This window comes from Balaenoptera borealis (assembly GCF_965194805.1).
Source record: "Balaenoptera borealis genome assembly, chromosome: 3".
NCBI classification, from domain to species: Eukaryota; Metazoa; Chordata; class Mammalia; order Artiodactyla; family Balaenopteridae; genus Balaenoptera; species Balaenoptera borealis.
Window position 1 is genome coordinate 98,420,338 of NC_138866.1, and position 72,089 is coordinate 98,492,426.

At 42.0% G+C, this 72,089-nt stretch overlaps 1 long non-coding RNA gene across 1 annotated transcript; it reads right to left on the reverse strand.

Annotated features, from left to right (window-relative positions):
- Positions 1 to 14,758: 14,758 nt before the first annotated feature.
- LOC309625161 lies at positions 14,759 to 47,697 on the reverse strand. Its single transcript, XR_014242365.1, has 2 exons — positions 46,597 to 47,697; positions 14,759 to 14,863 (listed from the first exon to the last, which is right to left on the reverse strand). It is a non-coding gene; the product is annotated as an uncharacterized lncRNA (long non-coding RNA).
- Positions 47,698 to 72,089: the final 24,392 nt, after the last annotated feature.

Below are 72,089 nucleotides of genomic sequence, written 5' to 3' on the forward strand. Positions count from 1 at the left end.
CACAGCTGGATTAGATATAAGGCTGGACACTCTTGGGGCTGAGAGGTTTAGTGAGGTTGGGTGAGCAAAGGCCTACCCTTTAAAATAATAGTGCGTGGTACCTATTCAATGGGTCCCAAATCTCCAGGTTCAAGGGAATCTTCTTACAGCGAAAAAATGCATGGGAAACCTAGTGGATGGTATACAGTGTGATCGAGAAAGGTTTCTGAAACGCACCTCATTTCTCATCTCCTTGTGCTCGAGTTCGCCATTTCAGCCGCTTTACTAACAATCTCCCCACTTGGAGAATCAGCACCTTTAACCTCCTGTTTCGTACAGGTTGCAGTTTGTCCTAAGGATGAATGGGATGAGGGGCAACCCATGAGAGGCTAGCTCTAGGTGTTCGGACAGGTATAGGTCACTCTAATTATCCATCACAAGAAGAATTAACAACAGGCTCAGCCTGCCCCACGGAACCAGAATAGGGCCTTAAGCAATCCTGCGGTTTTGCGGCCAGCTTCCAAAAAAGCGAGTTGAAAAATGGAGTTCAGGGGCACTGCAATTCACAATCCTTTAGAGTTATAAATGTTAACTCTCGTCCAAAAATATACTGAAGGAAGGCAACGAAGAGGATTTCAAAGCAAGGCTGAATTGCCGGAAATTTATATAGTTCATATGTTAAGTGTTTATATACATTTAACATACATTAGCCTATTTAGGTTAGCCCCATAATCCTAATTTTTCCATCCTTCCACCATTCATTTTCGTTAACCATTAGTTTGTTTTATACGTCTGGGAGTGTCTTTTTCTGTGGACGTATGTTCATTGGTAGCAATCTTAGGATAACTTGTATAAATGATATCATAGGATATTTGTCATTCCCTTTTCACTTACTTTACCTAATATGATTATTTCTAGGCTCATTTTTAATCCTGAAAACGGCACTCTTCGTTTTCTTCCCGAGGCTACTATTCCATTCTGTACATATACCACTTCTTCTTTGTCAATTCATCTGTTTATGGACCTTTTTTTTGCTTCCATGTCTTGGCTATTTCAATATTGCTGCAGTGCACATTTGCCTGCCTCTGTCTTTCCGATTCTGGTGGTCTTAGATTATAGGCCCAAAAGGTGCCCTGCCACATCATCTGGTAGCTCAATTTTTACCTTATAAAGCAGCTCCATTCAGTTTTTGTTAGTGCTGTTACCACTTTACATCCCACCAGCTGCTAGAAGGTACAGAGTTCTCTAAAACCCCTTCAGCATTTATAGTTTGTAGACGTTTTGCTGATGGTCATTTGACTGGTGTGAGCTGAAACCTTTTTGGAGGTTGGATTTGCATGTGGCTAATAATTCCTTATACTGAGCTTTAGGCATGTCCTTTTTTTCTTTTCCTCTTTTTTTTTTTTTTAGAGTGAGTACAACTTCTCTCTTCATATTGACTTCTTGAAAAATTGGTCATGTGTTGAATTTTCTTGCCTATTCCGTACCCCAGGGCATTTTTTGAGGGGAGGTGTCATTTACAGCCCTGCAGTCCTTGTGACTATTAGGCAACCATTAGCACTGGGTTTAAAGCTGCTGTTGTGAGAAACAGCCACAAGGCGGCAGCATTATTACGTTCTCAACCCTTGTTACTAGGGCAACAGAGTCTTCCTGGAGGTAGTGTTCCGAGGTTGTATATTAGAGAGGAATGTGCGGGAACAAGCCCCCAGATTTAAGGAGGTAGATACGAATCGCCTTTAGAGCACATGAAAGCGGCAAAACGTCGACAATGATGCACTTGGCCAAAAAGGGCGTATGCGTTTTTTCCTGAATATATTCAGGAAAAAAAACATACGCCCTTTTTGGCCAACCAAGCAATCCGGAAATGCAAATCAGCCCTACAAAGATGTCTCACTTGCCACGGGTCAAAGGGGCCAACCTAAAAAAGTGTAGAAACCAGAAATGCAGGACAGGCCAGGGAGAAAAGGGAGCCTTGTTACGCTGATGGGCGGGATGTAAATTGCTAACGGCTACTCTGGAGAAGTGTATGGTGTTTCCAAAATCATCTAAAAAACACAGCTAGAGAGCATAGGGCACTTCCACTCGTGGGCGTATAAAATGGGAAAACTAAAAATCGACAAGACACAGGCACCCCAAAACTTAGGGCTGCTCTGTCTACAAGAACCTCCACTTCAGTACAACTTAAATATGCCAGAAAAGAGAAAAATGGATAAAGAAGTTGTGGTACTTATGTACAACGGGATATCACTCAGCCATGAAATCAGTGACATAAGGCTAGTAGCTGCAGGATGAGTGGATTTAGGTACGATGATTCTAAGTGAAATAAGTCACACAGAAAAAGACACTTATCATAAGATATCACTTATAGAGGGAAAGTAAAAATCGCTACACATGACCTGATTTACAAAACAGAACAGAGTCACACATTTCGAAATCACACTATGGCTGCTGAACGGGAAAGATGAGGTGGGATGAGGCATAAAACAATGGTTTTCTATTAGCACAGACACCGTTCCATAAACCAAATATGTTGCAGACAAGACCTACTCCTTGCTCAGTGAACCTGGCACAACATCCCCTATTCACCGCACAAGAATATATCTGACTAGTAAGAATCTTAAAACCTATGTATTGATATCTGTCTGTAACTTAATCAAGTGGGTGTAAAGCAGCATAAACACAGCAGTGAAAATCAGCCAAACCCCATTATAAACATAAATTACAAAAAAAAAACCAACAAAGAGTGAAAGAGAGAGAAATTCGTACAAACTTCGTTCAGGGGCAGTGAAGAAACCTGGATTGACCATATCTAGACCCACAGCTGGATTAGACATAAGGCTGGACACTCTTGGGGCTGAGAGGATTGGTGAGGTTGGGTGAGCAAACGCAGACGCTTTAAAGTAATACTGCGTGATACCCATTCTATGGGTCCCAAATCTCCAGGTTCAAGGGAATCTTCCTACAGCGAAAAAATGCATGGGAAACCCAGTGGATGGTATACAGTGTGATCGGGACACGTTTCTGAAACGCAGGTCATTTCTCATCTCCTGGTGCTCGGGTTCGCCATTCCAGCCGCTTGACTAACAATCTCCCCGCTTGGAGAATCAGCACCTTTAACCTCCTGTTTTGTACAGGTTGCAATTTGTCCTGAGGATGAACGGGAAGAGGGGCAACCCATGAGAGGCTAGCTCTAGGTGTTGGGACAGGCACAGGTCACCGTAATTTCCCATCAGGAAGAAGAATTAACCACAGGCTCAGCCTGCCCCCCGGAACCAGAATAGGGCCTGAAGCAATCCTGCGGGTTTGCGGCCAGCTCCCAAAAAAGCGATTTGGAGAATGGAGCTCAGGAGCACGGCAATTCACAAATCTGCAGAGTTATAAATGATCACTCTCGTCCAAAAATGTATTGAGGTAAGGCAACGAAGAGGATTTCAAAGCAAGACAGAACTGCAGGAAACAGTTTTTCACAGGTAGATTGGACTCGCCTTTAAAGCACATGAAATTCCGCAGAACTTCGACAATGATGCTGTTGGCCAAAAAGGGCGTCTATGTTCTTTCCTGAATAAATTTTGGAAAAAACGCAGATGCTCTTTTTGGTCAACTAAACAAGCGGGCAATGCAAATCAGCATTACAAAAATGTCTCACTTCGCATTGGTCAAAAGGCCCATGCTGAAAAAGTGTAAAACCCAGAAATGCAGGACAGGCCATGGAGAAAAGGGAGCCATTGTTATGCTGATCGGCGGGATGTAAATTGCCACCGGCCACTCTTGAGAAGTGTATGCTGTATCTTAAAACTTCTAAAAAACAGAGCTACAGAGCATACAGCATTTCCCCTCATGGGCGTGTATCTTGGGAAAACCAAAAAATCGACAAGACACAGGCACCCCAAAGTTTAGGGCTGCTCTGTTTAGAAATGCCTCGATTTGGGTACAACTTACATGTCCTTGGAAGGAAAAAATGGATAAAGAAGATGTGGTACGTACGTACAATGGAATATTACTCAGCAATTAAATCAATGAAATAAGGCCAGTGGCAGCAACTCGTGGAGACTGAGGTACGATCATTCTAAGTGACATAAGTCCGACATAAAAAGAGACTTATCATAAGGTATCACTTATAGATAGTATCTAAAAATGCCTTCACATGAACGCCATTACAAAACAGAAACGGAGTCACACATTTAGAAAACACACTTATGGCTGCTAAAGGAGAAAGGTGGGGCGGGGTGATGCATAAACCAGGAGGTTGAAATTAGCACAGATACGGTTCCATAAACAAAATAGGTATTCGACAGGACCTACTCTATAGCTCAAAGAGCTGGACTCAGCACACTGTTGTCACCAGAAAAGGATATATAAGACTGGTCAGAATCTGTAAAAGAATTTATTGATGTCTCTCTTTAAGTGAATCAAGTGGATAGATGTAGAGCAGGAAGAAACACAGTATTGAAAATCAGCTATACCCCATTATAAAATTAAATAACAAGAACAAAATAAAGACAGTGAGAGAGAGAGAAATTCTTACAAAATTTGTTCAAGGGCTGTGATGCAACCTGGACGGACCATATCTAGACACAGAGCTGGATGGGACCTAAGGCTCTACACTCGTTGGTCTGAGAGGCTTCGTGAGGATGGGACAGCAAATGCAGCGCTTTTCCAGTAATACTGCTTGGCCCCCATTCCATGGGTCCCATACCTCCAGGTGCAGGGGACCCTTCCTACAGCTAAAACATGCATGGCACATCCAGAGGATGGTACACCGTCTGATCGGGAAGAGTTTGGAAAAGTCACCTCATCTCCACGTCTCCTGGTATTCGGGTTCCCCAGCTCCTTTCCTTAGAGTCTCCCCACTTTGGGAAGGCAGCACACTCAACAGCCGGTTTTGCACGGCTTGGAATTTTCCGGTGAAGAAGGGGAATGGCGGGATGGAATGAGACACAAGCCTTAGATGTTTGGACAGGCATATGCCACTCTAGTTTCCTACCTGGAAGAAGAAATTCCCTATCCTTCAGGTGCCCCAGTAACTGAAATGGGTCTGTAGAAATCCTGTCCCTTTGTGTCTGCTTCCCTAAACAAGTTGAAAACCGGTGCTCAGGGGCACTGCAATTCACAAACATGCAGGGTTGTTATTGACACCTCTAATGGAGTCATTTCTTGAGCCAAGTATTCGTAAAGGCCTTGTAAGCAAGGCAGAATTGCAGGAAAGGGATTTCAAGGGGTAGTTTGCACTCGTCATTAAAGCACATGCAAAGCTACTGAACATCGCCAATGATGCAGTTTGCCAAAAAGGCCGTATGCGTTATTCCTTAATCTATTCAGGAAAAACCCTTACTCCATTTTTGGCCAACAAAACAGGCGGGCAATGTAAATTAATACTACAAAGAGATATCACTTCGCACCAGTCAGAATGGCCAACCTCACAAACTGTAAAACCTGAAATGCAGGACAGGGCGTGGAGAAAAGGGAACCCTGACAAGCTGATGGTGGGAATGTAAATTGCTAACAGCCACTCTGGAGAAGTGGGTGGTGATTCCTTAAAAATCTAAAAACCAGAGCTTCAGAGCATATGGCGCTTCCACTCCTGGGCCTGTATCTTGGAAAAAAACGTAAATGGACAGGACCCAGGCACTCTAAAATTTATGCAGCCCTGTTTACAAGAGCCTCTACTCGGAAGCTACCTAAAAGTCCTTGGAAGGAAGAATGGATAAAGAAATTATGGTAGATATGTACAATGGAATATTACTCAGCCATGAAATGAATGAAATAAGGCCATCTAGGGCCACTCAGAAGGACCTACATACATTCATACTAAGTGTCATAAATCAGGCAATGAAAAATATCATATGATATTACTTATCGGTGGAATCTAAAAATTGATAGAAAGGTACTATCTTACAACACAGAAACACAGTCCCAGACTTAGAACACAAACTTATGGTTACCAAACTGGAAAGGTGTGTTGGAGGCATAAATCATGAGGTTGGAGTTAGTATATACATATTTACAGAGAGAAAACTTGTAATCAACATGGACCTGCTGTAGAGCACTTGGAACTCTTCTCAACACCCTTTAGTAACCTCAATAGGAAAATAATTCTAAAAAGAATATATAGTTATCTCTGTATAAATGAATCATGTTGGTGTATGTCAAAAATGAACACAACATGATAAATCAACTATATACTCCATTATAAATTTAAAATTAAATTAAATTAAAGAAAAATGATCACTAAATTTGTTTAGTCGCAGTGAACGTACTAGTGTCACATCCCTGGACACAGACACAATTTGGTCCCAAGGCTGGACTGTTGTGGGCCTGAGGACCTCGGGAGGATATGCCAGCTAATTCGCCCCCCTTGAACATGTAGTACCTGGTCCCCTCTGCATGGGATCACTATCTCCAGATCTAAGTGTGCCCTCATACTACTAAACCAACCCTCTGACACCCAAAGGATGGTGGACTCTCTGGGCTGGATGACATTTGGAAAATCACCTGCTCTCAACATATCCTGGTGTTTGGGTTCCGACCTCCCGACTCCTTCGTAAGGGTCATCCCACTCTACAAGACAGCACCCTCAACAGGTGATTTTGCAGGGGTTTATACTTGTTCGGGGGATGAAGGGTAAGGGGGAAGAAGGAATGGGACAGAAGCCCTTACATGTTTGGTCAGGCACATTCCACTCTAATTTAATACCCAAGAACAGGACTTGCCCTACATCTAAGGTTGTGTCAGTAACCAGAGAGGGACAGTAGAAATCCTGCCGCCTTCTGTTTCCCATAACAACAATTCTAAAACTGGACCTTATACGCACTTCATATTCACAATGCCTGGGGAGCTCTAAATGACAACAGCCCTCAAAAAATGTCTTGGGGTAGGTAATCGAAGTAGACTTCAAAACAAGGCAACCTTTCAATAACCCTTTTTCAAGGGATAAATCTTACTGACACTGTTCAAAAAAAAAAGCACATATGAAGATACTCACCATTGCTTTATGTTAGACAAATGCAAATCAGATGTACAAAGAAGTATCACCTGGAACCACTCAGAATAGCCATCATCACAATGTCTACAAACAAGAAGTGGTTCAGAGGGTGTGGAAAAAAGAGAAACCTACTACTTATTTTTTTTTTTTAATCTGCGTTGGGTCTTCGTTGCTGCGCGCGTCTTTTCTATAGTTGCAGCAAGCGGGGGCTACTCATCGTTGTGGTACGAAGCCTTCTCTTTGTGGTGGCTTCTCTTGTTGTGGAGCACAAGCTGTAGGCACACAGGCTTCAGTAGTTGTGGCTCGTGGGCTCTAGAGCGCAGACTGAGTAGTTGTGGTGCACGGGCTTACTTGTTCTGTGGCATGTGAGATCTTCCCGGGCCAGGGCTCGAACCTGTGTCCCCTGAACTGGCAGGCAGATTCTTAACCACTGCGCCACCAATTCTATGCTATCGGTGGCAATGCCAATTGGTAACAGCCACTAGGGAGCACAGAATGGAGGTTACCAGAGTAAGGGGAGGTGGGAGGGATAAACTGGAAATTGGGATTGACATATACTCACCACTATATATAAAAGAGATAACAAATAAGGGCTTACTGTATAGCACAGGGAACTCTACTCAATACTCTGTAATGACCTGTATGGGAAAGGAATCCAAAAAGGATTGGATATATGTATAACTGCTTCACTGTGCTGTGCAGCAGAAAGTAACACAACATTGTAAATCAACTCTATTCCCAAAAAATGGAAATTGAAATGAAATGAAGTAAAATAAAATAAAATAGAGATACCAGATGATCCAGCAAGTTCACTCCTGTGTGCATATCTGGAGGAAAGCATAAATCGAAAAGACACATCTTCCCCAATGTTCACTGCAACACTCTTTACAATAACGAAGACATGGAAGCAACCAAAACGTCCATCAACATATGAATATAGGTAAAGAATATGTGATACATATATATAATGGAATATGACTCAGCCATAAAATAGAAGAAAATAATGCCAGTTGCAGTAACATGGATGGACCTAGAGATGATTGTACTAAGTGAAGTAAGTCAGACAGAGTAAGACAAATATTGGATGATATCACTTCTAGGTGGAAGCTAAAAATTGATACAAATGAACTAACTTACAAAAGAGAGGCAGACTCACAGACTTGGAAAACAAACTTATGGTTACCAAAGGGGAGAGGTGGGGGGTAGGGATAAATCAGGAGCTTGGGGTAAACATACGAATACTACTATATATAACAGATAAGCAACAAGGACCTACTGTATAGCACAGGGAGCTCTACTCAGTATTCTGGGAATACCGTTATCAGAAAAGAATCTGAAAAAGAATGAATATATGCATATGTGTAACTGAATCACTTGCTGTGCAGCTGAAATGAACACAACATTGTAAATCAACTATACTCCAATAAAATTTACATTTCAAAATAAAGAAAATCACCTATATTTCAAAAGAAAAAAAAAAGAATTCCCATCTCTTTATATGGCTTGATAGCTTACTTTTTTAGTGCTCAATATTATCCCATTCCCAGAATATATTAATACTATATCATTTCATTCACCTATTGGAGGACACCTTAGTTTCATTCACATTTTGGCAATATTGAATTAGGTGCTATAAATATCCATATGCAGGTTTTCCTCTGGAAGTATGTTTTAAACTACTTTCAGTAAATATCCATGAGAACACTTGACGGATTGTACAGTAAGGGAATGCTCAATATTCTAGCAAGTGTCAATCAGACTACCAAAGTAGCTGTATTATTTTTCATTTCCACCAATGACAAATGTCTTTTCCTATTGTTCCACATCTCCTACAGAATTTGTTCTTGTCATTGTTCACATTTTAGCCATTCTAAGTGTTACATAGTGGTATGTAATTGTATTTTTAATTTGCTTTTTCATGGCAGCATGTAATCTGGATTATTCTTCTGTATACTTATATGCATAGTGTCTATTTTCTTTGGTGAGGTGTCCATAAAGTACATTGGTCCACATTTTATTTAGGTTGCTTTCATTTTTTTCTACCCAATCTGTATTTGTTTTATTTATTTTCGTGCCTTATTGCATTAGCAAGGACTGGGAGTAAAATATGGAAAAGGAGTCATGAAAGGGGACATCCTTGCTTTTACCTGAACTTAGTGGAAAGGCTTCATGGTTTTGACCATTAATCATGATGTAAGATAAAAGTTTCCTGTAAATCTTTGTTATCAACTTGAGAAAGCTCCAGTTTATTTCTTTAACTGAGAGTTTTTATGAAGAATGGGTGTTAGATTTTTTCAAAGGTCTTCTGAATCTATTGATATGCTAATGATTGTCTTTAAGGTGTTGATATGATGGATATAATTATTTGATTCTAGAATGTTGAACCAGCCTTTCATACTTGGGATTATTTCCTCTCATTCATGATATAAAATTCTCTCAAAATATTGTTGGATTCGATTTGGTAATATTTTGTTGAGGATTTTTGCATTGATGTTCCTGAGAGATATTGGTCAGTTTTCTTTACTATTCATATGTTCTTCTAAGTTTGGATGTTGTGGATTTAGTGTCAGACATTCATTTGGGGAGATTCTCAGTCATTTTTAAAAAAATATTTTCTGTTCTTTATTATCTTTATTCTCCTCCTGCTATACCCATTATGTATAGGTCACAGCATTTTTCATTGTTCCACAATTATTGATTACTCTGTTGTGTTGATTTCTTTCCTGCCCATTTTCTCTTTTCTTTTGAGATTTAAAGGTTTCTCCTGATATGTCTTCAAGCTCACAGATATTTCTCCTCAGCCAGCTCTTTGACTGCTAGAACAAAATACGAGAGACTTGGTATTTTATAAACAACAGAATATTTTTGTTTTCTCATAATTGCTGAGGCTGAAAAGTTCAAGAACAAGTAACCAGGGGCTTCCCTGGAGGTGCAGTGGTTAAGAATCTGCCTACCAATAAAGGAGACAAGGGTTCGAGCCCTGGTCCAGGAAGATCCCACATGCCATGGAACAACTAAGCCCGCGCACCACAAATACTGAGCCTGTGCTCTAGAGTCCACAGGCCACAACTACTGAGCCCGTGAGCCACAACTACTGAAACCCACACGCCTAGAGCCCGTGCTCCACAACAAGAGAAGCCACTCAACGAGAAGCCCGCGCACCGCACCAAAGACCCAACACAGCCAAAAATTAATTAATTAATTATCTAATTATTTTTTTTTTAAAAAGAAGAAGTTGCCAGCTGACTTAGTGTCTGGTGAGGGACCAATTTCTGGTTCATAATGTGGGTCTTCTCGCTCGGCAATGAAATCATGGAATGGGCATAAGATCTTCTGTGTGCTACATTTATTAGGTCACTAATCCCATGTTTGAGGTCTCTGGCCTCATAACCTAATCACCTCCCAAAAGCCCCACCTCCTAATACCATCAACATGGGAGCTGGGTTTCAAAATTTTAAAATTAGAGGTACAAAATATTTACACCATAACAGGGGCCACAGAGTTAACTGATTTTTCCTTTCATGTTAAAGGTTTGCACATTTATATTTATTATATAATCCCAAAACCCTTGTTTTTTTTTATAAGATTCTTTTTCTGTATATGCCAGTACAGACCACTGAGTAGAGTTCCCTGTGCTATAAAGCAGGTCTTTATCTATTTTATATATAGTAGTGTGTATAAGTCAGTCCCAATCTCCCAATGTATCCCTTCCCCACTTATCCCCTGGTAACCATAAGTTTGTTTTCTATATCCATGATTCTATTTCTGTTGTGTAAATAAGTTCATTTGTACCTTTTTTTTTTCTTTTTTAGATTCCTCATATAAGCAATATCATATGATATCTGTCTTTCTGTGCCTGACTTGCTTCACTCAGTATAGCAATCTCTAGGTCCATCCATGTTGCTACAAAACCCTTAATTGTTAAGGATAACTCTCAATTTTTCCCAGTATCATCAGCAATTCTTTCTGGCAGACACGTGATAACACTTTTTAAACAGGGATATTGAGACCAAGGCTCCTGACCTGCAAACAAACAAAACATCATTCATATAGTGAAAACTTTGCAAATCAAAGGATGAAAGCACTTGGTCTAAATCCCTTTGCACCCACTGCTGACAGAGAGCAGAGGAGTTTGACTCACTAATCTTCCTTATGTGCACTTCTTCCTAATGGGGTATTCCATCTAAAACTTATAAGAAGCGGGGATGTATCATGGAACACACCAATCGCTACTACAGATTCTGAAGCAGCAAAAAAAAAAAAAAAACAAAAAAAAAACATGATGAATCCATCCAAAGGGTTCTGTCCACATTGTTACAATAGTTTCCCTCACACTGTGAACCCTTTTCAAACTCTGTCACTTGAACCTATTTTTATTTTTTTCAACAAAAATACTGTTAATCTGCAGTCAGACACTCCAGTAATATTACACTATCCCTTGTGTAAATATGTAGGGATTTGAGGAGCTATGGGAGGTCACCATGAGAGGTTGCCTAGAGTAATTAGGACATTTCATTTAATGTTGGTTCTTCTCCCTAAGATGTCTGCTATCCTCTTCTTTTTGTAGCTACTAGCATTGAGAAAGTGACCAAGATAAGGCCCTTCTCTTTTACTGCCCATGAATGCAACTGTGATTAACCCCACAGAACTTGGTGCTTCCAGAATCCCCTGAACCTACTGACCCTCCATGCATGGCATGACATAGATAAGGATGGTGACGTGTATCCTTGTATAGAGCATGTTATAAAATCTTTGACTCTTCTCTTCCTCATAATTCCAAAGAATAGATTTCTTTGGATTTCTGCTTAATGCTGCTGGAGTTGGTACATAAGTTGAGGGAGGTATCAGGGCACACCAAAAGAGAGGGTAACTGCACAGAAAATACAAGCAGGTACATTTCTGTGTAGTTTCAAGCAGCTTATTTGCTATATCAACCATGGTGACATGTTGACCCTTCCTCTTTCTACTAGTAGTACAACAAACATAAAGGATATTTAGGCTGCTTGTTTTATCCCCACCTCTCACAATTGATCTGCATTAACATATAGGACAATGAAGGGCCCTTTCTACCATCTTAACCAATATTTGAGAACTAGAAAATGTCCAGATTTTGGGGGGTTTATTTTCATATTCCCCAATCAGGCCTATGAAGGAATCTTAACTATTGTGTTTACTGAAGTCATATCTCTGGCGGCATCCCATCATCAACAAAACTGGAAAGAAATTTGAAGGGTCTTCGATTTTACCACATTTGAAATAACAATATTTTAGCCTGACACGTTTTTGGATTTTAGAAAAAAATATTTTAAATGAGACAAAAAATCATTTTTATGACACAAAAAGACAGCAATAGTTTTATATTTTTATCTGTTCCACTTGCACACAAGTGTCTCATGGGGTTATGTAAAGCTCTCCTGTTGGGTGCTGTGCATGGTGCAAGTATGGATTAAAGCTTAGGAATCTTAACCTTCAGTCACCTGAAACATTTAAATTAGGATGCAAGCAATCCTGTCCAACATTTGAAAAGAGGAAGACACTCTCTTTATTTTATTTGTTAGGTAATTAATCTGTCTTTTCCCCAAGGAGAGAAACAAGGGGCATCTTCCATCAATGTGTTGCACAAATATCTTTGAACAGAGAGTGCAAGCAGAGGCTGATACAGGAAGTGAAAAAAAAAAAATGAGAGACCCTCTTGTGGCATTTTCTCCTAACTTATTGCAATCTCCCATTTAAAATGTGGGAATAATCAATCTTCCGAGGAAAAAGGCCCAAGGAAGGTTTTTGCTTCTGTGGAATAATGGGATTGCTAAAGATTTCAAGAGGCAAGACGAGTTAGTGAGAATGACCATGAGAAATCAGAGAAAAGTCAGATCCATGGATGAAGTGATGTTTACCACTGTGAATCAATGAGAAGTAGGAGCAAATGAAAAGAAAGCTGATACAACATTTTCTGAATAAATGTAACCTTTCAGCTGTCATAGAAAAATTAATACTCACTATGATACAACATATTTAGTTTAGAAAGTTAACTTAAATTTAAAGCTTAATAATTACATTTATTGAAGAAATGAAAACATATTTGTGGTTTAGAATAAATAATGTGTTCTGCTACAGGTAAGAAGACTACATAAATCAATAGAAATAAGACTAAATAAATAAAGAGGAAAATAACAAATTAGATGTTATTAACATTAAAAACTGGCACTCATCTAAAGAAAGAGAAGGAGAGACAGAAAGAGAGAAGAACTCATCTCAAGCATGTATTAAAAACTCCTAAATAAGAAGTCTTCAGATGTTAAAAAAAAAAAGGAAGTCTTCAATAAGAAGATAATGGAATAGCAAAATGGGGGAAATATACCTAAAGATATTTCAAAAAAGAGAGTACAGAATGTTAAGTAAACATATCAAAAGATGCTTGGCTTCTTAGTAGTCAATTAAATGCAAAAGCGTGATACCTGGAATTATCACTCACCAACCAGAAAGTTCAAATGAAAATGACAGGTATTATCAAGTTTGACAAGAATGTGTATAATCCTTGAATCTCATTCACTGCTGCTGAAGATGAAAAATCATACAAATGTTTTGAAAATATTTAGAAATATCGAAAAAGATAAACACAAGAAAGCTATGACTCGAACATTTTACTACTACGTGTATACTGAACAATAATTTATACACACATCACCAAAGCTCAAGTTCTAGAATTTATATACCAGTGCTGTTCTCAATAGACACAAACTGAAAATCACTCATATTGTAATACACATTGGAATAAATTAATTAATAGTTAAATATTTACATTATGGAATCCTATGCAACAGTGGCAATGCATGATCACAGCAACAGGCAACCATATAGGCATATTCACAAACAACATAAAATAAAAAAGCCCAATCCAAAAGTGATTTTACTGTGCCATAACATTTATATAAAATACAAAATACAGGTAAAGTTATCTTTTTGATAGATACCAGAACAATATTAAACCTTAAGGGGAGTCACTAGAATGGGACCAGGGGGCCTCTGAGTATCTGGCAATTTTCTGTGTCTTTATCTAGAAGCTATGTTTAGAGTGTATTCAGATGCTGAATTTTCTGAAATTTGTCATTTCCTTACAAACCATGCATGTTTTTCGTTGTTTTTTATACATAACAAAAACTAAAAAAGATAGACCAGGGAAGGTAATTGTATTAGCACTTTAATATCCATGCTTTTCAAGGTGGAAGTGAAAAGTATTAAATACTTGACATTGTGATTACTTCTTAAAAGTAAGGTGAAAATTTGAGGTTAATAAATAAGACATACTTCTTCATATATAATCCTCAAAGAGGAGGGGTAGAAAGGAGTATTATTTATTTTCTTTAATACAGAATCATTAAGATAGAAAATAATGAAAACAGACTAGGTTTAAAAAAGAGCACACTGGACTTCCCTGGTGGCACAGTGGGTAAGAATTTGCCTGCCAATGCAGGGAACAGGGGTTCCATCCCTGGTCTGGGAAGATCCCACATGCCACAGAGCAACTAAGCCCGTGTGCCACAAGTACTGAGCCTGTGCTCTAGAGCCTGCAAGCAACAACTATTGAGCCTGCATGACACAACTACTGAAGCCCATGCACCTAGAGCCCATACTCCACAACAAGAGAAACCACCGCAAGGAGAAGCCCGTGCACCACAACGATGAGTAACCCCTGCTTCTCTAGTAACAACTGGAGAAACCCTGTGCAGCAACGAAGACCCAACACAACCAAAAATTTAAAAAAATTAAATCTTTTGACTTCTGAGATGACTCACTCACGTGGCTGTAGGTAAGAGGCCTCAGTTCCTTGCCACATGGATCTCTCCTTAGGGCTGCTTGAGTGTCCTCATGACATGGCAGCTGGCTTACCCCAGGATGAGTGATCTAGCAGAAACCAAAGCAGAAGCTGCAATGTCTTTTATAACTTTGGAAGCTGCACTTTGTCATTTCTGCAATTTCTTATTAGTTAAACAGTCAACCCTTTTCAAGTGCGAGGAGCCACACTGGTACATGGAGACTGGGAGATAATTAGGGGATAATTAGGTCCATCTTGGAGGCTGGCTACCAAAGTGGCTGACTAGCCAAAGTCTGAATTTTGTTTTCTTCACTTCTGGAGAGAAAATGGTCAGTGAACCTCATTGGTGGTCTTTGAGATGTACCAAAGCTACCTCTTGCTCTCACCCCCAGCTGTGTGGCTGACAGGGTCTTGGTGCTCCAGCTGGGTGTCAAGCCTGTGCCTCTGAGGTGGGAGAGCCGAGTTCAGGACATTGGTCTACCAGAGACCTCTGGCACCTTGTAATATCAAATGGCGAAAGCTCTCCCAGAGATATCCGTCTCAACGCTAAGACCCAGCTCCACTCAGAGACCAGCAAGATCCACTGCTGGACATCCCATGCCAAACAACTAGCAAGACAGGAATGCAGGCCCACCCATTAGCAGAGAGGCTGCCGAAAATCACAATAAGGTCACAGACACCCCAAAACACACCACCAGATGTGGATCTGTCCACCAGAAAGACAAGATCCAGACACACCCACCAGAACACAGGCACCAGTCCCCTCCATCAGAAAGCCTACACAATCCACTGAACCAACCTTAGCCACTGGGGGCAGACACCAAATACAACGGGAACTACGAATCTGCAGCCTCTGAAAAGGAGACCCCAAACACAGTCCCCAAAGCCAAATGAGAAGACACAGAAACACACAGCAGATGAAGGAGCAAGGTAAAAACCCACCAGACCAAACAAATGTGGAGGAAATAGGCAGTCTACCTGAAAAAGCATTCAGAGTAATGATAGTAAAGATGATCCCAAATCTTGGAACTGGAATGGAGAATAGACAAGAAACATTTAACAAGGACCTAGAAGAACTAAAGAGCAAACAAACAATGATGAACAACACAATAAATGGAATTAAAAATTCTCTAGAAGGAAACAATAGCAGAATAACTGAGGCAGAAGAATGGATAAATGACCTGGAAGATAAAATAGTGGAAATAACTACTGCAAAGCAAAATAAAGAAAAAAGAATGAAAAGAATTGAGGACAATCTGAGACATCTCTGGGAAAACATTAAACGCACCAACATTCGAATATAGGGGTCCCAGAAGTAGAAGAGAAAAAGAAAGACACTGAGAAAATATTTAAAGAGATTATAGTTGAAAACTTCCCTAACATGGGAAAGGAAATCGTTAATCAAGTCCAGGAAGCGCAGGGAGTCCCATACAAGATAAACCCAAGGAGAAACATGCCAAAACATATATTAATCAAACTATCAAAAATTAAATACAAAGAAAAAATATTAAAAGCAGCAAGGGAAAAACAACAAATAACATACAAGGGAATCCCCATAAGGTTAACAGCTGAACTTTCAGCAGAAACTCTTCAAGCCAGAAGGGACTGGCAGGACATATTTAAAGTAATGAAAGGGGAAAAGCTACAACCAAGATTACTCGACCCACCAAGGATCTCGTTCAGATTCAACAGAGAAATTAAAACCTTTACAGACAAGCAAAAGCTAAGAGAATTCAGCACCACCAAACCCGCTTTACAACAAATGCTAAAGGAACTTCTCTAGGCAGGAAACACAAGAGAAGGAAAAGACCTACAATAAGAAACCCAAAACAATTAAGAAAATGATAATAAGAACATACATATCAATAATTACCTTAAATGTAAATGGATTAAATGCTCCCACCAAAAGACATAGACTGGCTGAATGGATCCGAAAACACGACCGGTATGTATGTGGTCTACAAGAGACCCACTTCAGACATAGGGACACATACAGATGGAAAGTGAGGGGATGGAATAAGATATTCCATGCAAATGGAAATCAAAAGAAAGCTAGAGTAGCAATTCTCATATCCGACAAAAAAGACTTTAAAATAAAGACTATTACAGGAGACAAAGAAGGACACTACATAATGATCAAGGGATCAATCCAAGAAGAAGATATAACAATTGCATATATTTAGGCACCCAACATAGGAGCACCTCAATGCATAAGGCAAATGCTAACAGCCATAAAAGGGGAAATCGACAGTAACACAATCATAGTAGGGGACTTTAGCACCCCTCTTTCACCAATGAACAGATCATCCACAATGAAAATAAATAAGGAAACACAAGCTTTAAATGATACATTAAACAAGATGGACTTAATTGATATTTATAGGACATTCCATCCAAAAACAACAGAATACACTTTTTCTCAAGTGCTCCTGGAACATTCTCCAGGATAGGTCATATCTTGGGTCACAAATCAAGCCTTGGTAAATATAAGAAAATTGAAATCGTATCAAGTATCTTTTCCGACCACAATGCTATCAGACTAGATATCAATTACAGGAAAAAAATCTGTAAAAAATAGAAACACATGGACGCTCAACAATACACTACTTAATAACCAAGACATCACTGAAGAAATCAAAGAGGAAATAAAAAAATACCTAGAAACAAATGACAATGAAAACATGAAGACCCAAAACCTATGGGATGCAGCAAGAGCAGTTCTAAGAGAGAAGTTTATAGCAATACAATCCTACCTCAAGAAACAAGAAATATCTCAAATAAACAAGTTAACCTTACACCTAAAGCAATTAGAGAAAGAAAGAAAAAAAAAAAAAAAAAACAAAGTCAGCAGAGGAAAGACATCATAAAGATCAGACCAGAAATAAATGAAAAAGAAATGAAGGAAACAACAGCAAAGATCAAAAAAACTAAAAGCTGGTTCTTTGAGAAGATAAACAAAATTGATAAACCATTAGCCAGACTCATCAAGAAAAACAGGGAGACGACTCAAATCCATAAAATTACAAATGAAAAAGGAGAAGTAACAACTGACACTGCAGACATACAAAGGATCATGAGAGATTACTGCAAGCAACTATATGCCAATAAAATGGACAACCTGGAAGAAATGGACCAATTCTTAGAAAAGCACAACCTTCCAAGACTGAACCAGGAAGAAATAGAAACTACAAACAAACCAATCCCAAGCACTGAACTTGAGACTGTGATTAAAAATCTTCCAACAAACAAAAGCCCAGGACCAGATGGCTTCGCAGGCAAATTCTATCAAACATTTAGAGAAGAGTTAACACCTATCCTTCTCAAACTCTTCCAAAATATAGCAGAGGGAGGAACTCTCCCAAACTTATTCTATGAGACCACCATCTCCCTGACACCAAAACCAGACAAAAATGTCACAAAGAAAGAAAACTACAGGTCAATATCACTGATGAACATAGCTGCAAAAATCCACTGCACAATACTAGCAAACAGAATGCAACAGCGCCTTAAAAGGATCATACACCATGATCAAGTGGGGTTTATCCCAGGGATGCAAGGATTCTTCAATACATGCAAATCAATGTGATACACCATATTAAAAAACTGAAGGGTAAAAACCATATGGTCGTCTCAATAGATGCAGAAAATGCTTTCGACAATATTAAACACCCATTTATCATAAAAACCCTCCAGAAAGTAGGCATAGAGGGAACTTTCCTCAACATAATAAAGGCCATATATGACAAACCCACAGCCAGCATCGTTCTCAATGGTGAAAAAGTGAAATCATTTCCACCAAGATCAGGAGCAAGACAAGGTTGCCCACTCTCACCACTATTATTCCACACACTTTTGGAATTTTTAGCTACAGCAATCAGAGAAGAAAAAGAAATAAAAGGAATCCAAATCGGAAAAGAAGAAGTTAAGCTCTCACTGTTTGCAGATGACATGATACTATACATAGAGAATTCTAAAGATGCTACCAGAAACCTACTAGAGTTAATCAATGAACTGGTAAGGTTGCAGGATACAAAATTAATGTACAGATATCTCTTTCATTCCTATACACTAAAGATGAAAATTCTGAAAGAGAAATTAGGGAAACACTCCCATTTACCACTGCAACACAAAGAATAAAATACTTAGGAGTAAACCTACCTAAGGAGACAAAAGACGTTTACTCAACAAACTATAAGACACTGATGAAAGAAATCAAAGATGACACAAACAGATACAGAGCTATACCATGTTCTTGGATTGGAAGAATCAACATTGTGAAAATGACTCTACTACCCAACGCAATCTACAGATTCAATGCAATCCCTATCAAACTACCAATGGAATTTTTCAGAGAACTAGAACAAAAAAATTTCACAATTTGTATGGAAACACAAAAGACCCCGAACAGCCAAAGCAGTCTTGAGAAGAAAAACAGAGCTGGAGGAATCAGGCTCCCTGACTTCAGACAATACTACAAAGCTACAGTAGTCAAGACAGTATGGTACTGGCACAAAAACAGAAATATAGAGCAATGGAACAGGAGAGAAAGCCCAGACATAAACCCATACACATATGGTCACCTTATTTTTGATAAAGGAGGCAAGAATATACAATGGAGAAATCACAGCCTCTTCAATAAGTGGTGCTGGGAAAACTGGACAGCTACCAGTAAAAGAATGAAATTAGAAGACTCCCTAACACCATACACAAAAATAAACTCAAAATGGATTAAAGACCTAAATGTAAGGCCAGACACTATCAAACTCTTAGAGGAAAACATAGGCAGAACACTCTATGACATCAATCACAGCAAGATCCTTTTTGACCCACCTCCTAGAAAACGGAAATTAAAAAGAAACATAAACAAATGAGACCTAAGGAGACTTAAAAGCTTTTGCACAGCAAAGGAAAACGTAAACAAGACGAAAAGGCCACCCTCAGAATGGGAGAAAATATTTGCCAACGAAGCAGCTGACAAAGGATTAATCTCCAAACTTTACAAGCAGCCCATGCAGCTCAATATCAAAAAAAAAAAAAAACAAAACAACCCAATCCATAAATGGGCAGAAGACCTAAATAGACATTTCTCCAAAGAAGATATACAGATTGCCAACAAACACATGAAAGAATGCTCAACATCACTGATCATTAGAGAAATGCAACTCGAAATTACAATGAGGTGTCACCACACACAGGTAAGAATGGCCATCATCAAAAAAATCTACAAACAATAAATGCTGCAGAGGTGTGGAAAAAAGGGAACCCTCTTGCACCGTTGGTGGGAGTGTAAATTGATACAGCCACTATCGAGAACGGTAGCGAGGTTCCTTAAAAAACTAAAAATAGAACTACCATATGACACAGCAATCCCACTACTGGGCATATACCTGGAGAAAACCATAATTCAAAAAGAGTCATGTTCCACAATGTTCATTGCAGCTCTATTTGCAATAGCCAGGACATGGAAGCAACCTAGGTGTCCATCAACTGATGAATGGGTAAAAATGATGTTGCACATCTTCAATATAAAATGGAATATTACTCAGCCATAAAAAGAAATGAAATTGAGTTATTTGTAGTGAGATGGATGGACCTAGAGTCTGTCATACAGAGTGAAGTAAGTCAGAAAGAGAAAAACAAATACTGTATGCTAACACATATATGTGGAATCTAAAAAGAAAAGGAAAAGAAACGGTTGGGAAGAACCTAGGGACAGGACAGGAATAAAGACGCAGACATAGAGAATGGACTTGAGGACATGAGGAGGGGGAAGGGTAAGCTGGGACGAAGTGAGAGAGTGGCATGGACTTATATATACTACCAAATGTAAAATAGCTAGCTAGTAGGAAACAGCTGCATAGAAGAGGGAGATCAGCTCAGTGCTTTATGACCACTTAGAGGGGTGGGATAGGGAGGGCGGGAGGGAGACGTAACAGGGAGGAGATATGGGGATATATGGCTATGTATAGCTGATTCACTTTGTTCTAAAGCAGAGACTAACACACCATTGTAAAGCAATTATAGTCCAATAAAGATGTTAAAATTAAATAAATAAATAAATGAATAATTTATGCCCCCCCCAAATTAAATCTTTTTTTAAAAATAAATAAATAAAAAAGAGCACTGAATGACATGGAACGCTAAACCTAAGTATTTTCAGTACTATAGTAAATGTAAATGGATTAAAATCTCCTATTAAAGTGTAATTTTTTATATTATGTGCAACTAAATTTTTTTCACAATATACAGGTAAAATAAAAGAATTACATTAGAAAGGAGAAAACATTCCATGTATTTAACAAAAATAAAACAATAAGCATATAATATGCATCTTAGATATAAGTAGTCTTTAAGTTCAGAACAATTTGTCATTATTGTAATTAGTATTATTATACCAATTTCTTTAAAACATTTCAATACTTGTTGTATTTGAAAAAATATTTTAATATTTTTTCTTCTCTCTTTTGTGGTCTAATACATGGTAAGTATTTAGCTGCTAACATAACTTAAAAATATATATATTTTTTACAGCCGAACAAAACTGAATCAAGAAGAAATAGATAACTTGAACATACTGATCACTAAAAGCAAAATAGAGGGCTTCCCTGGTGGCGCGGTGGTTGAGAATCTGCCTGCCAATGCAGGGGACACGGGTTCGAGCCCTGGTCTAGGAAGATCCCACATGCCGCGGAGCAACTGGGCCCGTGAGCCACAACTACTGAGCCTGAGTGTCTGGAGCCCGTGCTCCACAACAAGAGAGGTCATGATAGTGAGAGGCCCACACACCGTGATGAAGAGTGGCCCCCGCTCGCTGCAACTAGAGAAAGCCCTCGCACAGAAACAAAGACCCAACACAGCCAAAATAAATAAATAAATAAATAGAATTTTTTAAAAAATAGAATCTGTAATTTAAGAAAACTCCCTACCAACAGAAGTCCAGGATCAGATGGTTTCACAGGCAAATTCTACCAAATATAAAAAGCAGAACTTACACTGATTCTTCTCAAACTCTTCGAAAAGATTGAAGAGTAAGGAATACTTCCAAAGACATTCTATGAAGCCACTATCACGCTGATATCAAAAACAGATGGGGAGGGGGGACTTCCCTGGTGGCACAGTGGTTAAGAATCTGTCTGCCACTGCAGGGGACATAGGTTCGAGACCTGGTCTGGAAAGATCCCACATGCCATGGAGCAACTAAGCCTGTGTGCCACAACTACTGAGCCTGCGCTCTACAGCCCATGAGCCACAACTACTGAGCCTGATAGCCACAACTGCTGAAGCCCATGCACCTAGAGCCCATGATCTGCAACAAAAGAAGCCACCACAATGAACAGCCTGCACACCACAACGAAGAGTAGCCCCCGCTCACCGCAACTAGAGAGAGCCCGAGCACAGCAACGAATGCCCAATGCATCCAAAAATAAATAAAGAAATTTACTTAAAAAAAAACCCAAATAAAACAGATGGGGACTTTTCTGGTGGCCCAGCAGTTAAGATTTCGCCTTCCAGTGCAGGGGGTGCGGGTTCGATCCCTGGTTTTGGAGCTAAGATCCCACATGCCTCACAAACAAGAAACCAAAACATAAAACAGAAGCAATATTGGAACAAATTCAATAAAGACTTAAAAAAAAAACACAGAGAAAGACACTACCAAAAAAGAAAACTGCAGGCCAATATCGTTGATAAATATAGATGCAAAAGTTCTCAACTGAATATTAGAAAACCGAATCCGACAACACATAAGAGGATCATACACCATGACCAAATTTGATTCACCCCAGTTTCACAAAGCTGTTTCAACATATGCAAATCAATCAACATGATACACCCCATCGACAAAGGAAAAACAAGAAACAAACGATCATCTCAATAGATGGCGAAAAAGCATTTGAAAAGCTTCAACATCCATTCATGGTAAAAACACTTACCAACGTGGGTACAGAGGAAACATATCTCAACATAATAAAAGCTATTTATGACAAACCCACAGCCAATATAATACTCAACGTTCATAAGCTGAAAGCCTTCCCGCTAAAATCTGGAACAAGACAAGGATGCCCACTCTCACGTCTTCTCTTCAACATAGTATTGGAAGTCCTAGCCACAACAATCAGACAAGCAAAAGAAATAAAATCTAACCAAATTGGAAGGGAAGAGGTAAAGTTGTCATTATATGCAGATGACATGATAATATATATAAAGGAAACCCTAAAAATTCCACACAAACACTACTAGAACTGATAAACAAATTCAGCAAAGTAGCAGGATACAAGATTAACATATATAAATTGGTTGCATTTCCTGGTTTTTCTTTCTTTTTTAAAAAAATTTATTTTGGCTGCATTGGGTCTTCATTGCTGTGCACGGGCTTTCTCTAGTTGTGGCCAGTGGGGACTAGACTTTCTTGTGGTGCGCAGGCTTCTCATTGCAGTGGCTTCTCTTGTTGTGGAGCACGGGCTCTAGGCATGCAGGCTTAAGTAGTTGTGGCACATGGGCTCAGTATTTGTGGCTCACTGGCTCTAGAGTGCAGGCTAAGTAGTTGTGGCACACAGGTTTAGTTGCTCCACGGCATGTGAGATCTTCCTGCATCAGGGCTCAAACCCGTGTCCCCTGTATTGGCAGGCGGATTCTCAACCACGGAGCCACCAGGGAAGTCCCTGGTTGCATTTCTTTACACTAACAATGAAATATCAGAAAGGAAATGTAAACAAACAATCCTTTTTTTTAATGGCATCAAAAAAATAAAATGCTTAGGAATAAACCTCACCAAGGAGGTGAAAGACTTATATACTGAGAACTACAAAACATTAGTAAAGGAAGCTGAAGATGCTTCAAAGAAATGGAAAGACATCCCACGCTCTTGGATGGGAGGAATTCATACTGTTAAAATGGCTATACTACCCAAAGCAATCTACAGATTTAATGTGATCCCTATCAAATTACCCATGACATTTTCCCCAGAACTAGAACAAGTAATCCTAAAATGTATCTGGAACCATAAAAAGTCAGAAATGTGAACACAATCCCCAGGAAAAAGAACAAAGCAGGAGGCATAACCCTCCTAAACTTCAGAAAATACTACAAAGTTACAGTAATCAAAGCCGCATTGTATTGGCACAGAAAGAGATACATGGATCAATGGAATAGAATAGAGAGCTAAGAAATAAACCCACACACCTATGGTCAATTAACCTTTGACAAAGGAGGCAAGAATATACAATGGGGAAAAGAGAGTCTCTTCAGCAAGTGGTGTTTTGAAAGTTGGAGAGCCGTATGCAAATCAGTGAAGTCAGAACATACCCTCACACCATACACAAAAATAAACTCAAAACGGCTTATATGCTTAAACATAAGATAGGACACCTTATAACTCCTAGAAGAGAACATACGCAAAACATTCTCTGACATAAGTCATACCAAAATTTTCCTAGGTAGTTCTCCCTAGGCAGTACAAATACAGTAAGTCACCTACATACGAACCTTCAAGTTGCAAACTTTCAAAGATGCAAACGTCCATTCGCGTGTCCAATCGTGTAAGTTAGTTCACGTGTCTGGCATACATTGTCACGTGCGTGCTTCCTCTATATGTGGTTGTGCTTTTGTGTACTTTACAGTACTGTATAGAGCACAGTAGTACAGTACCTTTATTTCAAGCCCAAGATGTCTGGAAGCAAGCGTAAAAGCAGAGGTGATGTAGCTGGCACTGTTAAGAAGCGCCAAACGATAATGATGGAAACAAAAGTGAAAGTAATTGAGAGAGTGGAGCGAGGCAAAAAGATGTTAGACATCGCTCATTCTTATAATATGAATCATTCAATCATTGGCACGAATCTAAAGAACAAGGACAAGATCATGGAACATGTGAAGTCTGCTGTGCCGACGATGTTGACACAATATCCAAGAAGCATGGAAAAGTGATGGAGGAGATGGAGAAACTTCTCAGTGTGCGGATGCAGGATCAACATCAGCGCTGAGTCCTGCTCAACTTAACGCTGATTCAAGAGAAAGCTAAAAGGCTTTATGAAGACTTGAAGAAGGAACATGGCAAAGAATCAGAGGGCACATCTTTTAATGCCAGCCATGGCTGGTTTCATCAGTTCAAGGCTAGAGCCAGCCTTCACAATGTAAAAGTAAGTGGAGAGACAGCAAGTGCAGATAGGGTAGCTGTCCAGGAACTTCCAGAAACACTTTGAGAAATTATTTGATGATGGTGTGTATTTACCCAACCAGGTTTTTAATGTGGATGAGACACAACTGTACTGGAAGTGGATGCCAGACCGAAGTTACGTCAGTAAGGAGGAAAAGTTGATGCCGGGCTGTAAAGCAGCAAAGGATAGGCTAACTGTTGTTTGGTGGCAATGCTTCCAGTGAATTGAAGCTGAAACCTCTCTTAGTTTATCATTCACAGAACCCAAGAACCCTTAAAAACATAGCCAAGGGCTTTCTTCCTGTTGTGTGGAAGCGTAACCCCAAATCCCGGATTACACAGGCCACGTTCCAGGACTGGTTTTGCCACCACTTTATCCCAGATGTAGAGAAATATTGCCTGGAGAAGGACGTTCCAGCAAAACATTCTTTTGCTGCTCGACTATGCTCTGGGCCACCCCCCATTCATGGATGACTTTCATCCCAACGTCAAAGTACTGCATCTGTCACCAAATACTACGTTGCTCATCCAACCTATGGACCAGGGCGTTATAGCGACTTTCAAGAAATATTATTTATGTCACACTTTTTGTCAGGCAGTATAGGTAAGTGACAAATCAGGAACAACCTAGGGACAGCTTTGGGAGGACTATAACATCTACAAGACCATAAAAAACATTGACTTTGCATGGTGTGAGGGTATGGCGGTCACGATGAATGGGGTTTGGAAGAACCTTTGCCCACAGTTTGTTCATGATTTTTGTGGATTTGAGAAGGTAGATCAGAAGTCCGAAGAGGTCTTCAGCAACGTAGTGACCCTCAGCGAGAAGCTGGAGCTAGATCTGCAAGACGACGATTTCGCTGAACTCCTTGCTGTGCAACATGAGGAGCTTACTGATGGAATTGGAGGCCCAGAGAAAGGATGAAGAGGGACAGGAGGAAGAAAAAGTAACTGAAGAACTGAAGAGATTCACGACACAGAAAATGGTAAGGGAATCTTCGTTATTGGAGGAAGCACTCTTAGTTTTTGAGGCACAGGACCCGAGCCTAGAATGGGACCCAAAGGTGGCAGCAGCCATTCAGATTGCAATCCAGTGTTACCTTGTCATCTATGATGAGAAAAAAAGAGCTACTACCCAGACAGCAATGGATCATTCTTTCAAGAGGGTAGATAGAATTAAATCCAGCAAGGAACCAGAACCTTTGCCATCAACGTCAGGTATGAGTGAAATTGCAGCTTGCCCTCTGTCTCCTACTGCTGATAACCCTTCACCCCTACCATCTCCCACCTCCCCTCCCTCCTCCAATCAGTAACTCTGCTCGCCTGTTCCCTCGATGCCAGCCCGAGTATCCTAGCTGTTGTACTGTATTACTGTACTTTTCAAGTTACTGTACTGTAAGATTAAAAATGCTTTCTTTGTTTTTGTGCTTGTTTTTTATGTATTGTTTGCGTGAAAAGTATTATAAACCTATTACGGTACAATACCATACAGCCGACTGTGTAAGTTGGGTACCTAGGCGAACTTTGTTGGACTTACAAACAAATTGAACTTACAAACGCACTCTTGGAACAGAACTTGTTCATATGTAGGGGACTTACTGTAAAAGCAAAAAAAAAAAAAAACAGGAACTAATCAAACTTATAAGCTTTTGCACAGCAAAGGAAACCATAATCAAAATGAAAGTACAACCTATGGACTGGGAGAAAATATTAGCAAATGATGAGACTGACAAGGGCTTAATTTCCAAACTATACAAACAGCTCATACAACTCAATAACAAAATAACAAATAACTCAATGGAAAAATGGGTAGAAGACCTAAATAAACATTTCTCCAAAGAAGACATACAGAGAGCCAATAGGCACATGAAAAGGTGCTCATCATCACTAATTATTAGATAAATGCAAATCCAAATTACAATGAGGTATCACTTCACACTGATCAGAATGGCCATCATTTAAAAGAAAATCTACAATTAACAAATGCTGGAGGGGGTATGGAGAAAAGGGAACCCTTCTACACTGTCGGTGGCCATGTAAGTTGGGGCAGCCACTATGGAAAACAGTATGGAGGTTCCTCAAAAAAACTATAAAGAGAGTTGCCATATGATCTAGCAATCCCACTTGTGGACATATATCTAGACAAAACTATAATTCAAAAAGATACATGAAACCCTATGTTCATAGCAGCACTATTTATAACAGCCAAGACATGGAAACAACCTAAATGTTCATTGAAAAATGAGTGTTTAAAGAAGGTGTGGTATACGTATACAAAAGATATTACTCAGACATAAAAAAGAATGAAATAATGCCATTTGCAGCAACATGGATGGACCTAGAGATAATGATACTAAGTGAAGTAAGTCAGAGAGAGAGAGACAAATACCATATAATATCACTTATATGTGGAATCGAAAACAGGACACAAATGAGCATGTCAGCGAAACAGAAACAAACACACAGATATAGAAAAGAGAGTTGTGGTTGCCAAGGAGAGAGTGAAGGAAAGATTGGGAGTTTTGGAATAGCAGAAGCAAACTATTCTACATAGGATGGACAACCCACCAAGACCTACTGTATAGCACAGGAAACTATATTCAATATCCTGTGATAAACCATAATGGAAAAGAATATATATAGATATATAGATATAGATATATAGATATAGATAGATATATAGATAGATAGATATAAAACTGAATCACTTTGCTGCACAGCAGAAATTAATACAACAATGTGTAAAGGCTGCAGAGGGTGTGGAGAGAAGGGAACCCTCCTGAAATGTTGGTGGGAATGTAAACTGATACAGCCACTATGGAGAACAGTATGGAGATTCCTTAAAAGCTAAAAAAATAAAACTACCATATGACCCAGCAATCCCACTACCGGGCATATACCGGGAGAAAACCATAATTCAAAAAGATACATGTACCACAATGTTCACTGTAGCACTATTTACAATAGCCAGGACATAGAAGCAACCTAAATGTCCATCGACAGATGAATATATAAAGAAGATGTGGCACATCTATACAATGGAGTATTACTCAGCCATAAAAAGGAACAAAACTGAGTTATTTGCAGTGAGGTGGTTGGACCTAGAGTCTGTCATGCAGAGTGAAGTAAGTCAGAAAGAGAAAAACAAATACCGTACGCTAACACATATATATGGAATCTAGAAAAATGGTACTGACGAACCTAGTGACAGGGCAGGAATAAAGACACAGATGTAGAGAACGGACTTAAGGACACAAGGGGCAAGGGGAGACAGGGACGTAGTGAGAGAGTAGCACTGACATATATACACTACCAAATGTAAAATAGCTAGTGGTAAGCTGCCGCATAGCACAGGGAGATCAGCTCGGTGTTTTATGTCCCCCAGAGGGGTGGGATAGGGAGTGTGGGAGGGAGGCTCAAGGGGGGGGGGGGATATGGGGAATATATGTATACATATAGCTGATTCACCTTGTTGTAAAGCAGAAACTAATACAGTGTTATAAAGTAAGTATACTCCAATAAACATGTATTTAAAAAAACCCACAACATTGTAAATCAACTACACTTGAAAATATTTCTTAAGTGCAAACAATTTTCTGAATGTAAGTTTTACTGTGTGTGTGTACCACAGGTTCAATATATATGAATTATGTCAAATTGATTACATTGCTTTTCAAAATAAAGAATTTTTGATATTTTACATCAGCCTCATGTTATAAATGCAGAAAAACTATATTATTTTTTTCTAAAGTTCAGAAATAGCCATTTTGCTCATTCGGTATGCTATAAACCATTAACTATTAAAAAGGGATTCGTGACCTCTTCCTTCCAAAGAAATATTTCTCCACTCACAAAAGTTTAATAGAATGTTCCACCATGAACTGACTTCCCACCTTAGAGACACGAGATTTGCATCCTGAAATCTCTTTCTTGCAAAAATGTCCAATTATCATCCTAGCATTACAGAAAAGAAATGCTTTTTTCCAGATCTCAAATTCCATACAACTTTAGTCAAGACATCATGTATGTTTTTTTTTTCACACACACACAGACTGTATTTTATTTTTACAAGAGATAAATCAACTGACACCAAGCACTGTAAATGGATGACCACAACAAAAGCAACAATGATTGCAATTACCAAACACGAAACACACTCATACTATGTCATAATATTGACATTCAGTCCAGTAATCCTCCACTGTAACAGCTCATTTACTTTGCAGTGAAAGACATCATGCATTTTTAAATAATCAGCACTCACCTGAGGTCTTTAAACATCAACATAAACATAATTTTGTGTTCTCTTTCATTTACTCTGGTTCTAAGTGGTCATTTCTAAACGAAAGTATTTAAGTATGTTAACGTCATCTTATAGCATCATATTTCAAATGACTACCGTGTCTCCAAAGATGAAATATGAGGAACTCACAATTAGGCTCTCCAAAGTTTTGCTCTCTGAATGTGTATGACCCTTCTGCTGAACTCCACACTGTTCATTATTCTCTGAGAATATTCTTTTTCTTGTATGGCCATCTCACATGCTCTTTCATTTCATGAAGTTTTTTCCTACAATGTTATGCCTAGTTTATTTCTGAGAATATGCATTATTTCAGAATGATACTTATAGACACAAAGACTTCCCTATAATTCCCTGAGAGTTTCAAGAACTCCTTCTTCTTTTTTTTTTTTTTTTAATACCTAGATTCTGAAGCTCTCCACAAAGCATTACTAAACTTGCATTTACATAAGTATCTACATATTAATCACACATTAATGCATTCACAATTGTATTATGATTTATTGCTAATTTTGGAGCTGTCTTATATACCACCCTCTTGGAAATCACTTTAATATTTGCACTTAGGACTTGAAAGAGAATGGATAAATAAAAACCTGAAGAATATGCAAATACAATTTATATATTTCTCATAAAATTAGGTGATTATCTAACCTTTATCCAGAAAAAAAGAAGAGCCCAGATACTCTGCAGGCATGATCCTCGAGAATGTGTGGTCTTCCAGCAGGAAAACATGCAGTAATCCATGTGGCAGAGTTTACCTGTGACCAGCTGGGGTTAGTGACCTATGCATTCCTTACATGCAACATATCAGGAGTGGAAAGAGGGAATTTGTCCGTTGTGGCAATAAGTATAATGAAGATGTGTAGCAGGTCATGCTCATATGTTCAACACAGGTACAATCAAAAGTTTGCTCAATTCTGGTAGATCTAAGTCTGTATCTGTTACCTTGTCTTTAACGAGGAAATGTCAGAACTGACTTACCAAAAAAAAAAGTGTTTTGTTTGTTTGTTTGTTTGTTTTAATTAGAGTCACGGTGAGTAAGGCAGAGTTCAAAACAGCTAATGTGACTTAGTGATTCTCTCATCAGGAAATACAGTTTCTACTTCCCTGTTTATTCTCCACATCCTGTAGTAAGTCAAGTTTCAATGAAAGATCAATCTACAGCGTGAAAAGAAAAGAAAACTTACATGTGTTGATAAGGTCATTTTGACAGGTTTTACCACGTATGTCAGTGTTTCTGGGGATGGACACAAGCCAGAGCTCCCTACTCTGACATTTTCACTGATGTCATTCCCCTTGATCCTCAATTTGAAAGTGGATAAAAATGTTTTCTATGCTTTCTTCTTTAAGAAATTAAATAAAGAATGTTTTCTAGACATGATCCTCTAATGATTTGCAGTCAGTGGTCATCAACAGAGGAAAAGCACAGAATCTCATCCCCACAGAAGGGTGACATTCAGTCAGGTAAGAAAATTCTTCCCGAAATCAGAGCTTCATCTTTAACATGCAATCAAAGGCTTTCACAGGTTCTTCATCACTCTGCACTCAGCCCTACCATATGGGATTGGCTCTGAGAATCTCACATCAGATGACTGACAAACATGTCATAGTACACTGATCTGGTACCAGATCCTGCCTCTCTTAATGATCTCCCACAGGGACATTGGAATATTCTAGGATATTTCCTGGAGCCCTCTATTCTACACAGGTACACTTCCAAGTAGAAACAGAAGCTTGGATTCTCACTGGGACCCCTGCTCTGTCCAACCAACCTCTCTAGAAATATGATGTTCTAATCTCTCCTGATTAGAACATTTCAAGGTCTCTCTCCCTGTGCTAATTTAGTAAAGGTAAAAGAGAAACAAGAAAGAGCAAACTATGCAGGGAGCAATATATGAGATTCCTTTACTTAACGTATTTATCTGATATACCCAAATACTGAGAAATATAGATTCATTTCATAATGTTCAAGAAAAGAGGAGGAGGAACCTCCATGCCAACAGTATATATAAAATGGAATCAATATTGCATAAGCTCCAGCTTAAGCTTAGCTACGAGGTACTAACCCTTCTCATAAAGAAGCAATAGTTCTCCATCATTTGAAGCACACTGAGGACTCAGACAGCTGGACACTGAAGGTGTAGCCTCCTCACTCGAATTCTGTACCTGCATCACAGAGCAGTGAAATATTCCCAAAGAATTATTAAGGATGAGGGGGGGAGGCGAAATAAAAAAGATGAATCCATCGTCTGTCCTACCGTCTGTTCTGTTGGCTATTACCACCATCTTGGCCCAATATGACCTTCCCACTTTTCTCTGGGTCTCCCTACTTTCCACCTCCATCCTCTCATTATATCTTACCTACACTTGGGAACGACTCTAGTTTTTCCACTTATCTTTATCAACAAGTAATCCAAATAGCAACTGTGTATATAACTCCTTAGAAACCTCAGGTCTGACTCAGTAATAATACATGACCTTCAAAGTCCAAAGTTTTCCTAATTCCCTTTATTATTATTTTTTTCTAATTTCCATGTACTTACACTCTTAAGACCTCCACTGTTCTCAGGTTCGTCCTCCCTGCAAAATCTGTCAACCTAGACATAGACTTAAGTACCACCCTCTAATTATCTCCTAGGGAATCCAGTTTTTAAAAAAGCCTCAGCAAGCCTTATGGACTTTATTAAAGACTCTTTAAGATAACCCATGGGAGATAGCAGCACACCCACAGATATCTATCTAATACACCCTCAGAGTAATTTTTTTTTTCTCTTTTATAAAGTCTCTTCTGGCCAATGAAGACTCTCAGCTCTTCTTCTTCAACCTATGCAGTGCCTCACCCTTCTGATTACTCTCTGCTCTATCCCAGGTCCACTCCCTTTCCTGATATTACATTCTTTCCCAATTTTGTATGTTGGTAAAATCAAATAACATAAAATATAACATGTTAGTTATTATAAAGTGCACCGTTCAGTGATATTAAATGCATTCATATTATCGGGCGATCAACAGCACCATTTATCTTTCTAATTCTTTTCTACGTTTTAAAACTGTAACTCTATATCCTTTAAATATAACTTTCCGTTTTGTTCCATAACCACCTGAAAAGCGTCATTACCCTCCCAATTTCTATGGTTTTGACTACACTAAATACCCCCATATAATTGAAATAAGTAGTTGTATTGTTATGACTCACTAAAAGTCACAAAAATGGCATTTTTCGTAGCTAAGTTTCCTCAAGATTCATCCATGTTGTAGCATATTCCTAGATCTTTTCCTTTTTAACACTGAATAATATTGTATTATATGGGTATACCACACTTTGCTTATCCAGGAACTAGTGGATGAACACTTAGGTTGCTTTCATATTTTAGCTACTGTGATTATTACTGCTCTAAACACTGGAGTACAAATATTTCTTTAAGACCCTGATTTCAATACCTTTGGGTATACCTCACAGTAAAATTCCTGGATCATGTAGTAAGTCTATTTTTCAATATCTGAAAAATTGCCATACTCTTTTGCAAAGCAGCTGTATCATTCTGCATTCCCTCTGACATAGCACAATGGTTCCAACTCCCTCACATCCTCACCAATAGTTGTTTTCTGTTGGGTATGTGTGTGTGTGCTTGTGTGCATATGCATGCACACAAATATATAAACATGCATTTAGTGATATGGAGCATCTATTCAAGTGCTTAGTCATTTGTACATCTTTGTGAAGAACCATCTATTCAAGTCTTTTATCCATTTTTGAATCAGGGTGTTTGCTTTTTGTTCAGTTGTAGGAGTTCTCTGTATATTCTGAATAGAAATCTTTTGTCAGATAGATGGCTCTGAAATATTTTCTCCCATCTTGTGGGTTGCCATTTTATTCTGTTTACATTTCTTTGATACACATTTTTTTTTAACTTATGTACTGAAAATTGTTTATTTTTTTGTTAGCTGTACGTTTGTTGTTCCTTCGTTTCATATGGAGGAAAACACTGCCAAATCCAATATCATGAAGCTCTTGTCCTCTATCTTCTTCTAAGACTTTTTATATTATTAGGTCTTATATTTAGTTTCTTGATACGTTTTCATTAATTTTTGCATATGATGTTAGGTAAGGGTCCATCTTCCTTCTTTTGCATGTTGCTCACAAGACTTCTCAGCACCATGTGTTGAAAATACTATCCTTTCTACTTTGAAAAGTCTTGTCAACTTGTCAAAAATCATTTGGCCATATATCAGGGTTTATTTCTGGGTGTTGTATTCTATTCTATTCTATTGGTCTTGAATAAGGGAGAAAATAGTATAACCTATCCAGGTTGATGAAGAACATAAAGAAAGACCAGGACTGAGAATTAGGAGGGCAATATAAAACAGCAGGGAGTAAAAGACAGTGTGAGAGAAGATCTTGTATTTGCGAGTTCATGGAAATAGGATCATGCTAAAACCACTAAACGCCTGACTTTGAACAATACGGTAAATGTGCCAGCAAGAAACATAACACTTACCCATCTCTGGGAAATATAGTATGGGCATAAAGATAAACTACACACAAATATATTAAAAAGGGAAGGGTTTTCATGGTGTGAGAATATTGTGGCATTTGAAATACAATTTACTTCTGTTCTACCATTGTCTCTAAAATTTATCAAAGTGTATATACAAGCAATTCCAATTCTGGTAATGTGCTTGACAGGTTTATATATGAACTTCAGTAGAGCAGTAAATGTACATTCATAGTAGGACTGTTCCCTAAACCAAGAAACAAAACACAAAAACTGCAAAGACTAGAGTTCACTTTGTCAACACACATACAGATGCAATGATGGTTAACGGTCCGAAAACAGAAGGTGAGCATGGGTGCAAGAGGTTAATCCCCAGGCTGGGGTGGGGTGCAGAGTTTGAGGGTAACACAAGTAGAAAAGGCTTTTGTCCTATCCTTGATTTTTGAGGTATGGAAATTCGCAGGTCACTACCTTCATTTCAAACTGAATGAATGCACTATTCAATTTTTTTAAACAGGCGAAGTAAACATGAGTGATAATAAATTTCAAACTGTCGCTAATCAAATAAGATACTAAGAAAACTTAAATAATATGATTTAGGAATGAAGTAGAGAGATTGTCCAACATGGTAGCATTCAAAGACCCAGAGCTTGATGCCTCTCATGGGCACACCAAAGTCACAACTGTTTACAGAACAGCAATTGATGAAAAAGGCCGGGACCTACCATAAAAGATGTTTTACAGCTAAAGATATAAGGAAGGCACCTCGACAAGACAGAAAGGAAGGGCAAAATCTCAATAGAGTCAAGACCCATACCACCAAGTGGGTGGCCCACAAATGGGAGAATAATTACAATTTCAGAGGTGCTCCCAGGTAGCAAGGGGTATGAAGCCAACATCAGGCTCCCAAGCCCAGGGATCCTGTTGTGGAAAGAAGAGCTCCTAGAAAGTTGGGCTTTGAAGACCAGTAGTGCTTATTTTCCAGAGAGCCAGAGGGATGTGGGAAATAGAGATTCCACTCTTAAAAGATGCTCACAAAATCCCACATGATCTGAGAATCAGAACAGAAGCAGTCATTCGAAAGGATCCCGGGTCACACCTACCTCCTGATCTTGGAGAGTCTCCCAGAGAGGCAAGAGGCAACTACAGCACAGCCTCAGGGACAGAGACACTGGCAGCAGCCATTCGGGGGAGCTCCTTCTACCTCGTGGACGCTGGTACCAGCAAGCATAATTTCAGAATCCTCCCTGTAGCTTATCAGCCTCAGGACCGAGCCCCACCCATTTCCACCAGACTACAGACACAAGTACTAGGATGCTGCAGGCCAAGCAACTAACTGAGCACGGGCATAGCCCCATCCACCAGCAAACAGGCTGCCTTCAGATCCTCTCAGTGCACAGCTGCCCCTGGACATGGGTCCAGCCACCAAAAGCCCCAGGACCAGCCTCCACACCTCAGTGGACAGCACCAGCCCCAGAGTCCCTGGCCCCTCTGACAAGTGAGCCTGCTCTGGCCTTGGAGTCAGCCTCACCATCGGCAGGTGGTAACTGCACAGGGACAGCAAACCTGCTTTAGCAGTGGGATCAGCCTCATACACCAACAGGCACACACCAGCTCCAGGAATACCACAGCCCAGCAGCCTGTGTAACCAGGCCACTTAATTGCAGGCCAGAAGCAGCCATGGACTCAGCTGGGTCCTGACCCTGCCCATCAGAATGCCAACACAAGATTAGGGATACCCCCGGCCCTGCAGAGAGCTGTGTCAGGAACAGTGATCCAACACCAACTCTGTGGCTCCTGGGCCCTGCAGCCAGAACGCAGAACCTGTCTCTTCCTGCCAGTAGCCAGCATAGCCCCAGAACCAGTGACTGGGCACTAGCCCTGATATCACCTGGACTGCAATTCTACCCATAAGTGAACCAGCACCAGATTTGGTGTCCCCCAGAGTTGTGCAGCCAGCTGCCTTATGATTTAGTCTCACCAAGCAGCACAGACAGCCTCCATACAAGGCAGAGCCTGGCAAACAAGCAGTCTGGGGGCAGCCAAGCCTACCAGACTACCCACAGTAGTCAGCCCACCACAGCAGAAGAGCCCAAGCAGCCCACATAGGGGGTACACCTAGAATATATAGCTCTAGTGACCAGGGGAGAGGGGGCTGCTGGGACCCATAGGACAGCTCCTACGAAAGGCCACTTCCCCAAGGTCAGGAAATGTAACGAACCTACTACACACATAGCAATAAAAACAGGAAGTTAAGAAAAATGAGGTGACACAGAAACACGATCCAAATGAAGGACCAAGATAAGAATTCAGAAGAAGATCTAAGTGAAGTGGAGATAGCCAATCTCCTCAACAAAGGGTTCAAGGTAATGACTGTAAAGATGATCAAAGAACTCAGGAGAAGAATGGACGACCAGAGCAAGAAGTTAGAATTTTTTTTAAAAAGAGTTAGACCATTAAAGAACAACAAAACAGAGATGAGGAATACAATAACTGAAATGAAAAATACATTAAAGGAAACTACTGTAGACTAAATGATACAGAGGAATGAATCAGAAAACTGAAGGACAGAGTACTGGCAATCACTGAAGATGAACGGTAAAACAATAGATTAAAATGAAATGAGGAAAGTTGAACAGACTTGTGAAACAACATCAAGTGTACTAATATTTGCATTATACTGGTCCCAGAAGCAAAAAGGAAAGACAAAGCAGTGTAGAACATACCTGAAGACATAAGAGTTGAAAACTTCCCTAACCTGGGAAAGAAAACAGACATCCAAGTCCAGTAAACACAGTAAGGCCAAAACAGGATCAACCCAAAGAGGACCACACCAAGACTCATTGTAATTAAAATGGAAAAAAAAAATAAAGATAAAAAGACACTATTAAAAGGAGCAAAGGAAAAGCAACAAGTTACAAACATGGGAAATTGCATAAAGTTATCTGCTGACTTTTCAGGATAACCTCTGCATGCCAGAAGGGAGTGGCATGGTATATTTAAAGTCATGAAAGGGAAAAACCTATAAGCAAAAATACTCTACCCAGCAAGGCTCTCCTTCAGATTTGATGGTGAGATCTAAAGTTTTACAGAGAAGCAAAACTAAAAGAGCTCAGCATCGCCAAACCAGCTTTATGAGAAATCTTAAAGGGGCTTTTCTAAGTGAAAAAGAAAAGGTCACGATTGAAACATAAAAATTAGGAAAGGAAACTTACTAAAGGAAAAACCTCATTGGTTAAGGCAAATATTCAACAAAGGTAGTAAATCAACCATGGACACAGCTAATAGGAAGGATGAAAAAAAAACAGTAATAAAATCATCTATATTCACAATAAGAAGTTAAGGGACACACAAAACAAGTAGATGTAAAATATAAGGTCAAATTAAGTAACTGTGGGGGAGCAGAGTAACAATGCAGGGTTGTTAGTGTCCATGTGAAATTAAGAGCTCAGCAACTTAAATAATCACACACACACACACACACACACACACACACACACACACAAATAAACAAAACTGAAAGAAATCCAAACATAATATTAAAGATAGTCCTCACATCACAGATGAAGGGAATAAAAGGGGAAGAAAGGAACACTGAAGAAATTAAAGAGGGATTCTAAAAATACCCAAGACAAATGAAAATGAACACACAATGATCCAAAATCTATGGGACACAGCCAACACAGTTCACAGGGGGAAGTTATAGTGATGCAAGCTTATTCTTAGGAATCAAGAAAAATATCAAATAAACAACCTAACATTACACCTGAAGGAATTAGAAAAAGAAGAAAAAACAAAACTCAAATCTCTCAGAAAGAAAAATTAAGAAAACTATACCATATGCAATGACATCAAAAAGAATAAGATACCTAGGAATAAACACACCTAAGCAGGTAAAAGACATGTGCTCAGAAATCTATCAGCCATTGGTGAAAGAAGTTGAAGACAACACAAAAAGATGGAAAAATATAGCATGTGCATCGACTGGAAGAATTAATACTGTTAAAATAACCATACTACCAAAGACAATCTACAGATTTAATGCAATCCCTATCAGAATACGAAAGCATTTTCACAGAACTTGAAAAAGTAATTTTAAAATTTGTATAGAAACACAAAGACCCCAAATAGCCAAACAATCTTGAGAAAGAACACAGCTGGAGGCATCACGCACCTTGACTTCAGACTATACTGCAAAGCGACAGTAATCAAAGAGAAAGGTACCAGAGCAAAAACAGACACAAAGATCACTGGAATAGAATAGAGATCCCAGAAGTAAGCCCACACACTTATATTTAATTGATTTATGACAAAGCAGGCAATATGGAGAAAAAACTGTCTCTTCAATAAGTGGTACTGGGAAAACTGGTCAGCTACATGGAAAAGAATAAAATTAGATTATTTTAGCACACCATATATAAAATAAATGCAAAACTGAATAAAGACCTAAATGTAGGACCAGAAACCATAAAACCCCTAGAGGAAAATATAGAACATTCTTCAACATAAATGATAGCAACAGTTTTAGGTTCAGTCTACTAAGGCAAATGAAACAAAAGCAAAAATAAACAAATGGGACTTCACTAAACTTAAAAGATTTTGCACAGCAAAGGAAACCAAAGACAAAATGAAAAGACAACCTGCTGAGGGAGAGACAATATTTGCACGTGATAAGAGGTTAACATCAAAAAAGATGACCAAGCAAGGGTTCATACCTAAACTACAGAAACAGCACATACAACTCAATATCAAAAAAAAACACCCAAAATCTTTTTTAAAAAAATGAGAAGCCCTAAATAGACATTTTTTCCAAGGAAAAACTACATATAGACAGCCAGAACTCACAAAGATGCTAAACATAGCTAATCGGCAGTAATATGCAAATCAAAACTATGAGATATATCACCTCAGTCTTGTCAGAATGGCTGTCATCCAAAAGATCACAAATAACAAAGGTTAGTGAGGATGTGGAGAAAGGGAAACTCTTGTACACTCTTGATGTGAATGTGAAGTAGTGCAGCTACTGTGGAAAGCAGAATGGAGGTTCCACAAAAAACTAAAAATAGAACTACCATAATATCCAGCAATTTCACTGTTGGGTATATCAGAAGAAAACAAAAACACTATTTCAAAAAAAAATAACTGCACACCAATGTTCATAACAGTGTTATTTGCCATAGCCAAGATATAGAGTCAAACTAAGTGTTCATCAATAGCTTAGTGGATAAAAAAGATTTTTTATGATGACTTCAGCAGAAAATGAAATTTTGCCATTTGCAAGAACATGGATGGATTTCGAGGGTATTATGCTTAGTAAAATAAGCCGCAGAGAAAACAAGCATGGTATGTTATCACTTACACGTGGCATCTAAAAAATTGAATACAATAACAACAAAAAAACAGACTCACAGATTAAAGAACAGACTAGTGGTTACCAGCAGGGAGAGATAGGGTGGAGGAGCAAAATAGTGGTAGGAGATTTTGAGGTACAATCCACTATGTATAAAATCAACAATCTACAGTGATGTACTGTATAGCATGGGGAATATAGCCACTCTTTTATAATAACTATAAATGGAGAAGAACCTAAACATTTATGAATCACTATGCTGTACCTCTGAAACTAATATAATAATGTAAATTAACTATAGATCAATAAAATATAAAGTAAGAAACAATAAAGGGGAGACACAGATTATTAGATAGAAATCAATTAAATAAACACAAGTTTTGGAAATCAAGGAATTAAAAAACAACACGTAAGACACAACATTGGCATTTAAAGTGTACAATCGATTCATTTAAAAGAAATCATTTAAGTGGTAAAAAAATGGTACCCATTCTCACAATTTTGTATATCTAGGATAAATTATTATCTACAAAAATATGTTACAAATATTCACTCAAAAAGAAAGAGAAAATTGGGATAAACCCATTTTAGTATCCAAATTTAATATCAAAGTCTCTATGCAAAATTGATTTGAATAAGTTCCGTTAGCCACTTCTAGTTTCTTTGTGATGTAATATCTTTTAAAGCATAAAAATCAGCCTTTCTACATTATTCCATTAGACATACACAGAAGTTAAAAGAAATGAGAAGACAGAACAATCAACCAGGAAGGTGAATTTACTGAGAAACAGTCATTCGTTCTCCCTCCTCCTTTTCTTTTCCTCCTTTTCCAGGTCTCTTTCGGTTCCGATCAAGAGAAATCTTGAGAGATCTGAGAATATTTCTTTGAGGGCTTCAAATCACCATACCTACATCCTCTGCCACAACTACACACACGGGAACAAAAATAAACCTCTGCTATCTACTCACGTAGGAGGGATTCATGCAAAATAAACTCCTACATGGAGACCAACAGGTGAGTTTTCTACCTGTTCTTTCTAATGTCCTTCCATTATAGTAAATCCCACACATTATGAGGAAGAAACGGTTATGCGAGCTTTTCCTTGAAGTCAAAAAACTTGCATTCATTTCAAGTACCTGGTGATCATAGGGTACAGCCAGGGAAGGTGCCATCCCCCTTGGGGGGAGGGGCGGTGGATGGGCTTCCGCACCCATGCACCTCCTGATGCACAGATTCTGGAGAAACAAAGGGCGGTCACACCGCAGTCAGCCTGTCAGGCTGTCGGGCCACTGGGCAACCCGACCAGCCTGGAAGTGCCCCATCAGTTTGCTGAAAGCAAAACCCTGTCCCCCCTGTGAAGCCAGGCAATTTGGGACAGAGAGTCAGAGGAGACCGGTAATCAACTCCTCCTCTCTGCTCACCTCCTTGGGGTTACAGCAACCCCATCTCCAAACCCAAATCTGACCCTGGAGTGCCAAACTGGGAGTGGCAGGTGGGCTCTGCCGGTGCTTCAGCGCCCTCTGGAGGTTGTCTGCTCTAATGGCAACTCTCAGCCCTTCCTCCTCCTCCTTCCCTAGTCCTGGGGGCTGCCTTGGCCTCCTGCAGCTGCTGGCCTGAATTCATTCTTCTTTTTTCTCCAATTACAATGAAGTGTCTTACAGAGGTTTGGAATCTCTTGAAGAAGGAAGATCTTTTAGCCAATACACCTTAACCGTGAGAAGTTGGTTTCAAGAATGAACCTGAAATACTCTATTTTTCTCCTGATGATTCCAAGGAGAGACAGCTCAAGTTTTCTAAATCATAAGAAAAACCAAGGTAAATATGATATTCTGAGCCAGAGATGAAAAAGCAGTTTTTAGCACCCCCTCCTCATGTCATATGACCGGGATTTAAATCAATCAACTGCCACTGGTTTTTAAATCAAGTGACCCAACTTTAAATCCATCAGCTGCTTCCCTGTAACTCACGTGACTTGGCTTTGAATAGTAAGAAATGCAGAGGTATAAAAATGATGTTCTGAACAATAAATGGAAAGACAACATTTTAGAAAGTTTTTTTCCTTTTCGAATGGACCATTCATTGCCTACAGAATAAAGGATTCCCTTGTGGATTTCTTGAACTGTAAACACTTACATTGTCTCCGTTGGCTTGATTGACTTAGATTTTGGGTTTTTTGCTGTTGTTGTTGTTAACATCTTTATTGGAGTATAATTGCTTTACCTTGTTGTGTTAGCTTCTGCTGTATAACAAAGTGAATCAACTATTCGTATACATATATCCCCATATCCTCTCCCTCTTGTGTCTCCCTCCCACCTTCCCTATCCCACCCCTCTAGGTGGTCACAAAGCACTGAGCTGATCTCCCTGTGCTATATGCAGCTGCTTCCCAATAGCTATCTATTTCACCTTTGGTAGTGTATATATGTCCACGCCACTCTCTCACTTCATCCCAGCTTACCCTTCCCGCTCCCTGTGTCCTCAGGTCCGTTCTCTACATCTACGTCTTTATTCCTCTGCAGCGACTCCTGCTAGGGACGGATACTTCCTTTTATGCTCAGGGAAATCCCCTAGTTTGAATATGATTTGAGTTTGATCCTGTGAAACCGTCAGAACTTCCCACCAGAGATAAATGAGGAGATTCTGGCCTTTATTAGTATGCATGATGAACACGGGTGTCCTGGCTGTACTTGCCAACCCTCCTATTTTACCCACCTATTTTTATCCACCTTCCTCCCTGTGAGTACCTTTGACCAACCCTGAGTTCAGACTCCTGACCTATTACAGTGACTTTGTCAGCCTTTCTCTAAAAATGGACAGGTAATAAAACGAATTTAACCTAGAAGCAGCAGCTCAGTAAGGGAAATAAAATCATCAGAAGTTATCTAATCACAGCCACAGCCATCCAGAGCTCTGTCTTACCTGCTGGGTCATAAGAATGGGACCTTCCTAAACTTGAAGGGCATCCAATCAAATAAGTAAAGGTCTGCTCACCTCTGGCTCTTGGAGGGATTGCTAGGCACTCTACCCAGTGTATACTAACTGCAAAACACTGTCATGGTTGTGAAACACCTATGTTCCAGGAAAGCTTTTTGGGGTGCATGGGGAAGGTTTCTTTTTGACATCAAGCAAAAAATAAATCACCAAGCTCTTTGAGCACAGGGGTTCTTAAGAGGGCAGTAGAAGGAAGGAATGGGCAGAAAAGACGATCTCCAGTGAAGTGAAGGCCGTTTTACCAAAAGAGTAGGATTTAGTCTCAGTTTAAGGAGAACACTTTTAAATAGCTGGGACAGCTCCAAACTGCAGTTTAGGGACCGAGTGCTTCAAAAGAACAGTGCTTTAAAAGTCCTGGCAAGGCAGCAAGAGGATGAAGAGTTGGTTTTGCATAGTTTTGAACACAGGAGTAAAGAAGCAGAGGCATCTCTGACGAAAAGGCCCTGAGATCCTATGGCATCAATGGGTCAGTTGCAGGGGCAGGGGGTGTGGGGGGCGCTATTTCTCTCTCAACGTCTCCCAGGGCAGCCACCCCTCCCGACCCCAACCCCCACTCCCTTCACCCTTCCTCCTTCCACTGTTGGGTCCCCAGGGACAGCACTTTTCAAGCTGGAGCCCTCAGGCACCATCTCTGCTGTCAGGATTCTTCCTGGAGCCTGGCAAGTTCTGGGACAGGAAGGCGGGTCTGCAAGGCCGCTGCGGTGCAGTCGGACCTGGAGGCCTGGAGGGGAACTGGAGCCCTGAAGCCCACCCACGTCCTTGAAGCCGAGGGAGGAACACATCCTCCTAACAGTACTTCTCAGGGGTCAGCGTGCTCCCCACCCGACGGTGATCCATACTCACTTGAGGCAACAAGGACTGCCTCTAACTGGCCCCCTCGATTCCGCCTTAAGGGTCCTCGCACATGTGTGATAGCGCAGGCCCCGGATCTCTTTAGTCAGCTGAGGCCAGTGCTGCCGGCATCCCTCCAGTCCCATCCCCCAGCCCCTCCCTCTGGGACTGTATCTAATAGAAGAAAGAGCACAGAGGAATTGGCTGAATCAAGGGACCTGGGAGCCTGGGGATGAGTTTGAAGACCGAGAACCTAAGGCGCAATTACATATTATTGGAAACTCTTGTGGAGTGTGTGGGGGGAGGTTAGGAGGCTGAGAGGCTGAGTCGACCTGGTGAGTCCAGCCCCAGGACACCACACAGCCCTGTCCCCCTTTCCCTGCCATCAGACAAGCGGTGCCGCAACTCCAGCCGGGACTCTGCACTTCCCCCTCCCTGATTCTCCAGAAGAGCAGGTGGCCCCCCTCTGAGGGCAGGGACAAGACAACGGACCAAGTCCCCCTGCACTAAGGCGCTACTGGAATCTCTTCCTGAACAGCAGTGCTGGCTTGGAGCGAACCCGTGCACCGCCAAAGTTGGTCTTGTCCTGCAGCTGAGGGACGCAGGCTTTAAGTCAGCTGCCTTGGCTTTAAATCAATCAGTCCCCCCTTTAAGTCAGGTGACCCGACTTTAAATCACTGTGTGCCCCTCAAGCCTGCCACTTCAAAAGTTGGGAACTTCACTTTGATCCCAGCACCTCACACAGCTGAATGCACACTGTAGTCACCCCCAAGCCTGGCTTACAGGCAGGATATAAGGTAAGGGGATGGGCTGCACACATGGTGAGGAGGGTGCACTTCATGTACCAGAAGGGTCCAGGTACTCTGGGTACAGCAAGCAGTGCACGATACAGCAGCTCCCTGGCAAAGCTGGTGATGCACAGGGGGAGCAGGCACACCCAGGCACGCAGAGGTTTCAGGCCGGGAGCTGGGGCACAGCCAGCCGGCAGGGTGTGAAAGCCGAGGATCTGAGCCTTCTTGAGAAAGGCAGACACAGAGGATGGATGAGAAACAAAGACCAGATGAAACATGGATTTGAAAAGCACACCCTGCTCTTGAAATTGGGGTGGGGTCACCCCAGATTTGAGTCTTCTTACGCCCCAGTACCTAGTGCTTTGGCATTTGCCCAATTACTTATAAAATGTGACTGATAATATCTAAACCATAGAATACTGCATTTGGAGTGGTTTTGCGTGTTTATGTTTCTATAGTGGAATAATCTTTTCTACAAGAAAAATGTACACAATCTGAAATAAATTCAAACCCCTCTTTAAAAAGTACTATATCGGACTTCCCTGGTGGCGCAGTGGTTAAGAATCTGCCTGCCAAGGCAGGGGACATGGGTTCAAGCCCTGGTCAGGGAAGATCCCACAAGCCGCGGAGCAGCTAAGCCCATGGGCCACAACTACTGAGCCTGCAGACCACAACTACTGAAGCCCGCGTGCCTAGAACCGGTGCTCCACAACAGACGCAGCAAGAGAAGCCACCGCAATGAGAAGCCCGCGCACCGCAACAAAGAGTAGCCCCCGCTTGCCGCAACTAGAGAAAGCCTGTGCATAGCAACGAAGACCCAACGCAGCCAAAAACAAATTAATTAATTAATTAGTTAACTATTTTAAAAAGGTACTATATCCTTCTGTACAGCTTCTCTGGGAAGAACAGAGAGATGGCGTAGGAGAGTGAGAAAGACCAATATTTAGTGCACATCTCTCATGCAGGTGCTCTGCTGGCTCAGATAGATTTATCCCCACTTTACAAAGGAGGAAATAGTCTCAGAGAGGTTTAGTAATTTTCCCAAAGCCAAACAGCTATGGAGTGGCAGAACCAAGATCTGAACCAAGTCTGTTACCTTCAAAGCCTAAGTCCTCATCACAGCAAAACTCAATTCATATTTACATTTATCGAATTACATTGCAACCTGGGGAGTTCTTGGCACAATCCTGAATAAGAGTGAGAAAGAAAGAAATAGCATTGTTCCTACAGTCAACCCAAATTTTTGGAGCAGCTGCTAGATGCCTGGCCCTTTTTGGGGTTCAGCAGTGATCAAGACAGGAAGAGTCCTGCTTTCATGAACTAAGTAGTGGGGAGGAGAGAAGGGTGCAACTTGGGTGAGGGATTTCACCTTGCTGGACCTCTGTTTCGTCATCTGGAAAATGGGATGGGTGTTCCTCATTTTCTGGGATTGTCCAGCCCTCACATTCTCTGATTCCATAAGAAGCATTTGTTTTCCTGTTTCTTTAAAAGTCATTCAGGCCGTGAGCTGTGATGAATGTTGTTAGCTGCTCCCCAAAGCACTCTATTCCCACCCTTTTCCTGTGATCAGGTCTTTCCCGAAACATGACTCACAGTCAGTCAAGTCACAGAACCTAAGGGGCACCCAGCAGAAAAATGCCAACCCTAGCTTCCCAGGAGCTCTGCGGTCTACCTGCCAGGTAAACTTAACTCACCTGGCACAAGGTGGCCATCCCTGGTTTCACATCAACATGATCTCAGGCACAAACCTCCTTGTTTTTAAATTTTGTCTTTAAGTTACTTGTTGAAACAACTGCACAAATATGACAAAGGTATAAAATCAGGCATCTTCTGCCCCCAGTGCCTACTAATAAATGATTTTCTGCCACTTTAAAGATAGAACATTTCAACATTCTGCTACCCTTATTATTTGTCATTTTTGTTGATATTTCTATTGACTACATCTTTCAATATTTTAACAATGGAACATTTATTTAGGTTGTTCCAGACCCAGCCTTTAGTGGTAAAGGTTTTGTTGTTATACTTCTATTATGTTTCCTTTAAAAATCATTATCCTATTTAAATGGAATAAGTCAATTCTATAAGCATTTATCTTATGATATTGATGAAACTGATAGAGGGCAGTAGTACAAGTTGATTGGACTTGAGAACCTCTATTAGCACAGTTAAGTATAAATATTATCTATATGTAAACCAAAGTACAGGCCGAGAGAGATTCTCTGACTTTTTTTCACTGTCTGCCCCTCAAGCCGGTGGGAAATGGAATATTTCTTGCCCTATCAGTAAACAAAGGATGTCACAGTCTTCAGCACTTGCAGCCCTCCAATGTGAGCCGGCGGGCCCTGAGGCACTCAGGATATGCAAATACAGAATGCAGGCCCCAGAGAGCTGAGGTGCATATCAAAGGAAGGATTTCAGTGAGCCCAGGCAAAGAAAAGCGCCGCATTCCTCACCTTGGGAGAGCTGGTTTTCCTTAGTTAACAATCACCTTTTGATGTTCCCCATTACCAGTCCCCTGCCCTGTCCCCTCCCCCCGGTACTTTAGCTCAGGGAGGAAGGAGCGCAGAGGGACTCGGCTGAATAAGGGGCCTGCGCGCCTCGGGAGGAGTTTTCAGCCGCTTTCCCCGCAGTCGGGAGGAGGGGCGCTGACGCTGCAGCCGGACCCTGCGCCTCCCTTGCCCCGTTTCCCCTCAGGACGCTCAGGCCGACCCCCTCCCCACGCCCACCAGGCCTCGCGAGCCAGGCCGAGGGCAGGGGCGGGAGGAGGGACCGAAGTTCCCGGGGACCAGACGCTGGAGGCCGCTCTTTCTGCACAGCAGCGGCGGGTGGCAGCGAACCCCTGCCCCTCAGAAGCTGGTCTTGTGCTGCCGCCCGGGCACCGGACCAGGCGGAGGGTCGGCGCCCACTTACCCGGCCCGCCGTCCCCGCGACTGTCACGGCTTCGGCCGCCGGGGCACCTCCAGAGCCGGCAGCCTCAGTGAGGTCGCCCTCCCCTCGGGCTCCGGGGCAGTTCCGTGAAGGCGGAGGGAAGAGACCCCGCCCGAGCCAGGAGTTCCAGCTCGGAGGAAATGCGGGCTCTGTTCAGCGCGCGGTGGGTGGGACCGCTCTGCCCCGAGGCCTTCCGGGAGGGAGCGGGGCGGCGGGGGAGGGAGCCGCCAGGAGCGCAGGGCCCCGTCGGGGGTCCTGGAGGGGCGGCCCGGCCTGGGGGCCACGCCCACTGTGGCCGCAGCCCGGGCTTTTTTCCTGGAATCCTACACAAAAAAGTTAGAAAGGTACACAGTCTATAGTAAATATTCACAAATGATTGTTGCTGCTGTGCTCACTATTCTATTAAAGGTGTAAAATCCATAAAACACTTTAAGTTCAAAATTAAATATGAATTTTTACCTTTCTAATTATGTCTCTGATATTCACAGTTGTGGTTAATGAATCAGAGACTGTGGCATCACTAGTTAAAAATGAGCTTGTTAAAAAAATAGAACTCAGGCCCACCAGACCTACTGAATCACAATCTGCACTTTTACAATCTCCCCAGTGTACTTGTGTACTCATGAATAGTTGAAAGGTACATTTCTACCTCGACAGGTCTTTTCTCTATGAGAAATACACACATTTTATCCAGTTTGATATAAATAAAACACTCAAAAATGCATATGCCTGTGTTGAAACCATCATTTTATCATTTCTTTTCCAGACAAGTATAGTCTCTATACTGGTTTTGTGGTCACATGCCATACTCTTTTCTTGTAGTTAGAAATAAGGTAGAGAAAGTTACTTTGTAAAAAAAAAAAAAAAAAAAAAAAAAAATATATATATATATATATATATATATATATATATATATATATATATATATATTAGTGGATAATTGAAGACACTCTTCTAAATTAAAAGCAGTTCTCTTAACTTGCTGTTTTCTTCTTGGGTCACATTATGAACTCTTCCCGTGGCCACATGGCATGTGTACTTTTAATTTCAGGGACTGCTGACATTCCAGGATGTGGCCATAGATTTCTGTCAAGAGGAGTGAGATTGCATGGACCAAGATCAAAGGGAATTGTACAGGGATGTGATGTTATAGAAGTATAGGAACCTGCTCTCCTTGGGTGAGGATACCTTCCTTCCAGAATTCCTTATCCAACCAAAGGGTTTGGAGTTCTTCATTTGTAGAATTTCTCCTGGAATCTTCTGCTTCCTACAATAGGGTTTCAGATTGCAACGTTTCAGGAAAGATTGGGAGTTTGTGGGTATAATTTTTCTTATTCTTTTAAAATTGCAGCCTCCCTTTTAATATACTTTGTAACTGCTTGGGATGTGTCTATATGAACTGTGTACTATATGCTTCTGTTATAGTCCTTACAATATTTTATTGTCTTATTTTCTGTAACAAATTTCCATGGATTCTTTGGACTTCAGGTATATTAAAAGGGAGACTTCGATTCTGGGACTTCCCTGGTGACGCAGTGATTAAGAATTCGCCTGCCAATGCAGGGGGCCCGGTTCGATCCCCGGCCCGGGAAGATCTCACGTGCCACGGAACAACTAAGCCAGTGGGTCACAACTACTGAGTCTGCACGCCACAACTACTGAAGCCGGTGTGTCTTGAGCCCGTGCGCCATTTATTTTTTGGAGAATAAAACCACTTCTGAGTGATTAAAATTTAGGCCAGCTAGTCAAAATGCTTTATCAACTGTTCTTCTAAAACACTGATCAATGGAACAAGTTTTACTAGGGATAACAGTGTAATTGTATTGTGGAGTTCATATGGGCAATATGGTTTAAGACCTTGATGCTGGATCACGACATTTCAATGGTATAACTGCTATTAATTGTCTGTTTGTTCAACAATTAAAGTCTCACGTGATCTGAGTTCAGACTGGAGTCATCCTGGTTGGTTTCTGTCTATTGCAGGTTTCTTCCAGTATGAAAGGACAAGAGCAATAGGGCTTACTTTACAAAATGTCTTCAAACTAAATGATGATATAATCTACATTCAATTAATTTATACATACCCTACTGTAGAACAGGGTTCGTTACGCTGGCAGAGCCCGGTAATTATGTAAAATTGAAACTTTTTCTGCACTGGTTCAGGTCATCTTCCTAAGAATATGTTTATAATCAACATTCTTTCACAAATTACCCAATTTAATTCACCATAGCATTCCTCATATTAACTAAATGGAAAATCCTAGGCTATATACAAATCCAGAAAGGGCCAAAAATCATCAGCCCCCATGGATGATTACAACCCATTGCTGAGACATTCAATTTACTTATTAAAGAACCACTATGTCCATCAACATCATCAATTTATATATTATTGCCCCAATGCTAGCCTTAACCCTGGCTCTCACAACATGAATTCCTCTTCCCATATCTTATCCACTAATTAGTATAAATGTAGGCATATTATTTCTATTAGCCATATCACACCTAGCCATTTATTCCATCCTCAGATCTGGATGAACTTCACATTCAAAATACTCACTCACTGGAGCTCTAGGAACAATAGCACAGACAATCATCTCATATGAAGTAATGTAGCAGTTATTCTCTTCTCAGTCTTACTGATAAATGGATCATTTACACGTTCAACAGTAATTATTACACAAGAACACCTATGACTAATTTTCTCCTGACCCCTACCCAGAATTTGATTATCTCCGCAGTAGCAGAAATCCAATGAAGCCCCACTTGATTTAACAGAAGTAGCATCAAAACCTGTATATGTCTTCAATGTAGAAAATGTAGCAGGCCCATTCACCCCGTCCCTCCTAGAGAATATGTCAATTTCCCTATAATAAACATTTCCACAGCAATCTATTTTTAGGAGCATTCGACAATCCCTAGGTGCCAGAATTATAGATTCTTTCATCTTGTAAATATAGATTTTTTAAAAAATATAATTTTTATAGTTTTACTACCTTTAAACAAAATGTACTCCATTGCTGTGGAATATTCCTTCATAGGAGCGTGCATGGTTCATTTCTGCATCCGCCTGTGATGGCCTTCAGGTTCTTTCAGGTTTGGCTCCTGTGGCTGCGAGTCCATGTCCGTGTGTCCTGGTGCAGGGCTGGTGGGTTTGTGTTCACCTGGGAGGAGCACTGTGGGTCTCTGTGCAGGGACTTCGCTATCTGAGGCCCGATTGTTTCAGAAGTGGTTGCATCCCCCCGTTGCGTACCAGGCTTTCCATTGCTCCACATCCTGCTGATATTTGATACTATGTCTTTCATGTCTGCCATTCTGGTAGGTGTATGCACAGTATTTTTCTTATGGCTTTAATCCCTCTGTTGTTAGTGAAGTTGTGCATCTTGTGGTATTCATGGACTATGTCCTGTTGTTTTTTTTAAAGTTTTAAAAATTGTGGTCTGGTACACAAAACATAAAATGTACTATCTTAACCATTTTTAAGTGCACATTTCAGGGTCAAGAAGTAATTCACACTGTTGTGCAAACCTGACCACCATCATCCTCCAGAACTTTTTCATCTTGCAAAATTGAAACAGTCCCCATTAAACACTCACTCCCCATTGTCCCCCCCTCAGCCTCTGGCACTCAACATCCTACTTTATATCTCTATGTTTCCGACTGCTCTAGGGGCCTTTTATGAGTGGATCAAGCACTGTTTGTTTTTTTGTGTCTAGCTTACATCACTGAGCATAATGCCCTCAAGGTTCATCCCTGCTGCAGCCTGTGTCAGAATTGCCTTCCTTTTTAGGCTGAATAGCATCCCCTTGTATTGATGGACCGTGTTTTTCTTCTCCATTCATCCATTAGTGGACACATGTAATATCTACATTCATTTCTCCTGTCATAATATTTGTGGAATAACATCAGAAAGTCCTATGAATCAAAAGTCATTTGCCATTAACTTTTTTCTTAAACTTTTTGTTGTGGAAAACATCAAGGCTAAGAAAAGGGAAAAATACATGTCAGCTTCACTTGTGTTCAGGAATTAATGCTTTACGGATTCACTTTATTCCCTGTGTGTGTGCTATGCGTGTGCATGTGCCTGTTTGCATACCTATGCTGTGCATGTGCATAGGTATGTGCACTTGCACACATTAGTGTGTGCATGGGCATATGCGTGCATGTGTGTTCACATGCTAGTGTGTGACTCTATTTGTGCTGTGCACATGCATATGTTTGTGTGTGTGCTGTGCCTGCCTGTGCGCACACCTGTGTGTTTGCTGGAACCACTTGCAAGTTGGTTGCAGACTGAATTGTGCCCCAGATATATCCGCACGCAGCTGCTCTAACAATCCTGCGTAGCCACGTAAAGGTCACAGATCTCAGGGATTTAAATGGATGGAGCAGGATATCCTGACGCAGAGTTTGTCTTCCAATGACTGTCACTGTCTCAGTAACATCCTTCACACCTTCTTTAAGCCCCATTCAGGGTCCAGTTTAGACTCCCATTACATTCAGTCGCCTGCCCCAGGTCCCCTAAAGCAACAATGTCACCGTTGGAGAGCCCGGCCAAGGCTGGGGGTGCCCCTCCTGTTGGCCTGGCCTCCAGGCCCTGCACTTGGCTCCTGTGTTCCCATCTCTCAGCCAGGCCCCGACTTGGATGGGGCCGCCACCTCTTTCCACACAGGGTCCCATCGCCCAGTCAAGGGGGTTCATTCTCCCCAAACACAGCATCAGGAGTGGGGGGGGTGGTGGTGGTGACAGTCCCCACTGGGTCTCCTTCATGTGAGACCCTGTGCTGTTGAAAGAGCAGGCACCCTGCCCTCGGGGGTGTGGGGTTGGGGGGTGACATGCGGCCCACGATGGGCAGGCGGGTCTCCGGGTGGGGCGAGCCAGTGTGCAAGGAGTTCCGCGGTGGGTTCTCCTCTCCAACGGCTTCTGTGCCCCTACCTCTCCCCGTGCCTCCCCTCGAAGACAGCGCGGTGCCCGGGACGGGAGCCATGGGAGCCGTCAGCCACCGCCCCCTCTACACACACACACACACACACACACACACACACACACACGCACACACGCACACGCACACGCTGCAGGGAAGCAGGACCTGAGTGCAGGGCTCTCAGCGGCCCTGAGCGCCCCGCCCGGAATCGGCCAGCCGAATGGACAGACCGGATCTCCCGGCCCGGACCATGCAGGACTCTCCTGCCTGGGCTTCCAGTGTGGCCGCCTCCTTCTGGAAGCCTGGGAGGCTGGAATCAGGCCACTTCTTGTCTGTCCTGGCAGCAGACTGGGCTGCACTCTAAGAAGTTCGTGGCTCGCCCGTGGATCCTGACCATCAGGTGGCCAGAGAAATTGGGAACATTTCTGTTTTGCCTGTTGAAATGTTTAATGACAAAGATTTTGTTCAGTTTCCTGATGTGGGTGTCCAAAGATGAGAGACCCATGTGTGTGATCTGTACCTCCTATGAGATCAGCCCTAAGCTAGTTTAAACATGATCAAGTTGTGTCTACATGGTAGATTTAGACCTCTGCATGTCCTGTCTACTGCTTATGTTTAGAGCTGACCATGTGTTGTCTATAATAAGAAGATTTAGACCTGACCATGTTCTGTGTACGCTAGGACTATGGGGACCTGGGTAGAGACCCGGCCTGGCCTCAGTACTGGGAAGCTCCGTGCCTGCATCTGAATGTCAGTGCTTAGATGTCTGGGGTCTGGAGCTGAGGTGGGCTTGTCTACGTAACAGCCTCTCTTCTGAGTGTGGTGACCTGGTCCTCCCAAGGGTCAGGGCTATGGTCGGGGCCTTAGTCTTAATCCCTGCAAGGTTCACCTTCCCTGGGGCTCATGGAGAATCCTCAGGAGGACTACCTGGCAATAATTCCAATTTACCAGCACGTGCATGGTGCATAGGGAAGCAGGTTTAGCTGGTGAATTGATTGCAGGGCACGCAGATCGGGCAAAAGGCCGATGGGTGACAGCTGAGGCTGCTGCTGAGCTCTCCCTCCAGTCTACCGTCCCTACTCAGCAGAGTCGAGAGCTTCCCCTCGGCTTTCAGCCCTGCTGTCCTGTGAGTTTTCTCAACATGTAAGTGAGACGAGAAAGGACTGAGCATGCCAGCACCAGGGTCGTGTGTTCAACTCTAGTATGAAAGCTTTAAAAACAGTTAAAATCACACAGAACCAAAGTGAGAAGAGGAGGACTCCTCTGGGACAAGTGTGGGGAAAGGAGACCCACCTGACACTTTTTCCCATCCCAGGAGGTCCCAGGGACCCAGCTTGTTTCCACATTGGGGGAACCCCCTGCAGAGCCATGGTGTCCTGACCAAGGGGACGTGTGACCCCAGGTGCAGGGTCTGGGGAGGTGAGGTCACCCTGGGACTGTGGACATGTGACCCAGGTGGAGGGGTCTGGGGAGGTGGGTCACCCTGGTGAGTGTGGATGTGTGGCCCCAGGTATAGTGTGCGGGGACTGTGTGGGTCTCACCATACCTGCATGGGTCAGGATCACATGTATGGGGAGACCGCATATGCGCTCTTTGCCTGCAGTGTGTCCTGTCCCCTTTGAGATTTCCAACCTCTGCATTAAGGGTGTTGTCCTGATTAACCTGTGGTTCCTTTTCTTCTCTTAATCTTGTCACAATCATATGAGGTCAGGCATGTTTGAGTGGGTTGCTGCTCTGTGTTCCGGTGAGTGACAACACTTGGTGGTATCATATTAATACTATAGCATATCATAGGTCTAATCTATGGGGGTCACCACTGCCTGGGTCCCCCTGGACAGAGGTCAGGTGAGCACAGACTAGCCGCCCCTAAGAATGGTCTCCCACGTGCTCTGTGAGGGTACCGTGATGGCCCCTAAGGTAGGGGACTGTGTCTGGGCCTCCGACATTTGTGAGGAAGGGGAGTCGAAATGGAATCTCAATTAACAAGACATTATTTTAAGAATTTATTTTAAGTGAAATAAAACACACGTCACATACCCTTTACCATCATCACCATTTTAAGTGCACGTTTCTGAGGCCTCAGATATATTCACTTTCTCGTGGAGCCATCACCACCATCCCTAGAACTTTTCATCTTGCAAAACCAAAATTCCACAACCATGAAAGTCTCATTCCCCATTCCCTCCCACTGCCCCTGGCACCGATATCCACTTCAGTCCCTGAGTTGTCGACTCCAGGGCACCCACTGGAGTGGAATCCTGCAGTGTTTGCTGACGGGTCATTTTGGAAGAGCTGATTTTCAGTCTGAAGCTCTGCCTGTTTGCATCTGAAGAATCTGCATTTAAGGAGAGGGTGTATGAGGAAGGGGGTGTATGCGGGACAAAGGTGTCCGGGGTGCAGGTGAGCCAGGACCTGACCAGCTGCCTTTTGGGTCCTCTGGTCCCATCTCTTGGTCTGTGCCTCATCTGCATCATCACTGTCCCCGCTGGCACCGCCGGGGTGTTGTTGTCTGAGTGAGAGTCCCCTGGTGCCCCTGCTCTCCTCCCCTCCTCCTGCTGGTTGGGGAGGGAACTGCTTGCTGTGTGGTCTCTACTCCTGAGGCATGAAGGACCCTGTAGCATGGACCTGCAGAGTGTGGGGTGTGGTCCCAAGAGCATGGGGCCCACATAGGACACGACATCGGGGCGTGACAAGTGCTAGGGCTGCCTCATCACTGACAGGGAATGTTGCCCAGATCCTGCTCGAGAGGGCGTGGTGGGTGGCCTGGGACCCTAGAGGCCCCATTCCTATACTGGAGCTTGGAGAGTGCATCCCCATGGGCTCCAGATTCACCCCATATCTCAGCCATATCCCTCTGTCCTGTCTTTGAACTCAGGAAAACGAGCTCTCTTGTCCACAACATAGGCCTGGTCCTGTTGATATTAGGATTCTTTCAGTTAGGCGTCCTGGGATAGCAGCTCTTTTTAGGCCTGAGAAGGAACAACTCCGGAGTGTACAACAATTTCAGATGAAACTAATATTCAATGACTATCCCTAACTACTCGGTTGTTGACTTCTATTAGTCATTATTCTCCTGGTTTTAGCTCTGATGTGGGGATTACAGAGGAGTCAACGTTTAAATCTTCATAATCTGTGTATTTGTAGCTTCAGTATCATTACTGACCCATAGTTTTTTATGGTTTGGGAAGAGTTATTGATTTCATGTATCATGTAAAGGATTCACAATGATGATAGGGCAATTAAGATGACAATAATAGCTAGTAAATTGTTCACATTTTCTCTACCTGTGCATCTATTGTATGCATATGAGTTTAGATGTCAATATTAGTGAAATGATATAGAGGACTAGAGAACTTATTTTAAAAATCACTATTAATGTGTGATGAAGAAAATGTAAAAGTTCTTCCATAATCGGTGATGTTGTATCTTGAGAGCCTAGATGAAATTGATATGCCTTAGTGATATACAGGATTTTAGCCTATCATTTAACTTTGACAAAGCTACATCACTTTTTACTTTTATCTCATTTATTGAGGAAGACATAATTGTTATGGTGTTGGCTTGAAACTGGTTGAAAAGGACTTGAGTCCTTCCTTATTTTACATTTCCATAGGGAGGATCTTGAAACATAGGATATGGTGGAGGACATCCGTGTAACCATTCTAGGTTAGGAGTAGCAATTTCCACTGCTAAGACGTCTTGTTTAGACACAAATGCTTTTCAAAGTATGAAGATTATTAGCATTACTGCTGCTACTGAGATGAATGAGCCTAAAGACAAAATATTTCATGTTGTGTGTGCCTCAGGGTACTCAGACTAACGTAGTGACATCCCTGAGAGGCCACGAAAGTGCTGCAGGAAGTCATATTTACTACTACAAATATACTTGTGAAGTGAATTTTTGCTCATGCTGAGTTAACTGTATAACCTGAGAATAGTGGGAATCAGCGTAGGAAGCCTCCTATAATAGTGAAGACTGCTCCCATGGACATTAGGTCATGGAAGTGTGCTACTACATAGTATGTATCCTGGAGGACAATGTCTGGGGATGAGATGGCTAAGATGATTCCTGTCAAACCACCTACTGTAAAAAGAAAAACTAAAGCCTAAAACTCATAATATAGTGGGAGGTCATATAGTATTACCTCCGTGAACAGTTGCTAACCAGGGACTTCCCTGGTGACGCAGTGGTTAAGAGTTCGCCTGCCAATGCAGGGGACACGGGTTCGAGCCCTTGTCTGGGAAGATTCCACATGCCGCGGAGCAAAAAGCCCGTGTGCCACAACTACTGAGCCTGCCCTCTAGAGCCCGCAAGCCACAACTACTGAAGCCCACGCGCCTAGAGGCCGTGCTCTGCAACAAGAGAAGCCACTGCAACGAAAGGGCCGCACACCGCAACGAAGAGTAGCTGCCGCTCACCGCAACCAGAGAAAGCCCATGCGCAGCAACCAAGACCCAACTCAGCCACAAAAAAAAAAAAAAAAAAAAAAAAGAAAAGAAAAAGAAAAATTAAATAAAGAGTTGCTAATCAGCTAGATACTTTTACTCCTGTAGGGATAGAAGTAATTACGGTAGCTGATGCAAAGTATGCTCCTGAGTCCACAGCTATCCCTATGGTAAACATATGATGGGCCCACAAGAGAAGTCCTAAAAACCCAGTGGACATGACTCATACTATTCCCAGATAGCCGAAAGGCAATTTTTGTCCTAAATAGTATGTAATGATATGTGAGTTTATAACAAACCCTGTTAGGCCATGAATACAGACTTCAGGGTGAGCAAAGTATCAACATAGGTGTTGGTATAGGATTCGGTCTCCTCCTGCTGGGTCAAAGAAAGTAGTGTTTAGATTTCTATCTCTTAACAGCATGGCAATTCTGGCTGCTTGGACTGAGATTGGTAATTATAGTAATATGGCTATAGTTGGGGAAGATTAAACAAATAATGGTGTTTGGTATTGGGATATGACTGCTGGTTTTGTATTAAAGACTATAGTAATAAAAGTAATAATACCAAGAATTGAGGAGACACCTGCTAAATGTAAGGAGAAAACAGTTAGGTCGACAGAGGCTCCTGCATGGGCCAGATTGCAGGCTAGAGCTGAATACACGGTTCCACTGGTACCAGAACCAGCTTCTACTATTGGTGATATGAGTAGGCGTAAGAACGGTGGGGGAAGTAGTCAAACGTTTACATGATTTATTGGGGGAAATGCTACTTCAGGTGTCTGAGGTATTAGTGGCCCAAGTCAGTTTTCAAAGCCTGCAATCATAACGGGTACAGCTATAAAGAAAATTATTACAAGTGCAGGGACTGTTATGACTACCTTACAGATGTGGGCATCTCCAAGTAGCGGTCCAGGTCAGCATAGCTCAGCCTGGATTAATATAATTAAGGTGCTGCCTGCTACTCCAGCTCAAGCACCAAATAGTAAATATAAAATGCCGATATCTTTGTGATTTGTTGAAAATAATCAGCAGTGTATGAACAGAGGTAAAATGAGTGAGTTAGCATTAGACTGTAAATCTAAAGACAGAGATTGAGCCCTCTTTCTGGCAAACCCTGTGGTGAATCAACAAATTGAATTGTAACTTCAGAGAAGCAGCTTCAAATCTGCCAGTGATTTTCCTGCCTTTTTTTTTTCTTTTTTTCTTTCTCAAATGAAGGAGAAGTAGACTGAAGCCAGTTGACTAGAGGATTTGCCTGTTAACTAAAGTTTCCTGGGGTTAAAACTCATCAATCTCGTAAAGATTTGGCTTAAATACAGTGTTTGCTTTACATTCAATTGATGTAGAATAAAGTCTTGCAATCCTTATTTTCAGGAATTAAGTAAATTTCACTTGTTTAGGGTTTTGAAAGCTCTTGGCCTGAACTAACCTAAATTCCTAGGCCAGCACCGATAGAATGGGTGTTGTGTGTAGTAATCGTGTGGGTATTATGATTGGTAATGATAGGAAGGTTATTTCTTTGTATGTTCAAATTGTTTTGTGTTTGTGTTGTTTAATGAAGGGAATATAGTTAGTGATGTGGAGTATGTTAGCTGCAAGTAGAAATATATGCTGAGGACTGCTATGATGGCTATTAGTGTTGGTAGAATGATGTTGTCGTTTTTGTTATCTCTTGGATAATTATTCATTTGGGTAGAAACCCTGATAGTGATGGGCGATGTCCTAATGATACTATAATGGTGAGGAAAATGATTGTGATGGGAGGTGTTTTATCTCATGTGTGTGATAATGATACTCTTGTAGTACATGATCTGGGCATAATTAAGAAGAAGATAGTGTTGTTATGATATAAATTAGTATGTTTAGGATTGTTATAATCTGAATATACATTATAATAGCTGTTATTCATCCTATATGGGCAATTGATGAGGAGGGTGTAATATTTTCCAGGTGAGTATGGCGAAGTCTGCCTCAGCCTCCAGCTATGATTTATAATATCACTATGATTAATAGTATATTTAGGTTGATGGATGGTGACATGTGGTATAAAACTGATAGGGTTGCAATTTTGTCATGTTGATAGCATCAGGTCTGCTGTTCATGGGATGCCTTGTGTGACTTCAGGCACTCAGAAGTGAAATGGGGAAAGTCCTACTTTTGTGACAAGGGCGATTGTCATGAGGGTGGATGCTGCTGGATTAAAGATTTTTGTTATTCATTGTGCTCTTTGACCAGAGTATATTAGATTAATGATAATAGCCATTATAAGTAGTATTGATGTGGTGGACTGTTTTAGGAAATATTCGTTGGATGCTTCTGTAGCTTATGGGTTCATGTTTTTTTATTAGAATGGGGATACCATTAACCAGTGTGAGCTTGTTATACAATTATATTTCCTGAGAAAATGGTCAGTAGAATGATGGTAAAAACAATGAGAGTTTATTAGCACAGGAAGGATATACAAAAATATTTTGGGGGTATGGGCCTGAAGCTTACTTAGAGAACTTTACTATATAGCATGTGGTGTAATGTGGTAGGTAGCATGGAGAATGTAAAAATATTAGGAAGAATTCAATTCCAGGAATAAGAGCATTGAAACCTCTATGATTTACTCTATCAAAGTAACTCTTTTGTCAGACATATTTCTTAAATTTGTGGTGGGTTGCCTGGTATGATGACAAGTAGTGAAAACTCTCGTATACATAGGGTTAATGTTAGTCGTAAAAAAAAACTTTTTATAAGAGATGTATGCGTTGATCATATCAAAATTGTAGGTAGGAGGCTCAAATTCATAGAAAGGAGATTGTTAGATGTGTTTTAATGATGACTTGGGCTGTATATAATTCTGGCACCTAGGGATTGTCGAATGCTCCTAAAAATAGATTGCTGTGGAAATGTGTATTATAGGGAAATTGACATATTCTCTAGGAGGGACGGGGTGAATGGGCCTGCTACATTTTCTACATTGAAGACATATACAGGTTTTGATGCTACTTCTGTTAAATCAAGTGGGGCTTCATTGGATTTCTGCTACTGCGGAGATAATCAAATTCTGGGTAGGGGTCAGGAGAAAATTAGTCATAGGTGTTCTTGTGTAATAATTACTGTTGAACGTGTAAATGATCCATTTATCAGTAAGACTGAGAAGAGAATAACTGCTACATTACTTCATATGAGATGATTGTCTGTGCTATTGTTCCTAGAGCTCCAGTGAGTGAGTATTTTGAATGTGAAGTTCATCCAGATCTGAGGATGGAATAAATGGCTAGGTGTGATATGGCTAATAGAAATAATATGCCTACATTTATACTAATTAGTGGATAAGATATGGGAAGAGGAATTCATGTTGTGAGAGCCAGGGTTAAGGCTAGCATTGGGGTTAAGGCTAGCAAGAGAAGCCACCGCAATGAGAAGCCCGGGCACCGCAACAAAGAGTAGCCCCCGCTTGCCGCAACTAGAGAAAGCCTGCGCATAGCAACGAAGACCCAACGCAGCCAAAAACACATTAATTAATTAATTAATTAGTTAACTATTTTAAAAAAGTACTATATCCTTCTGTACAGCTTCTCTGGGAAGAACAGAGAGATGGCATAGGAGAGTGAGAAAGACCAATATTTAGTGCACATCTCTCATGCAGGTGCTCTGCTGGCTCAGATAGATTTATCCCCACTTTACAAAGGAGGAAATAATCTCAGAGAGGTTTAGTAATTTTCCCAAAGCCAAACAGCTATGGAGTGGCAGAACCAAGATCTGAACCAAGTCTGTTACCTTCAAAGCCTAAGTCCTCATCACAACAAAACTCAATTCATATTTACATTTATCGAATTACATTGCAACCTGGGGAGTTCTTGGCACAATCCTGAATAAGAGTGAGAAAGAAAGAAATAGCATTGTTCCTACAGTCAACCCAAATTTTTGGAGCAGCTGCTAGATGCCTGGCCCTTTTTGGGGTTCAGCAGTGATCAAGACAGGAAGAGTCCTGCTTTCATGAACCACGTAGTGGGGAGGAGAGACGGGTGCAACTTGGGTGAGGGATTTCACCTTGCTGGACCTCTGTTTTGTCATCTGGAAAATGGGATGGGTGTTCCTCATTTTCTGGGATTGTCCAGCCCTCACATTCTCTGATTCCATAAGAAGCATTTGTTTTCCTGTTTCTTTAAAATTCATTCAGGCCGTGAGCTGTGATGAATGTTGTTAGCTGCTCCCCAAAGCACTCTATTCCCACCCTTTTCCTGTGATCAGGTCTTTCCCGAAACATGACTCACAGTCAGTCAGTCAAGTCACAGAAGCTAAGGGGCACCCAGCAGAAAAATGCCAACCCTTGCTTCCCAGGAGCTCTGCGGTCTACCTGCCAGGTAAACTTAACTCACCTGGCACAAGGTGGCCATCCCTGGTTTCACATCAACATGATCTCAGGCACAAACCTCCTTATTTTTCCAATTTGTCTTTAAGTTACTTGTTGAAACAACTGCACAAATATGACAAAGGTATAAAATCAGGCATCTTCTGCCCCCAGTGCCTACTAATAAATGATTTTCTGCCACTTTAATGGTAAAGATAGAACATTTCAACATTCTGCTACCCTTATTATTTGTCATTTTTGTTGATATTTCTATTGACTACATCTTTCAATATTTTAACAATGGAACATCTATTTAGGTTGTTCCAGACCCAGCCTTTAGTGGTAAAGGTTTTGTTGTTATATTTCTATTATGTTTCCTTTAAAAATCATTATCCTATTTAAATGGAATAAGTCGATTCTATAAGCATTTATCTTATGATATTGATGAAATCGATACATAGAGGGCAGTAGTACAAGTGGATTGGACTTGAGAACCTCTATTAGCACAGTTAAGTATAAATACTGTCTATATGTAAACCAAAGTACAGGCCGAGAGAGATTCTCCGACTTTTTTTCACTGTCTGCCCCTCAAGCCGGTGGGAAATGGAATATTTCTTGCCCTATCAGTAAACAAAGGATGTCACAGTCTTCAGCACTTGCAGCCCTCCAATGTGAGCCGGCGGGCCCTGAGGCACTCAGGATATGCAAATACAGAATGCAGGCCCCAGAGAGCTGAGGTGCATATCAAAGGAAGGATTTCAGTGAGCCCAGGCAAAGAAAAGCGCCGCATTCCTCACCTTGGGAGAGCTGGTTTTCCTTAGTTAACAATCACCTTTTGATGTTCCCCATTACCAGTCCCCTGCCCTGTCCCCTCCCCCCGGTACTTTAGCTCAGGGAGGAAGGAGCGCAGAGGGACTCGGCTGAATAAGGGGCCTGCGCGCCTCGGGAGGAGTTTTCAGCCGCTTTCCCCGCAGTCGGGAGGAGGGGCGCTGACGCTGCAGCCGGACCCTGCGCCTCCCTTGCCCCGTTTCCCCTCAGGACGCTCAGGCCGACCCCCTCCCCACGCCCACCAGGCCTCGCGAGCCAGGCCGAGGGCAGGGGCGGGAGGAGGGACCGAAGTTCCCGGGGACCAGACGCTGGAGGCCGCTCTTTCTGCACAGCAGCGGCGGGTGGCAGCGAACCCCTGCCCCTCAGAAGCTGGACTTGTGCTGCCGCCCGGGCACCGGACCAGGCGGAGGGTCGGCGCCCACTTACCCGGCCCGCCGTCCCCGCGACTGTCACGGCTTCGGCCGCCGGGGCACCTCCAGAGCCGGCAGCCTCAGTGAGGTCGCCCTCCCCTCGGGCTCCGGGGCAGTTCCGTGAAGGCGGAGGGAAGAGACCCCGCCCGAGCCAGGAGTTCCAGCTCGGAGGAAATGCGGGCTCTGTTCAGCGCGCGGTGGGTGGGACCGCTCTGCCCCGAGGCCTTCCGGGAGGGAGCGGGGCGGCGGGGGAGGGAGCCGCCAGGAGCGCAGGGCCCCGTCGGGGGTCCTGGAGGGGCGGCCCGGCCTGGGGGCCACGCCCACTGTGGCCGCAGCCCGGGCTTTTTTCCTGGAATCCTACACAAAAAAGTTAGAAAGGTACACAGTCTATAGTAAATATTCACAAATGATTGTTGCTGCTGTGCTCACTATTCTATTAAAGGTGTAAAATCCATAAAACACTTTAAGTTCAAAATTAAATATGAATTTTTACCTTTCTAATTATGTCTCTGATATTCACAGTTGTGGTTAATGAATCAGAGACTGTGGCATCACTAGTTAAAAATGAGCTTGTTAAAAAAATAGAACTCAGGCCCACCAGACCTACTGAATCACAATCTGCACTTTTACAATCTCCCCAGTGTACTTGTGTACTCATGAATAGTTGAAAGGTACATTTCTACCTCGACAGGTCTTTTCTCTATGAGAAATACACACATTTTATCCAGTTTGATATAAATAAAACACTCAAAAATGCATATGCCTGTGTTGAAACCATCATTTTATCATTTCTTTTCCAGACAAGTATAGTCTCTATACTGGTTTTGTGGTCACATGCCATACTCTTTTCTTGTAGTTAGAAATAAGGTAGAGAAAGTTACTTTGTAAAAAAAAAAAAAAAAAAAAAAAAATATATATATATATATATATATATATATATATATATATATATATATTAGTGGATAATTGAAGACACTCTTCTAAATTAAAAGCAGTTCTCTTAACTTGCTGTTTTCTTCTTGGGTCACATTATGAACTCTTCCCGTGGCCACATGGCATGTGTACTTTTAATTTCAGGGACTGCTGACATTCCAGGATGTGGCCATAGATTTCTGTCAAGAGGAGTGAGATTGCATGGACCAAGATCAAAGGGAATTGTACAGGGATGTGATGTTATAGAAGTATAGGAACCTGCTCTCCTTGGGTGAGGATACCTTCCTTCCAGAATTCCTTATCCAACCAAAGGGTTTGGAGTTCTTCATTTGTAGAATTTCTCCTGGAATCTTCTGCTTCCTACAATAGGGTTTCAGATTGCAACGTTTCAGGAAAGATTGGGAGTTTGTGGGTATAATTTTTCTTATTCTTTTAAAATTGCAGCCTCCCTTTTAATATACTTTGTAACTGCTTGGGATGTGTCTATATGAACTGTGTACTATATGCTTCTGTTATAGTCCTTACAATATTTTATTGTCTTATTTTCTGTAACAAATTTCCATGGATTCTTTGGACTTCAGGTATATTAAAAGGGAGACTTCGATTCTGGGACTTCCCTGGTGACGCAGTGATTAAGAATTCGCCTGCCAATGCAGGGGGCCCGGTTCGATCCCCGGCCCGGGAAGATCTCACGTGCCACGGAACAACTAAGCCAGTGGGTCACAACTACTGAGTCTGCACGCCACAACTACTGAAGCCGGTGTGTCTTGAGCCCGTGCGCCATTTATTTTTTGGAGAATAAAACCACTTCTGAGTGATTAAAATTTAGGCCAGCTAGTCAAAATGCTTTATCAACTGTTCTTCTAAAACACTGATCAATGGAACAAGTTTTACTAGGGATAACAGTGTAATTGTATTGTGGAGTTCATATGGGCAATATGGTTTAAGACCTTGATGCTGGATCACGACATTTCAATGGTATAACTGCTATTAATTGTCTGTTTGTTCAACAATTAAAGTCTCACGTGATCTGAGTTCAGACTGGAGTCATCCTGGTTGGTTTCTGTCTATTGCAGGTTTCTTCCAGTATGAAAGGACAAGAGCAATAGGGCTTACTTTACAAAATGTCTTCAAACTAAATGATGATATAATCTACATTCAATTAATTTATACATACCCTACTGTAGAACAGGGTTCGTTACGCTGGCAGAGCCCGGTAATTATGTAAAATTGAAACTTTTTCTGCACTGGTTCAGGTCATCTTCCTAAGAATATGTTTATAATCAACATTCTTTCACAAATTACCCAATTTAATTCACCATAGCATTCCTCATATTAACTAAATGGAAAATCCTAGGCTATATACAAATCCAGAAAGGGCCAAAAATCATCAGCCCCCATGGATGATTACAACCCATTGCTGAGACATTCAATTTACTTATTAAAGAACCACTATGTCCATCAACATCATCAATTTATATGTTATTGCCCCAATGCTAGCCTTAACCCTGGCTCTCACAACATGAATTCCTCTTCCCATATCTTATCCACTAATTAGTATAAATGTAGGCATATTATTTCTATTAGCCATATCACACCTAGCCATTTATTCCATCCTCAGATCTGGATGAACTTCACATTCAAAATACTCACTCACTGGAGCTCTAGGAACAATAGCACAGACAATCATCTCATATGAAGTAATGTAGCAGTTATTCTCTTCTCAGTCTTACTGATAAATGGATCATTTACACGTTCAACAGTAATTATTACACAAGAACACCTATGACTAATTTTCTCCTGACCCCTACCCAGAATTTGATTATCTCCGCAGTAGCAGAAATCCAATGAAGCCCCACTTGATTTAACAGAAGTAGCATCAAAACCTGTATATGTCTTCAATGTAGAAAATGTAGCAGGCCCATTCACCCCGTCCCTCCTAGAGAATATGTCAATTTCCCTATAATAAACATTTCCACAGCAATCTATTTTTAGGAGCATTCGACAATCCCTAGGTGCCAGAATTATAGATTCTTTCATCTTGTAAATATAGATTTTTTAAAAAATATAATTTTTATAGTTTTACTACCTTTAAACAAAATGTACTCCATTGCTGTGGAATATTCCTTCATAGGAGCGTGCATGGTTCATTTCTGCATCCGCCTGTGATGGCCTTCAGGTTCTTTCAGGTTTGGCTCCTGTGGCTGCGAGTCCATGTCCGTGTGTCCTGGTGCAGGGCTGGTGGGTTTGTGTTCACCTGGGAGGAGCACTGTGGGTCTCTGTGCAGGGACTTCGCTATCTGAGGCCCGATTGTTTCAGAAGTGGTTGCATCCCCCCGTTGCGTACCAGGCTTTCCATTGCTCCACATCCTGCTGATATTTGATACTATGTCTTTCATGTCTGCCATTCTGGTAGGTGTATGCACAGTATTTTTCTTATGGCTTTAATCCCTCTGTTGTTAGTGAAGTTGTGCATCTTGTGGTATTCATGGACTATGTCCTGTTGTTTTTTTTAAAGTTTTAAAAATTGTGGTCTGGTACACAAAACATAAAATGTACTATCTTAACCATTTTTAAGTGCACATTTCAGGGTCAAGAAGTAATTCACACTGTTGTGCAAACCTGACCACCATCATCCTCCAGAACTTTTTCATCTTGCAAAATTGAAACAGTCCCCATTAAACACTCACTCCCCATTGTCCCCCCCTCAGCCTCTGGCACTCAACATCCTACTTTATATCTCTATGTTTCCGACTGCTCTAGGGGCCTTTTATGAGTGGATCAAGCACTGTTTGTTTTTTTGTGTCTAGCTTACATCACTGAGCATAATGCCCTCAAGGTTCATCCCTGCTGCAGCCTGTGTCAGAATTGCCTTCCTTTTTAGGCTGAATAGCATCCCCTTGTATTGATGGACCGTGTTTTTCTTCTCCATTCATCCATTAGTGGACACATGTAATATCTACATTCATTTCTCCTGTCATAATATTTGTGGAATAACATCAGAAAGTCCTATGAATCAAAAGTCATTTGCCATTAACTTTTTTCTTAAACTTTTTGTTGTGGAAAACATCAAGGCTAAGAAAAGGGAAAAATACATGTCAGCTTCACTTGTGTTCAGGAATTAATGCTTTACGGATTCACTTTATTCCCTGTGTGTGTGCTATGCGTGTGCATGTGCCTGTTTGCATACCTATGCTGTGCATGTGCATAGGTATGTGCACTTGCACACATTAGTGTGTGCATGGGCATATGCGTGCATGTGTGTTCACATGCTAGTGTGTGACTCTATTTGTGCTGTGCACATGCATATGTTTGTGTGTGTGCTGTGCCTGCCTGTGCGCACACCTGTGTGTTTGCTGGAACCACTTGCAAGTTGGTTGCAGACTGAATTGTGCCCCAGATATATCCGCACGCAGCTGCTCTAACAATCCTGCGTAGCCACGTAAAGGTCACAGATCTCAGGGATTTAAATGGATGGAGCAGGATATCCTGACGCAGAGTTTGTCTTCCAATGACTGTCACTGTCTCAGTAACATCCTTCACACCTTCTTTAAGCCCCATTCAGGGTCCAGTTTAGACTCCCATTACATTCAGTCGCCTGCCCCAGGTCCCCTAAAGCAACAATGTCACCGTTGGAGAGCCCGGCCAAGGCTGGGGGTGCCCCTCCTGTTGGCCTGGCCTCCAGGCCCTGCACTTGGCTCCTGTGTTCCCATCTCTCAGCCAGGCCCCGACTTGGATGGGGCCGCCACCTCTTTCCACACAGGGTCCCATCGCCCAGTCAAGGGGGTTCATTCTCCCCAAACACAGCATCAGGAGTGGGGGGGGTGGTGGTGGTGACAGTCCCCACTGGGTCTCCTTCATGTGAGACCCTGTGCTGTTGAAAGAGCAGGCACCCTGCCCTCGGGGGTGTGGGGTTGGGGGGTGACATGCGGCCCACGATGGGCAGGCGGGTCTCCGGGTGGGGCGAGCCAGTGTGCAAGGAGTTCCGCGGTGGGTTCTCCTCTCCAACGGCTTCTGTGCCCCTACCTCTCCCCGTGCCTCCCCTCGAAGACAGCGCGGTGCCCGGGACGGGAGCCATGGGAGCCGTCAGCCACCGCCCCCTCTACACACACACACACACACACACACACACACACGCACACACGCACACGCACACGCTGCAGGGAAGCAGGACCTGAGTGCAGGGCTCTCAGCGGCCCTGAGCGCCCCGCCCGGAATCGGCCAGCCGAATGGACAGACCGGATCTCCCGGCCCGGACCATGCAGGACTCTCCTGCCTGGGCTTCCAGTGTGGCCGCCTCCTTCTGGAAGCCTGGGAGGCTGGAATCAGGCCACTTCTTGTCTGTCCTGGCAGCAGACTGGGCTGCACTCTAAGAAGTTCGTGGCTCGCCCGTGGATCCTGACCATCAGGTGGCCAGAGAAATTGGGAACATTTCTGTTTTGCCTGTTGAAATGTTTAATGACAAAGATTTTGTTCAGTTTCCTGATGTGGGTGTCCAAAGATGAGAGACCCATGTGTGTGATCTGTACCTCCTATGAGATCAGCCCTAAGCTAGTTTAAACATGATCAAGTTGTGTCTACATGGTAGATTTAGACCTCTGCATGTCCTGTCTACTGCTTATGTTTAGAGCTGACCATGTGTTGTCTATAATAAGAAGATTTAGACCTGACCATGTTCTGTGTACGCTAGGACTATGGGGACCTGGGTAGAGACCCGGCCTGGCCTCAGTACTGGGAAGCTCCGTGCCTGCATCTGAATGTCAGTGCTTAGATGTCTGGGGTCTGGAGCTGAGGTGGGCTTGTCTACGTAACAGCCTCTCTTCTGAGTGTGGTGACCTGGTCCTCCCAAGGGTCAGGGCTATGGTCGGGGCCTTAGTCTTAATCCCTGCAAGGTTCACCTTCCCTGGGGCTCATGGAGAATCCTCAGGAGGACTACCTGGCAATAATTCCAATTTACCAGCACGTGCATGGTGCATAGGGAAGCAGGTTTAGCTGGTGAATTGATTGCAGGGCACGCAGATCGGGCAAAAGGCCGATGGGTGACAGCTGAGGCTGCTGCTGAGCTCTCCCTCCAGTCTACCGTCCCTACTCAGCAGAGTCGAGAGCTTCCCCTCGGCTTTCAGCCCTGCTGTCCTGTGAGTTTTCTCAACATGTAAGTGAGACGAGAAAGGACTGAGCATGCCAGCACCAGGGTCGTGTGTTCAACTCTAGTATGAAAGCTTTAAAAACAGTTAAAATCACACAGAACCAAAGTGAGAAGAGGAGGACTCCTCTGGGACAAGTGTGGGGAAAGGAGACCCACCTGACACTTTTTCCCATCCCAGGAGGTCCCAGGGACCCAGCTTGTTTCCACATTGGGGGAACCCCCTGCAGAGCCATGGTGTCCTGACCAAGGGGACGTGTGACCCCAGGTGCAGGGTCTGGGGAGGTGAGGTCACCCTGGGACTGTGGACATGTGACCCAGGTGGAGGGGTCTGGGGAGGTGGGTCACCCTGGTGAGTGTGGATGTGTGGCCCCAGGTATAGTGTGCGGGGACTGTGTGGGTCTCACCATACCTGCATGGGTCAGGATCACATGTATGGGGAGACCGCATATGCGCTCTTTGCCTGCAGTGTGTCCTGTCCCCTTTGAGATTTCCAACCTCTGCATTAAGGGTGTTGTCCTGATTAACCTGTGGTTCCTTTTCTTCTCTTAATCTTGTCACAATCATATGAGGTCAGGCATGTTTGAGTGGGTTGCTGCTCTGTGTTCCGGTGAGTGACAACACTTGGTGGTATCATATTAATACTATAGCATATCATAGGTCTAATCTATGGGGGTCACCACTGCCTGGGTCCCCCTGGACAGAGGTCAGGTGAGCACAGACTAGCCGCCCCTAAGAATGGTCTCCCACGTGCTCTGTGAGGGTACCGTGATGGCCCCTAAGGTAGGGGACTGTGTCTGGGCCTCCGACATTTGTGAGGAAGGGGAGTCGAAATGGAATCTCAATTAACAAGACATTATTTTAAGAATTTATTTTAAGTGAAATAAAACACACGTCACATACCCTTTACCATCATCACCATTTTAAGTGCACGTTTCTGAGGCCTCAGATATATTCACTTTCTCGTGGAGCCATCACCACCATCCCTAGAACTTTTCATCTTGCAAAACCAAAATTCCACAACCATGAAAGTCTCATTCCCCATTCCCTCCCACTGCCCCTGGCACCGATATCCACTTCAGTCCCTGAGTTGTCGACTCCAGGGCACCCACTGGAGTGGAATCCTGCAGTGTTTGCTGACGGGTCATTTTGGAAGAGCTGATTTTCAGTCTGAAGCTCTGCCTGTTTGCATCTGAAGAATCTGCATTTAAGGAGAGGGTGTATGAGGAAGGGGGTGTATGCGGGACAAAGGTGTCCGGGGTGCAGGTGAGCCAGGACCTGACCAGCTGCCTTTTGGGTCCTCTGGTCCCATCTCTTGGTCTGTGCCTCATCTGCATCATCACTGTCCCCGCTGGCACCGCCGGGGTGTTGTTGTCTGAGTGAGAGTCCCCTGGTGCCCCTGCTCTCCTCCCCTCCTCCTGCTGGTTGGGGAGGGAACTGCTTGCTGTGTGGTCTCTACTCCTGAGGCATGAAGGACCCTGTAGCATGGACCTGCAGAGTGTGGGGTGTGGTCCCAAGAGCATGGGGCCCACATAGGACACGACATCGGGGCGTGACAAGTGCTAGGGCTGCCTCATCACTGACAGGGAATGTTGCCCAGATCCTGCTCGAGAGGGCGTGGTGGGTGGCCTGGGACCCTAGAGGCCCCATTCCTATACTGGAGCTTGGAGAGTGCATCCCCATGGGCTCCAGATTCACCCCATATCTCAGCCATATCCCTCTGTCCTGTCTTTGAACTCAGGAAAACGAGCTCTCTTGTCCACAACATAGGCCTGGTCCTGTTGATATTAGGATTCTTTCAGTTAGGCGTCCTGGGATAGCAGCTCTTTTTAGGCCTGAGAAGGAACAACTCCGGAGTGTACAACAATTTCAGATGAAACTAATATTCAATGACTATCCCTAACTACTCGGTTGTTGACTTCTATTAGTCATTATTCTCCTGGTTTTAGCTCTGATGTGGGGATTACAGAGGAGTCAACGTTTAAATCTTCATAATCTGTGTATTTGTAGCTTCAGTATCATTACTGACCCATAGTTTTTTATGGTTTGGGAAGAGTTATTGATTTCATGTATCATGTAAAGGATTCACAATGATGATAGGGCAATTAAGATGACAATAATAGCTAGTAAATTGTTCACATTTTCTCTACCTGTGCATCTATTGTATGCATATGAGTTTAGATGTCAATATTAGTGAAATGATATAGAGGACTAGAGAACTTATTTTAAAAATCACTATTAATGTGTGATGAAGAAAATGTAAAAGTTCTTCCATAATCGGTGATGTTGTATCTTGAGAGCCTAGATGAAATTGATATGCCTTAGTGATATACAGGATTTTAGCCTATCATTTAACTTTGACAAAGCTACATCACTTTTTACTTTTATCTCATTTATTGAGGAAGACATAATTGTTATGGTGTTGGCTTGAAACTGGTTGAAAAGGACTTGAGTCCTTCCTTATTTTACATTTCCATAGGGAGGATCTTGAAACATAGGATATGGTGGAGGACATCCGTGTAACCATTCTAGGTTAGGAGTAGCAATTTCCACTGCTAAGACGTCTTGTTTAGACACAAATGCTTTTCAAAGTATGAAGATTATTAGCATTACTGCTGCTACTGAGATGAATGAGCCTAAAGACAAAATATTTCATGTTGTGTGTGCCTCAGGGTACTCAGACTAACGTAGTGACATCCCTGAGAGGCCACGAAAGTGCTGCAGGAAGTCATATTTACTACTACAAATATACTTGTGAAGTGAATTTTTGCTCATGCTGAGTTAACTGTATAACCTGAGAATAGTGGGAATCAGCGTAGGAAGCCTCCTATAATAGTGAAGACTGCTCCCATGGACATTAGGTCATGGAAGTGTGCTACTACATAGTATGTATCCTGGAGGACAATGTCTGGGGATGAGATGGCTAAGATGATTCCTGTCAAACCACCTACTGTAAAAAGAAAAACTAAAGCCTAAAACTCATAATATAGTGGGAGGTCATATAGTATTACCTCCGTGAACAGTTGCTAACCAGGGACTTCCCTGGTGACGCAGTGGTTAAGAGTTCGCCTGCCAATGCAGGGGACACGGGTTCGAGCCCTTGTCTGGGAAGATTCCACATGCCGCGGAGCAAAAAGCCCGTGTGCCACAACTACTGAGCCTGCCCTCTAGAGCCCGCAAGCCACAACTACTGAAGCCCACGCGCCTAGAGGCCGTGCTCTGCAACAAGAGAAGCCACTGCAACGAAAGGGCCGCACACCGCAACGAAGAGTAGCTGCCGCTCACCGCAACCAGAGAAAGCCCATGCGCAGCAACCAAGACCCAACTCAGCCACAAAAAAAAAAAAAAAAAAAAAAAAGAAAAGAAAAAGAAAAATTAAATAAAGAGTTGCTAATCAGCTAGATACTTTTACTCCTGTAGGGATAGAAGTAATTACGGTAGCTGATGCAAAGTATGCTCCTGAGTCCACAGCTATCCCTATGGTAAACATATGATGGGCCCACAAGAGAAGTCCTAAAAACCCAGTGGACATGACTCATACTATTCCCAGATAGCCGAAAGGCAATTTTTGTCCTAAATAGTATGTAATGATATGTGAGTTTATAACAAACCCTGTTAGGCCATGAATACAGACTTCAGGGTGAGCAAAGTATCAACATAGGTGTTGGTATAGGATTCGGTCTCCTCCTGCTGGGTCAAAGAAAGTAGTGTTTAGATTTCTATCTCTTAACAGCATGGCAATTCTGGCTGCTTGGACTGAGATTGGTAATTATAGTAATATGGCTATAGTTGGGGAAGATTAAACAAATAATGGTGTTTGGTATTGGGATATGACTGCTGGTTTTGTATTAAAGACTATAGTAATAAAAGTAATAATACCAAGAATTGAGGAGACACCTGCTAAATGTAAGGAGAAAACAGTTAGGTCGACAGAGGCTCCTGCATGGGCCAGATTGCAGGCTAGAGCTGAATACACGGTTCCACTGGTACCAGAACCAGCTTCTACTATTGGTGATATGAGTAGGCGTAAGAACGGTGGGGGAAGTAGTCAAACGTTTACATGATTTATTGGGGGAAATGCTACTTCAGGTGTCTGAGGTATTAGTGGCCCAAGTCAGTTTTCAAAGCCTGCAATCATAACGGGTACAGCTATAAAGAAAATTATTACAAGTGCAGGGACTGTTATGACTACCTTACAGATGTGGGCATCTCCAAGTAGCGGTCCAGGTCAGCATAGCTCAGCCTGGATTAATATAATTAAGGTGCTGCCTGCTACTCCAGCTCAAGCACCAAATAGTAAATATAAAATGCCGATATCTTTGTGATTTGTTGAAAATAATCAGCAGTGTATGAACAGAGGTAAAATGAGTGAGTTAGCATTAGACTGTAAATCTAAAGACAGAGATTGAGCCCTCTTTCTGGCAAACCCTGTGGTGAATCAACAAATTGAA